Genomic DNA, 50,800 nt, shown 5'->3' on the forward strand with positions numbered 1-50,800 from the left:
TTGGTCTACCTACCATTTTACCGTCTGAGTTCTCATGGGTTTCGGCACAACAAATTTCACTTGAGAGGTTCTTGTTGATTCTCGTATAGATTCACCATTGACATTATTTAATTAACAACTTACCACCTCAATAATTTAAAATATTTTGTAAAAATTGTTGTGCCCATATCAAACTAATTTGATTCCCGTATAGATGCCCAAAATTGATAGTTCCAAGTATCAAACTAATTAGATCAACCCAATTTCCTCTTCCATGTTTGTGTGCTTGTTATTATTTGTTTTGTTTTGTTATTTTTTTTTTTTTAAAGTTGGTTCTAAATCACATATTTAAAAATATATCAGATGTGATTTTTTTTGAGTTACCATTATAAGAGAGAGAGAGAAAAAAAATTCTTAACATTTGGATTAAAATAAAATTAGAGTTTTGTTCAAATTAACATATATTTTATTGTGGACAAACTTTCATTTAAAACTTACCCCCTAATTTATGATATGGGCTTAGCATAATTTTTTTTTTTGTTGAGAAAATGGGCTTAGCATAATTTAACCTTAGCTTTTCAATTATTATATTTTAACCCTAAAATTTGGAATAAAAATGAAAATTTCAAGTTGATCTGTGTGGAATACTAACAATTTATTATTATTATTATTATTAAAAAACATTAAAGGTTAAATATAATAATTGTGATGCTGAAATCCTGTGAAGTTAAATTATAATTTTCCGTTTACAAAATATAGTATGAGAACTAGTTTTTTTTTTTTTTTGAGAATGAGTATGAGAACTAGTTTTTTATTATTATTTGGAATAGGGGAAGGGGAAATGATTCAATACTTAGCAGAATGGAATAAGGACTTAAACTCACACGCCAACTCTAAAACTAGTTAATTAAGCATAAATGCATATTGCAGATGACCATTTGGTTTAATAGCTAAGTCACATGTCACATCACATGTTACATTAGTGGGAATTATGTAAAACCTAAATGTGATATATTAATGTAAATATATAATTCTCTAATTTTTTATATTTAATTTATAAATTAATTTTTATTTTTTTACAATTTTTTTTGGATTTAATTTATAAATTAATTTTTATTTTTTACAATACAAGTTATCCTCAAATCAAACCTATGAGCTGAATGCCTGTGAGTGGGCTCGATTTAATATTCTTTGGACCAAGAGGCACAAAGTACGCACTATATATTTAGCTTTTTTAGAATTAATGCTGTTGTGTGTTGTAGAATAATATAGTATAAATTATAAAGTAGCTTTTGAAATGGTAAAATGAGATTGTTTTTAGAAACATGATGTGAATGCTCTAATTGAGCCTTTTATTGGATTTTTTTTTTTGAGGGACAACCTTTTATTGGCTATGAAATATCACTTTTACCATACTTGTGATTTTAATATTTTACTGTATGACCATGTGTATTTTTGTGAGTTTTATAGCTCTTATAAATATGCTAAAACACCATAGTTATTCTTTTGTCATTGCAAATAGGTTATATAAATTAAAAATATATATCTGATAAAAAATTCATCCATATGCCATATTGAGTTGTGGAGGCAGATATTATAATAATAATAATAACAATTATTATTATTATTTTTATTTGCTAAAACACATGAAGGTACATAGATCTGCCTATTAAACAGCCAAGTTGTATTATGATATGGAATTATTTAGATGGATGCAAAAACTAAAATTAAAAAAAAAAAAAGCAAAAAAAAAAAAAAAACCATTTCACTCCAGGGTTAATTATTTAGTACCCCTACAAATAATGTACCCTCGGTTGCTTTAATTTGAAACAAACCCACAAGCCTAAGCTTGGGTCTCAAACTCTCAGTATTAAACAGAGTTGCTTGTTAGTTCATTTGTGTATAGAGTAGCTTGTTAGTTCATTTGTGTATAGAGTAGCTTGTTAGTTCATTAATGTGATGCCCTGTGCTTGAATCAATGGCTTCCTTGAGAATTATATTCCCAGTTTTTACCCTCTTGTTTTTGCTATTCACGTCGGCTGAAGCCAGAGAGTTCTTGGTTGGAGGCAACGGTTTATGGCCAGCTCCATCGCCTTCAGTGTCTCTCAATCAGTGGGTGGAGACAGCGATTCAAAATTGGCGATACTCTTAGTAATCCTCTATCTCAATTCTAAGTAACTTTCAGTAATGCTGAGGACAATTTTTTTTCATAAATAATTTTATAATTATTGAAGTGATCGATAATGAGTAATAGATGCAGTTAACATTTAGACTCACTATTTTGTTTTTCTTATCACTTACTATCAACCACTTCAAAAATTATAAAATAAATTGTAAAAAAAGTTGTATCGTGCACTATTAAATAACTTTTCTCGATGAATTATAAATTATGTAATTCTCCTTATAATTTGGGGGTGATTTTAAAAAGTCTTAATTAAAGCTTAAACTTTCTAAATGTCTCAATTTAAACATACATAAAAAAGAGGCTTCAATATAAATGACATATATTACTTTGGCACCAAAACAAATTGTATAAACTATAAATATAACTTTGAAAAAGTCCAATAGATAAATAAAGTTTAATAAAGATGTGATCATTTTTTTTTGGGATTTTTTTTTCAAAATAACACTAAATCTCAAACAATTTTGTTAGTTAGCATGTTTTCAAAACAATTTAGCAAACTAACATCTCGAGTGCAAAAGACTCAATTTTGTTGTGCTAAATTGAGTGTGATGAGCTCGAGTTCCATAGGACTCAAGTCTTCAAGACTCTATTTCACTGAGATATCCACCAGAATATCATCAAACCAAAGACCCAAACTCAACGAAACATCATCAAACCCAAAGACCCAGAGAAGAAAATGAAGGAATTAGAAGAAAATCTTCGCTTGGAGCTTCATCACCGCCTCCGCCTCCTCCTGAAACCTTTGCCGTCGCTACTTGGGTTCAGTCTAAGTCGAACGGTTTGGGTTAGGGAGATATGGGTTCATGGCGTTTGCCTTCTTCGTGGTTTCTGTTTGGGTTTGATCTCTCCGGTTTGTTCCTTCTTCGTGGTTTGCTGTTTCTTTGTGTTTCTTGTTTAGGTTTCTTCTTTGTGTTTCTTCTGGTTTGTTTTTCTTCTTCGTTTGGTCCAGGTTTCTTCTTTTTGGGCTTGGGTTTCTTCTGGATTTCTTCTTCGTTTGATTTCCACGCATAGAACTTGAGTTAGTAATGCTCGATTTAGTGCAACAAATTCGAGTTTCTTGCACTTGAGATGTTAGTTTGCTAAATAGTTTTGAAAACGTGCTAATTAATGAAATTGTATGAGTTTTGGTGTTATTTTGAAAAAAAAAAAATCTTTTTTTCCCAATAAAATACCACGTGATGTTTATATTACAGGTCTTTTGGTACTCAAAAATCAAATAAATGTTGTGCAATTTACTTTCATTACTTTCAAATTTTAGTTAACAATAATACTCTGAGGAGCAGAATTTAAATAATTTAAATAGTCTAATTTTTAATTAATTTCTTTTTTTAGAATTTAGAATTTGATTTTGAAATTACCTCGAAATTATAAGGAGAATAAAAGAGAAGAGAATTTCATTTTTTCACTGGACATTATTGCATTCCATATTTAATTTTAATGAGTCATTCGCAGTTTTAGAATATGAATTAGTTTGAGTTGATAGGGCAGAAATTTAAATGATATGTTGCTGGCACAATGGTTGTACGATCCGTTGAGTTATCATGAATCAACGATTTGTGAAGTTATCATGAATCAGCATATTTCTGCTGATTTATTTCTTACTACTTTCCATATGATTTTTAATTTTAATTCTTGCATTTTCTTTCTACTTTAACACTAATGCATGCATCCTCGTTTTCTTGCCTACAGTCTGTGAGTATGACCCCAAAGTTGACTCAGTACTAAGAGTGACAAAAGAAGACTACGAGAGTTGCAACAAAGCGAAGCCAATTGAAAAATACAAGGAGGGAATGACCAAGATTGAGTTGAACCATTAAGGACCATCCTATTTCATAGGTGGGTTTGAGGGGAAATGTAATGAAAGAGATCAGAAGCTAATTGTGGTTGTCTTGTCTAATGGAGAACATAGCCCTCACACTTCGATAACGAATAGTTCTCCGGAATTGGCACTAGCAAATTCACCAAATCCTGGTTATGCTCAGCAGCTCATGGATTAAGGGCTGGATTTATGACTGTAGTTATGGTAATCGGGACTTTGGTGCTGATGGTGTTACTTTGAGAGAGAGTGATAAGTGAACATTTTGTTCTTCTTTTTTATGTCACTTCTTTAATTTATATCACTTGGTTTTGGGAAAGATAGAAAAGAGAGATGTGAACTTTGGAAAATAAAGGCTGCACGTTATGGATTTGACTGGTTGTATTTGATGTTAAATTATATTATATATAATGAACTACTTTTTTAATCTTATTTGTTGGAGTAATATTCTTTAAGTTTTACATTTTGATAAATTTTTCGAACTTTTTGAAATAAAGTACTCGATTATGATCAATGCTAATATCTTGAGGCATACACAAAAATAAATAAATAAATAATAATGATAATAGTATTAAATTGATGTTAAAATTGCTACATATGTGTATTTTTGTTTTGTTTTGTTTTTTTTCTCACTATTGGTATTAGAGCATGAGCTCTTTTCCATGCTTCCCTAGAAGCATAGATTAAGAGAGATCAAAGTTTTGCACTATGTTTAACTATGCATATAATCAAGTCTATCGCCTCCAGTCCATCCTCCGGTGGTTTTACAAAGACACCATCACTAGAAGTCCCTAGGAACAAACAGCATGCTATTTGAATGTGTATGAACTTTGAAGAGTTATAGTGTTAGAGTTTGTATATGTGATTGGTGGGATTAGGCATTTGCACCCGGTGCAATTATCCACTCTACACTCAATTTTTTTTTTCACCTTTCATATTTTAACTTTTTCTCACTTTATTTATTCAATGGTTGAGACTGAAAGTTGTTTTTTTTCAATGCTCAATCTCAGCTATTGAGAGTTATTGCTTTAGGTGCAATACCTAGATCCCAATCCTAATTAGTGAGTAGGGTTTTTTGCATTGTAAATTCTTTGACTTTTTTGTGCAATTTTTTAATAAGAATAACAAGGGGTGTATTAGAATAAAATTTAGGTAAGAAATTGGTTGTAGTATAAGGCTACAACTTACTCAATAAAATAAACATTGTTACATATTTTGAAAATCTAACCGTTGAATTTTTTATACTCTTAATACACATATCTTATGTCAATTGGATGTTATTTATTATATATATTCTATAAGCTTATATTTTATGTATGATTTTAAATTACAAAAACTTGCAATTTAAACAATTTATTGATAACATAATTATTGATATTTAATTTTCAAGAAATTTTGCAAGAATTGATGATATAAGAAGAAGATGTAATCCAATGGTGAATTTGTTAAAATTCAAATATAATAAAAAAATATTGAGTAATGTTGTAGCCTACAATCTTATGCTACGACCAATTTTGTAGCTAAATTTAAGTGTTACTTTCAACATTAATAAGAGTAGTACTAGTCTTGCACTGATTTATTTATTTTATTTTATTTTTAAGTAGGAAGAGGCAATAGTCCCTATAAATACATTGATACGTAGCTTTGATGCGTAAGATAGTTAAAGACAAAAGCATTCCAAAAAAAAAAAAAAAAAACGAAAAGAAAAGAAAAGAAAAAAACTGTGTAGTTAAGTGCATTAGCGTGAGAGCACTGGTGGGAGCATTAGGGATTTGGGTTAGTTTAAGTTTGTGCTTTTATGAAAATAGTTTGGAAGAAATTTTATGATCTTTATAATTGATAGTGGATTTTTTGTTGGATCGTAAGCTTGAAACTAGTTGGACTATGTTAAATATCTTGGTCGGATTGTCATTTTAATTTTTTGTTAGTGTAAAATGCACTAATTTTTTGTTACGGTAAAATGTACTTCTGCTAATCCTAAACCACAATAATAATTTTTTTTTTTCGAGAAGAAAATCACAATAATATATATATATATATATATATATATATATATTTATTTATTTATTTGGAGAAACTCACAATAATAGTTAATTGTGAAAAGAGTTTGTTTGTTTTTGTTTTACAATGAATCTCACATGTGGCGTTTGGGTCAGCTTATTGGGCCATGGTTTGGGCCACCCTCCTCTGGAGTTAGATAGCCCAATGGCACATATTTGGTCAAGAATTTAAAAAGATTTGGTTTTTTTTTTTTTTTTTGGCAAGTTTAATTCTGGAATAATATAGGAAAAATAGCAGATGCAAGGATAAGTTGATGCTCACTTCGATTTTTCTGACTTTGTGAGTGCTGCTCTGTCTCAGACTCAGTGCTGTGGTTTTTGTGTATGTGTGTGTGGATTGTTTCCCCTGTTTTTGGTGGTCCAAAAGACTCTTTGTAAGATTGTTTTGTTTCTTTAATCCCACTGAATTACCAAAAAAGAGAAAAAAGAAAAAAAAAGAGAAAGCACATTGGTCTGAGAATAGTGTTATACAAGCGTTTATTAATTTGGAAAAAAAAAAACTTGAGCTATAAGCGTTTCTGCTCGGAGAGAAAAGGGGAAGGGACACATCAATCTACACTACTAAGTGGCACTATCTACATTTTTCTATATTAGCATCATGTCATATTTTAAATTGTTTTAAAGGTTAATACAAAATCACTTCCGAAGCTTACTTCTTACCAACTCTAGCCCTGCCATGATTGCATTTTGCATTTGCTCCCTCTGCTGACAGAATTTCAGTTGATGAAGCTTCAGTGCCTCTTCTGCTTCCTCATATGCAGCCTGCAAACTCTTTTGGGACTCCAACATATTCCTAGAAATCTCACTCGAACGATCCTCTAGCTCCTTTGTCTCAGCCTCACAACTGGACAACTGATTCTCAATTCGAAGAAGCAAATCTTTGACACAGGAAGCCTCTTCACGAAGTGATTTAAGGCGACGATTGGAGGCTGTTAAAGCAGTTTCTGTCTCACCATGGATGTGAGAAATATCATCATACCTAACTTTCTCACTATGATACCGTTCAATCAATGCATGCAAAGATTGTTCCTGGTTGACTGACTTTTCTTTGTCAGCTAGTGATGATGCACAGACAATGAATTTCTTCACTAGCTCATGAAAAGGTGCATGATTGACTAATAGAATATCCAAAACATTAAAAGTTGATTCCGCTTCCTGTGCCATGGACTCTAGATGGGCAAGAAGCTTATTTTGGACATCCAACACTGTCTGCTCAAGAACCTCCATGTTTAACGTAGTTATTCTGCCTTCTAACATAGCAGGAGGACTCCTGGCAATTGGCATTTCCAGAGAAACATCACACAAAGCCTGAGCACCCTGACCGGATATTTGTGATGATGGCCCATCTTAAAGGACTACCAGGCAGGTAACTAAAGCATTCATAATTAGACACATTTTTATCTTGAGGAACGAACATGGGATCAAATGACGGGAAAACACCTATAAAAATAATGAATTTGGAGTCATAACCAAAGGTGAAAGGAAAAAAAAAAAAAAAAACCAAAGAAATGGAGCGTAAGACCACACTTACAGCAAAAGAAACACCGTGGTAGCTAGGAGAGCTGATAAACATCGAGGAGGAGGAAAAGCAAGCTGGCCCAGCCAACCCGGAATATGAAGACCTAAGCTTTGATTGCTATAATCTGTCATTTAAAAAAGAAGAAGAAGAAATAAAGATTAAAACAAGAGACAAGGGTGTGGCAAGTTAGCTAAAATAAAAAGCAGCAAGAGAAACATCCAATATAAGATAAGATTCTATTTTGGCCATCAAGTATAAAATACTGATAGATAAATGGATATACACAAGAAAATACCCGCAGTAGATGTGTCTCCAGCATCAGTAATCTGCCTCCAGAACTCTGCCTGTCGGCGACGAATCTGAGACGGAGACCGTAGATGGGAAATTACCAGTGATTTCTTCATAATGGGACTCCTTGACTCAGCCTCCAGCATAACTAGGCCTTGGAGATTTGAAGAGGACTCAATACACTTTGAGGGGGATTTATCTGAGCTTTCATCACATTCCCCCCTCTCCATGAGGGGTTCTTGTTCTTTCCCAAAAAGTTCACGTGCATGCGCGACAGTTGGGAAATGTTGAGGACTTTCCATCTCCAGTGAATCAAACTTCATCCTTTTTGGATTCTCAATGCTTGAATCACCCAAGTCAATATCGAGCGGATGTTTTCTCAAAGTAGTCTTTGCACATATTTCATGTTTGCTTTCATCTGCAATATCATTCACTGTGGTAATTTCTTGAGTATCCTCCCATTGGAGGAAACAACAAGCTCCAAAACCCTGTCTCAAAGCCACAGTCCATTAATCAGATATCAACTAACACACAAAAAAAAAAAACAGAAAATCCAAGATTTTAAAATGCTACAAAAGGATACACAGGCGGCTCTCCTGAAATGCCACCATTGGATCAACCTCTATCCAATTACTCAGTTTATTTTAATCTGTCTTAGTTTAAGGACAAGTTGATGCATCTGTAGTTGGAACTGAACAAGATCATATGATTGGCCCATATATTTTACAAAATTTAATGCCAAAATTAAAATTATCAAAGTACCACACGTTTTGCATTTTGCATACTGAGAGAACTTATATCACAAAATATTGCTTTATGATTTATAAGATGATTGAATTCCAGTTTGTGCAAATGCGTACCCTATGCCTAAGCTTGCTGGTGGATCAATGGAAATGTGTGTTAAATGAAAAATACAGCTATGAGCACAAGAAGCATTCACATTTCCATTATATAGCATGTTAATAAGTCACAGGTATTGCAAGAAGGATTAATCAAGCCATCAACAATATACCAGCTGTTCTTGATCTTGAGCTTCCCTTTTTGGCATAAAAAATTTATCTTGTCATCAAGTACATAAGACATGAGTGTCATTGATAAATGAATCAAATACTATCAAATGATTCAATTGTTTGAAGCAAATGAAATTCTATGACAAGTGCCAACCAGAAAGATAGAACATGAAACAAACCACATTTAAGCATCCCGCACGCATATTTTGTTGTACCAATACAAATGACACGCCATGGCAAAGAAAGACCCAAATTTAGTGTGACTTATATGAGTTGGTGAACTTATTTAAGGATTCAGTGCTTAAATCAATATTTTCTGTGCAAGTCATATATTTGAGCAACTACACTCTTCAAAATTAGGAGCTTTGTACACTGGGTACGAGTACGACCATATGATATAGTCAAGCAACCACACACAAGAATCCAGAAATTATAAATTAGCTACAAGAATTATGTTAAAGAACCACCACGTACGTACATACAACTTCAAATTGGAATCTAATTAAGGAAATCCAAAGTAACAATGAGGACATACCCTTAGGACTCGACAAACAAAGCAGGTTCGACCCGCATTTGGGCTCCTATTCAGCATAATTCTTTTACAAACTCCCGCTTCACATGAACACTTAGGATACGGATACACACCTTCAGGAGGAGACTTGCTAGTTTCACCAGTTGTCACTTCGTCACACCACTTAAAAAACCCACATTTATTACCCTACATTATTATACCAAAGTAAAGCAAAAAAAAAAAAAAAAAAAAAACAGTCAGAAAGTAGTGGAAATTGAAAAGAGAGAGAGAGAGAGAGAGAGAGAGAGAGAGTGTCTGATCTTACTTTAATGCCAGGGCAAGTGAAAAACTTTCTGCCGGGGTTCTTGTCGGTACGGGAAACCCGAACAAGACGGAATCCGAGGCCACATGGGCAGCGAAAGAGGGGGAGATCAAGACCGTTGGAGAAGGAGGCGGAGGGCTGAGATTTCTTGAGAGGGCAATCTCTGGCCCAGTGGCCTTGCTGGCGGCAATGGAAGCAAGTGTCCCTTTGCATTCTCTGTGAAAGTGAGAGTGCAAAGTTTTGTTGGGATGGTGGTGGAGTTACTGGAGTAGAAGCAGAAGCACCAAGCTCAGTTTGAGTTTGAGAGATCATCATGGTTTTAACAACGTGATATGAAGATTATTGAAAGCAAAAGGTTTTATTAAGAAAGAAACAGACAGCAGTTGCTAGAGAGAGTGATGGTGCATGAAACAAGCTTCGACTTAGCTTAACTTAAGGCTTAAGGCTTAAGGCTTACGGCATACACTTATTTTTACCTCCTAGTGATATAGCTCCTTTATTCTAAATCATCTTTGTAACCTATCTCACAAAAAAGTCGGATATAAATATAAAATTGTATTGGGTTTTACTTTAAAAAAGAAAAAAAGAAAAAAAAACTTTTTCGATAATTTTTTTTTTTTTAATTTTCAATAAAAACTTTCATAAAATGTGACCTAATAACTGGCTCAATTGTATTTTGGAAAAATCCCCCTAAGTTCATTTCATTATCATATTAACAAAGATGACGTGGATGACAATTTTGGGTTTTGATTTGGTGCTCTTCCTTCATTTGCACCCTCAGCTTTCTCCATCATCAAAAATTCAAAATAGTATCCCTCCACTCTTGAGTGATGTTGTTTGGGTTTTAAATTGATGTTAGGCATTTATTTTATTTTTAAAAATTCATTGTAGCTTTTTTTCTTTAATTTTTAAAACTAACAAAACTTAAGCTATTATATATCATCTTTGAGGTGTGCGTTTTGGACAGAAGGATTAAATTGAAATCAGGTTAAAGTTAAAAGGATTGAAATGAAGTGAAAAAAAAAAAAACAATTAGAGGATTGAATTATAATAGAATCAATATTAGCCGTGCTAAAAAAAAAGAAAAAAATTAAAGAAGCAACTTTGGGAAAGCGGAAAGGTAACAACGTAATAATGTAATATGAAGATTATTGAAAGCAAAAGGTTTTATAAAGAAAGAAACAGACAGCAGTTGCTAGAGAAAGTGATGGTGAATGAAACAAGCTTCGACTTAGCTTAAGGCTTACGACATACACTTTTTCTAGTTTATTATTACAATTAGGGATTTTTTTTTTCTTCGAAATAACCAAATCTCTTAAAACAATTTCATTAGTTAGCAAAGTTTTGAAACTATTTAGCAATCTAACAAATCAAGTCTTTTGGACTCGCTTTTGCTTTTAAAATCGAGTAAAGAGTGGTCGAGTTCCAATTTGAAATCGAGTATTTTACACTCGAGTTCAATGAGAACACAAAAAAAAAAACCCAGAAATTGAAGAACGAGAACAAAACCCAGAAACTGAAGAAAACCTGCAAAGAAGAAAACTCAAAAACCTTAAACAAAGAAGAACACAAACTAGCAAGGAAGAAACACAAATTAGCAGGAGGCGACGACAGCGACTGCAGCAACGACAAAGCACTGCAAAGGTGAAACTCTAATTCGTTGTTTTTCTTGTCTGGGTCTTTCAATTTAATGATGCTTTGTTGTTTTTTCTTGTGCTAGTTTGATGTCTGTTGGGTCCGTGGAAAACCATGGAAATCAAGTCTCTGAGAGTCGATTTCTATGAAACTCGACTCTAAATAACTCGATTTAGCATAACGAAATCGAGTTCAAAGAACTCGATTTGTTAGATTCCTAAAAAGTTTTAAAACATTGCTAACTAATGAAATTATTTAAGAGATTTGACTATTTTGAAAAAAAAAAATCCTTACAATTAGCTGTGATATTTTTACCTCCTAGTGATATAGCTCCTTTATTCTAAATCATCCTTTGTAACTTATCTCACAAAAAAGTCGGATATAAATATAAAATTGTATTGGGTTTTACTTAAAAAAAAAAAAAAAACTTTTTCGATAATTTCTTTTTTTAATTTTCAATAAAAACTTTCATAAAATAACCTAATAACTTGACTTAACTGTATTTTGGAAAAATCCTCCTAAGTTCATTTCATTATCATATTAACAAAGATGACGTGGACGACAATTTTGGGTTTTGATTTGGTGCTCTTCCTTCATTTGCATCCTCAGCTTTCTCCATCATCAAAAATTCAAAATAGTATCCCTCCACTCTTGAGCGATGTTGTTTGGGTTTTAAATTGATGTTAGGCATTTATTTTATTTTTAAAAATTCATTGTAGCTTTTTTTCTTTAATTTTTAAAACTAACAAAACTTAAGCTATTATATATCATTTTTGAGGTGTGCGTTTTGGACAGAAGGATTAAATTGAAATCAGGTTAAAGTTAAAAGGATTGAAATGAAGTGAAAAAAAAAAAAAACAATTAGAGGATTGAATTATAATAGAATCAATATTAGCCGTGCTAAAAAAAAAAAAAATTAAAGAAGCAACTTTGGGAAAGCGGAAAGGTAACAACGTAATAATGTAATATGAAGATTATTGAAAGCAAAAGGTTTTATAAAGAAAGAAACAGACAGCAGTTGCTAGAGAAAGTGATGGTGAATGAAACAAGCTTCGACTTAGCTTAAGGCTTACGACATACACTTTTTCTAGTTTATTATTACAATTAGGGATTTTTTTTTTCTTCGAAATAACCAAATCTCTTAAAACAATTTCATTAGTTAGCAAAGTTTTGAAACTATTTAGCAATCTAACAAATCAAGTCTTTTGGACTCGCTTTTGCCTTTAAAATCGAGTAAAGAGTGGTCGAGTTCCAATTTGAAATCGAGTATTTTACACTCGAGTTCAATGAGAACACAAAAAAAAAAACCCAGAAATTGAAGAACGAGAACAAAACCCAGAAACTGAAGAAAACCTGCAAAGAAGAAAACTCAAAAACCTTAAACAAAGAAGAACACAAACTAGCAAGGAAGAAACACAAATTAGCAGGAGGCGACGACAGCGACTGCAGCAACGACAAAGCACTGCAAAGGTGAAACTCTAATTCGTTGTTTTTCTTGTCTGGGTCTTTCAATTTAATGATGCTTTGTTGTTTTTTCTTGTGCTGGTTTGATGTCTGTTGGGTCCGTGGAAAACCATGGAAATCGAGTCTCTGAGAGTCGATTTCTATGAAACTCGACTCTAAATAACTCGATTTAGCATAACGAAATCGAGTTCAAAGAACTCGATTTAGCATAACGAAATCGAGTTCAAAGAACTCGATTTGTTAGATTCCTAAAAAGTTTTAAAACATTGCTAACTAATGAAATTATTTAAGAGATTTGGCTATTTTGAAAAAAAAAATCCTTACAATTAGCTGTGATATTTTTACCTCCTAGTGATATAGCTCCTTTATTCTAAATCATCCTTTGTAACTTATCTCACAAAAAAGTCGGATATAAATATAAAATTGTATTGGGTTTTACTTTAAAAAAAAAAAAAAACTTTTTCGATAATTTCTTTTTTTAATTTTCAATAAAAACTTTCATAAAATAACCTAATAACTTGACTTAACTGTATTTTGGAAAAATCCTCCTAAGTTCATTTCATTATCATATTAACAAAGATGACGTGGACGACAATTTTGGGTTTTGATTTGGTGCTCTTCCTTCATTTGCATCCTCAGCTTTCTCCATCATCAAAAATTCAAAATAGTATCCCTCCACTCTTGAGCGATGTTGTTTGGGTTTTAAATTGATGTTAGGCATTTATTTTGTTTTTAAAAATTCATTGTAGCTTTTTTTCTTTAATTTTTAAAACTAACAAAACTTAAGCTATTATATATCATTTTTGAGGAGTGCGGTTTGGACAGAAGGATTAAATTAAAAACAGGTTAAAGTTAAAAGGATTGAAATGAAGTGGAAAAAAAAAAAGTTAGAGGATTGAATTATAAGATAATCAATATTAGCCGTGCTAAAAAATAATACAATTTTGACACATCAAAAAGTTATTTTTATCTATTTTAATATATTATTTTACAATTTTCCTACATTAGATATTCTATTATTCCATACAATACATTAAAACAATATATACAACCCATTAAAATAACCTTAAAAAACTCTTACAATATAAATAAATAAATACAAAACCTACGGCACTAATCCACCAAATTGAAAACCTCCACCACCACCACATTCCACCACAACTGTAAACCCACTGCCACTTAAAACTAACCAATCACTATTGACCACTGTAACCAAAACTCGAAATCAATTCAACCAACCCTAGTGACTGTAACCACAACCCACCAAAATTAGCCCACCACAACTCATAAAAAAAAAAAATCATAGCCAAAAAAAAAAAAAAACCTCCACAACCACTGCAATAACAATTGGCTAATTGAGAGAGATCTAAAGATGATAGGTCCGAATGACGTGGTGAATGGCATGACAAGTTTGACAATGCTACAAGCTTAGCAGATAACATGGTAAGAGAGAGAGAGAGAGAGAGAGAGAGAGAGAGAGAGAGAGAGAGAGAGAGAGAGAGAGAGAGAGAGAGAGAGAGAGAGAGAGAGAGAGAGAGAGAGAGAGAGAGAGAGAGAGATTTAATAAAATAATAATAAATATTTGTAGCATGGTTGTCCATACCGTTCTAATAGTAGGATGGTATCGTAGCAAATATCAAAATTATTTGGCATTTGAAATATCTGATGTTGGTGGGTTTTTGGTCTTTTGTGTGCTAAATGCTAAAAAATTAGCATTTGTCACACTTGGAGTGTGTTTAGCTCAAAATTAAAAAGTCAACTTATTTTACTATTCAACTTATTTTTGCTATTATTTATAGGTCATATTACACTTTTTGGTATTATTCATAGGTCTCATTATACTATTTCAGATAACTTTTACATTTATCTACAGTATTTTTAGCAAAAATTTTCAGTTTTAACAAAATAAGCAGATCTCAAACAGACTCTTGGTGTGCATTTGGGATGAGCTGAATTTTTAAGCTTATCTCAACTTTTAACTTATTTTTGCTACTATTAATGAGTCTCACTACATTTAATGGTCCTATTTATGGGTCTCACTGCACAATTCAACTAATTTTTTCATTTATTTACAACACTTTTAACAATTTTTTTTTTTCAGTTTGAGCTAAATAAACTATTCTCAAACAGATACTGATATCAATGCTTTTACATGCCAAAATTAAATGGTATAATTTGTAATTTTTTAATATACTAATTTACTTTGGTAGTGTGTCAGTGGTTTCTAAATTCTAAATTAGATTTACATAACACATGTACATTTAAATTATGTTAGAGTAAAATTTTCATTATATATACCTACAAAAATATAAATATAAAAACTAAATTCACAACAACCAAAAAAAAAAAAAAAGAAAAAAAAAAAAAGAAGAAGGTATTTTCACCTCAATTTAATTCATGGTGACATTTTATATTTCCAGGATGGCCCGGAACTAATGTGAAAAGAGGCATTGAGAGCTAACATATTTTTTGGGGGGGGGGGGGGTTCTATAATGGCGGTGTCATATTTTCTGTGCCCTCAATCTCTGAGAGTGTCCTCTGGATCCCGTCTTTGCATTTCCCATAGTGGTTACAGTTGGGACATCAATAAGAAGAAGACCCATCATCTTGTTTATGCTTCCACTAATAAACAAGGGAAAGGTCTTTGTCTTGAATCTAAGGTATTCTACTAAAATAATCTAAAGTTATTGCCACTAATGTGCTTGTTGTTTTGCTTGAGTGTTTGTTTTGTTATTCATTTGGACCGTTCAATTGTGATTATCTATTGTGTGCATTGGTTGATGCTGTAAGGACTGAATCAATAATTTGATCTTCCAGGTATCAACATAGTATCAAAAGCCAATTGTTTTCAAAAAGCATCTTTCTAGTACACTCTACTATTTCCCCATTTCTTTATTAGCTTAGCTTAGTTATATAAAGCATGTGCATGTGTGTGTGTGTGGGGGGAATAAAGTCTGGAAATAAGACTTTCTCCACAAAAAAAAAAAAGTCTAAAAATAAGAATGTGGCAATTTAATACGGAAGAAATGTGTTGCAAATGATAGGATTTGAATTTACAGTGGTGTCTTTGCAATTATGGTTATGATTTGATATTCTAAGAAGCATTGACACGGACACAGACACAACATGAGACGCACCGATTCTTGAAATTTTAGGACTCGACATGGTGGGGATACAAAAATTTATTGGCTTTTGATATTATGTTACGAGTGGTGTTAGAGTCTTAGAGATGTGAAAAAAAAAAAAACTGACTGAGACCCTTGGCATAAATTGTCTACTAGAAGGCACTAGTAATCGTACCCAACTAATCTCTATTTTATCTTCTCTCAAATTTGTGTTGGTGAAGTTAATGGGGGAGAAAACCCTGTCAGGCCTTCACAACATCATTAACTATATAATAATGAAAGCTCAAGATTTAACCAGCCATAGTCAGGTGTCTACTGTGGCCATTATGGACTTATGGTAGGTACTGTTACGTGTCTGGAAAACAAAATAGGGAGAAGGAAATCTGATGGCTGGGTTTCCCATTCATCTAATAAACATCTCTTGAAGATGTCCATTGTTGCCTGATTAGATGCTTTATATCATTACTCAAGCTACATCTGGACTCCATACTTAAGAATAAAAAAAAACTGGAGCTCACATTCCGACCTCCACTTTCCCTCCTGCCCTCGAAGACAATCATTTTCAGCCAACTCTATTCTACTCCTCCTCTCTCCTCCTCTCTCCCCCTCCATCCAAGCTGGCCAATAATTACATCTGTATCCATGCTTAGTTGCATACCTAAAGGTATTATGCACGTATAATGCATCTCTATAGGTGTGTGCACTTGCTCCAGCACACATGCATGCACATTACTACGCCTTTAGTGTTGCTTGAGCCAGCAGGCCCTGCACCCTCTGATTACAGACTGTTTGACATCTTGTTTTCTGTTAAAGTCAACCACACATGTTTAAGTTTCTATTATGGTCATAGTGGTATGGACCTTCACATTTATGGCAAAGGGAAGAAAGATAATACTATTTAAGAATCATGTTCCCGATTTCTCTGTTGTATTTCTCTTGTGGTGTTCATGGTGGCCTGATAATCAACATTTATTGATTATGTGAGCTACATATGGGCTCTTGATTTCAATATTGTTGTTGATGTTGGAAAGGAACTTTTATATGAACTTCAGCTTTGTGGGACACCATAAACTTTCAGTTACATAATTACTTGTACAAGTAGCAACTGGTTTCATTTTTTTCCTGTTTTGTTCATTCTCCCCCCTCTCTGCACTCCCCTGCCCCCCTTGATTGCATCGATGCTTAACCCATGCTTCTTATTTTCTTTTGAATAAACCGTTCTGATAATTCTCATAGGCTTCATCTTATGCAAATCGTGCAGTATACTATTTCATCTTATGGTGAAGCCATAATTACTAAGATTTGGATTATTCAAGTTTAAATGCTCCCTTTGTAGTGAAGACATAATTATAAAAATTGAATTTTATGGCCCTCTTCCCTTTTTCCTTTTATCACTGTATTTTAACTCTACAAACATTCTCTCTCTGGTTTGTGATGAGTGCAACAATCTTTGCTAGATCTTGGCATCTTGGTTTTAATTAATTGTTGGGATGGTATGTAAATATTAAGATAATATGTCAACAAAATCATAAGCTTAGGTAAGCTGGCTGAGTTCTCCCCCCCCCCCCCCCGGCAGGGGTTGGGCCTTCTGTCAATGGTTTGAGATTTGTGAAAAAATCGATTATATTTGTGATAGTTGGAGCTATTTAAGGCCACACCCATAGTTGCAGTTTAATATGACAGGAAAGGAAGCCTTTAAAGTACTAATGACACCTAAATCTGAAATGTTATCCCTTATCTATCTGTCCTTTTTTTTTCTTGATTCAACTTTATGTTCACATGGTTTGTAATATGAAAGGTGGTGCCTTAATCTGTTTTAATTTATTTCTTGGTTCTATTATATTTTCATGCATTCTTTAGTCTCTTTAAGGACTGAAATTTTGCATTTACAAATAAACTGGGAGTGTAATCAAATAGTATTTCAGTTTCAGACATTGTTAGACAGTGTAAAATGGGATGACAAAGGTTTGGCGGTGGCAATAGCTCAAAATGTTGATACAGGAGCCATATTAATGCAAGGCTTTGCAAACCGAGATGCAGTTGCTACAGCCATTTCCTCTCAGAAGGCAACATTCTATAGCAGATCGCGGTCAATGTTGTGGACAAAGGGAGAGACCTCAAACAATTTCATCAATATTCATGATATTTTTTTTGATTGTGATTGTGACTCTGTATGTTTTGAAGGCTTCTACTTGGAAAATCTTAGCTCATTTGTATTTTTCTTCTTCTTAGATTTCATTCAACTTTAACTCACAAATATTTGTCAGATAATCTACCTAGGGAAGCCTGATGGGCCTACCTGCCACACAGGGTCAGAAACTTGTTATTATACATCAGTTTTTGATTTAAAAGAACATCAACAGGTTTTTTCCTTCAATCAAATTTGATAAGCAATGCTAACACATCTATTCTCTGCATTACTCCAAACATAATTTAGCAAGATTTTAAAAGTAATTTGGACCATTTTTTGCAGGTTGGAGGAGATAAGTTGGCACTAAGCACTTTGTACTCATTAGAGTCAACAATCTCCCAACACAAAACAGAATTAGCAGCAGAACAAAATGGAAAACCCTCGTGGACAAAACGATTGTTACTTGATAATAAACTTATGTGCTCAAAAATCAGGTAGTATGGATTTTATTGGACTGTCGATTGATTTTAGTGGATACTCTCTTTGCTTTAGTCAAAGAATAAAGAATGTGTCAGAGAAGAAATCTTCAATAAATCAAAGAGAATTATCTGTATGAGGGGTATGTGTTTGTGTCTGTGTTTTGACTTGAGATTTTTATGTGAACTTTCATTTCCAGGGAGGAAGCAGATGAGTTGTGTCGAACATTGGAGGAGAATGAAGATAAGTCACGTACTGCCAATTCCTGATCTTTGCTTCAAAATTCAAATTCAAATTCATTTCATTTCTTTTATAAAATTTGTGTTTCCATGCATGGTTATCTAGGAAATCACAGTTGTTAAAATGGTTCTGTTTGGTTGCCGCGAAACTTTGCGATTTGATTTCCTTGCGTATGACTTTTTTTTAGCATTGATTCTCAGTGAATTTGATTCTATTTTCCAAATGCATGGTTTAAAAATATATTATTCTTATTCTCTTTTTATTTCTGTTATTTTCTTGTTTTTTCATTTTAAAAAGTTTTATTTGAATATGATTAGGGATATCAATATTATAGTATTCTTGATTGCCTGAAAACTATTAGGCACCAATTCCCATAAAAATGGGTGAAAGAGCAGAAATTGAAATATTAGAATGCATGCTCTGCAATAAATGTATAATGTGAGAAGTTTAGCACTCTTCATTTTCTATGTGTAATTGTATTAGCATTATTTAGCAGTGGATTTTCTTGTCTAAGGCCCAAAATCATGCAAATTAGAGTATCTAAAACTTAAAGTTGTTTTCTCATTTTGTTAAGAGCCATGTAGCTCAATTGGTACCTCCTCCATTGTAACTATTGAATTATCAAATAAAGTGTCTTAACTTTTCCCCTACATTTGTCTTGGAAACTATGCGAATTGTGGGGGCATGGGAGGTTCTATTTTGGATTTAAGTGCAGATAATTTTTTTTCTTTTTGGTAATAAATTCCTGGGTTTTTGATATTGAATATTCTGCTGGATTTGATTGCAGGGTACATCCGTAATAAAAGATGTTAGAGCAGTTACTAATTTTTACTCGAGGAGGATTAATCCTCTGGACGTGTAAAGAGTTTGGAAATGCTCTTAAGGGATCACCAATCGACACCTTGATCCAATCCTGTCTTTTAGAAGAACGATCTGGTGCAGCATTGTACAATTATGATGGCCCCCAAGGTGCCGCTTACACACTCAAATGGACCTTTTATAATGATCTTGGCCTTGTATTTGTCGCTGTGTATCAGCGAATCCTTCATCTATTGTATGTGGACGAACTGCTTGCAATGGTGAAGCATGAGTTTTCAGAGATTTATGATCCAAAACGGACGGCTTACAGTGACTTTGACGAAACTTTTAGGCAACTGAGAAAGGAGGCTGAGGCTCGGGCTGAGGAATTGAAGAAATCAAAGCAGATGAGCAAGCCTATAAGTAATAGTAAGAAGCAAGGACAGGTGCAAAAGAGTGGTTTCAAAGGAGGAAGTAAGAAAAAGAGTGAAGGTGCTTTGGTCAATGATGGTGGGGATGGTGATAGAAGGAAAGGTAGTAAACTGGCGAATGGCCACTCCAATGGCCATCATGTTGATATTGTAGAATCTAAGGTAAATGGTGCAGATAACGGTATAGAAAATATGAGCTCCGATGCTGGGGCGTTTGATGTAAATAAGCTTCTGAAGCTTAGAGCTAAAGGTGGGAAGAAAACAGATACTGTTGTTAGCAAGGGCTCCAAGATAGAGCCAAAAAAAAAGATAACAAAGAAGAATAGAGTTTGGAATGATTCACCCCCTCCAGAGAAATTGGATTTTACGGATTCTGTGGGTGAGAATGGGAATCATATAGATGTTGTTGCAGCTGATCATGGTGAAAGTATGATGGACAAGGAGGAGATCTTCAGTAGTGAAAGCGAGGATGAAGAAGATGAGGAAGTGGAGAAAGACAGCAAGCCTGAAACTAAGAAGAAGGGGTGGTTTTCATCAATGTTCCAAAGGTAAGTTTAATTGATATCAGTCCTAGGTTTTTGTTTTATTCATTAATGACAATTTAGTTTATGTGTAATTTGCTTTTTTAAACTTCTGCTCACTATTTTGGTTCTTAGTTTCCTTGCCATATTTAAATGAAGGATGCTGCTTGGTTTTTTATTTTTTATTGCAATTTAAACAGTTGAAACAATATTTTAGATGACGCAAACTTGTGTTATCAATGGTCCACCTGTGTTGCACCGGTTAACATTTTTATGTTGAAATCTACTTATTTTTTGATTTGTCCATATGATGATATATTTTTCTTTGAATTATTGAAGGAGTTCATCTATTGTTTCTACTTATTTATTCACTTTTTCAAATATTGGAGTTTACAAGAGTTCTTCCTTGAAGTTGAACTTATCGATGGATAAATTTTCCAATCTATTGTTGTATTCTATGATAACCTAAGGATCAACTGAACTTCAGGTCTTCAGCATATAAATGGCTTTATTATTGCAAATATTCCAACCTGCTGGGTGTGTGCATAGCTTACCGATCAAAACAATTATTGCAACTATAGTGTTGCCATTTCCACTGCTTTGAAATCTTTATTTAGATCATCAGATACTTTTGTAATCATTTATTCACTTTCCTGTGCTCAGTATTGCGGGCAAAGCGAATTTGGAGAAGTCAGACCTGGAACCAGCGTTGAAAGCTCTCAAGGATAGGCTCATGACCAAGAATGTGGTATGTTTCTCCTGCTGCTGCAGTGATGTGCTTATGTTTTATCTCTTTTATTGGTACTTCTCAAACACCCTGAACCTGCTAATGGGAGTCCCATGCTGTTACAATGATAGGCTGAGGAGATAGCTGAGAAGCTCTGTGAATCAGTGGCAGTAAGTCTTGAGGGGAAAAAGTTGGCTTCATTCACAAGGGTAACTTCAACAGTGCAGGTTTGTGAATCATCACTTTTTCCCTCCAATATTTAATCTAAACTAATTATTTCTCATTATTTCACTTTTTTATAAGAATAAGGCCATGGAATGAAACAATGACTGCAGGCAGCAATGGAAGAAGCTCTTGTTCGTATTCTAACTCCTCGCCGGTCAATTGACATATTGAGGGATGTGCATGCTGCCAAGGAACAAGGAAAGCCGTATGTTGTTGTTTTTGTTGGTGTGAATGGAGTTGGGAAATCTACCAATCTAGCCAAGGTAAGCCACGTTTTTTCCCCCATTTAAATGAAGTTTGGAATTTTATTAATCTAGTAAAGGTTAGGCTTAACCCCTAGTTCTTTATAGTAGAGGATGCACGTGTGTGTGGGCGTCATGTATTCGACTCAAGTATTTATATATAGGTCCTATGGACACACGGATTAAATTGTATGGATTTTGATGAGATGGTTTCTTTCAAACATCACTTTTCCAGGTTGCCTACTGGCTTCTGCAGCATAATGTCAGTGTCATGATGGCTGCTTGTGACACATTCCGATCAGGAGCTGTTGAGCAGTTGCGGACTCATGCACGAAGACTCCAGGTATAACATTCAATCTGGCTTATGGTTACCATAGTCTCTGTCTTATTTACTTTGAGATGATTAATGTTCACTCAATAAAATGCATTATAAATTGGATGGTGGAAACTGACTTGTTATATTTTCCTCTTGGAAGATCCCTATATTTGAGAAGGGCTATGAGAAAGATCCTGCTGTTGTAGCAAGGGAAGCAATCCAGGAGGCAACGCGAAATGGTTCTGATGTGGTTCTTGTTGATACTGCTGGTCGAATGCAGGTATCATGCTTAGCTGGTATTATATCATAAAGTTTTGCTAGTGTATATGCTACATGTGTTATTCTAATTACGGGATAAGTAAGGTTTTAAGGTTTCTTACCTGTTTGATCTTTTGCCTTTGTGTTTGTCTGATACATTTTCGATGCTTTTCAGGATAATGAACCATTAATGAGAGCGCTCTCAAAGCTTATTAACCTTAACAATCCTGATCTGGTCTTGTTTGTTGGAGAGGCCCTGGTTGGAAATGATGCTGTTGATCAACTTTCAAAGTTCAATCAGGTTTGATTTTTATACCGGGATTGTCATCAATTGTTGTCTGGCTTGTGTTCTGTTTTATCATTGTATATCAGAAGTGAGTTATTTGAGCTACACTTGTGCTTGCAGAAATTAGCCGACCTTTCAGCTACACCTAGTTCCAGATTGATAGATGGGATCTTACTCACTAAGTTTGATACCATTGATGATAAGGTAGACACTCATCAAACTTCTCGGAGTTCTAAAATTCTTTGTTTGATTATTTTATCCAGTCCACTAGTTACATCTGGTGTATAAATTGTTCATGGTGCAGGTGGGAGCTGCACTTTCAATGGTCTACATTTCTGGGGCACCGGTCATGTTTGTTGGCTGTGGACAGTCGTATACAGACCTTAAGAAACTCAATGTCAAATCAATTGTCAGGACCCTCCTTAAATGAGAATGTGTGCTGGTTTCATCCTTCATTGCTGTGCTGTTTGTCTGACAGTTATGGACATGTATGTTGCTGCTGAATCTGTGTGTAATCCCTTATGACCCCATGAACTTGTTGGAGGTGAATCAGTCGCTTGTGGCTGCAATTTATGTTGTAGTTATTTGATTTGGTCCATTGTGAGCCTCCTTTGTGTGTATGTGCGCACACACGTGTCTGTCTATTTGTCTCGACGGGTGCACATTTTGGTCAAGGTAGTAAGTAAAAATTTTTTTATTAAGGTTTTGTGCTACATCTAAATATAAATGTTGGGATGTTCACTCTTGTTGACTTTTCAAAAAACAGCTTTTTAAACTAACCTTTTTCTTTTCTAAAATTCAGCTTTTCCACTTTTTCAAAAAGTTAAAAAAATAAGTTGTATGAACTATATATATACTAAAAATCGGCTTGTGGATCAGTTGGCTTAATGAAATGATGATTCTAATGCTCCAAAATTGTTCTTTCATCCATGTTTATAGACATTGTGTTTGCTAGTACCACTTTACTTAATTTCCTGATCGAGTAAGGAATTGATCCTAATGTGCTTTACTATCCTGATGGAGCAAGGAATTGATTCTAATGTGTTGTTTCCTAGTTCTCTCATGTATATGTTCGCGTTATGAGTTGACAAAATGTTCTAAGATTGTAGCAGGCCATTAAGTAAAATGTAGAGAATGAATATAATTCATATCTAATGTATGTATTGTTGATTTGTAGTTCGATCATAGTATATCATGTATGTAAAGAACAAATATCATTCATATCTAAATTTACTGTTTTCTAAAAAGAATGTCACATAAATGAATACGAGAACACAAATATGTCCCGTAAGTCAATTATTACAAATAAATCAAACCAATCCCACCAATCACTGAAACTAATAGAAATCTACATCATCATCTCCAACAACACCAACCTCATCAAAACTCCAAAAATCGCCATAAAACTGCCCCTCAAACTTGTGCCATCGCTGGTTGGGGCCATGGCAGGGCCTTCAAATTCCACCGGAGAAGGCGCTGGAGAAACATTGAAGAATTCACGCCTCCCAGACAACACCACAGTGACCAATTTCTGGCCATTCTCACAGTTGCCTTGTGTTCCACTTGTAAAATAGAATGGCCCTGACCTGTCAAGCTTGACCTTGGTGTTCCCATCCTTGTATACAGCTATAGGACTTGAAGTATTGCAGCTATCATAGTCCTTTTTGCTCACTTGGAGTAGAGAGTCCTTGCTAGGATCAAAGTTCCAAACTGTAAAGCAAACAAAACCCAGATGAGTATGCAAATTCTTGGAACAAATGAACAAAACCCAGATGAGGGAATGCGAGAAAACGTAAATTAAGTACAGGGATTGTACCTAGTGAATCTCCAATTTGGAAACGTGAGGCTTCAGCCCATTTGTTGAGGGATTCAGATTCTGAGGATGGGATTTTCCATGCATTGGTCTTGCCACCTACCAAGAATTCTCTAGCCTCTGTGAGGGAGATGAAGAAAGATACAAGTAGCATTGAAGATAGTAGAGCTCTGAGTAAAGCCATGGTGGACACTCGTATAATGTTTTGAGGGAGAGAGAGAGAGAGATATAGGATAGAAGGAGGCCTTTGTGGTCTGTATATAGTGGCACTAGAATGAAAACTAGCCGTTATTATGGCAAGTTCTGAAAGTATGTGCATATAGCGGTTTGGGAGCTGGAATTATTGCCGCACCTTTTTTTGGTCTACCTACCATTTTACCGTCTGAGTTCTCATGGGTTTCGGCACAACAAATTTCACTTGAGAGGTTCTTGTTGATTCTCGTATAGATTCACCATTGATATTATTTAATTAACAACTTACCACCTCAATAATTTAAAATATTTTGTAAAAATTGTTGCATGTGCCCATATCAAACTAATTTGATTCCCGTATAGATGCCCAAAATTGATAGTTCCAAGTATCAAACTAATTAGATCAACCCAATTTCCTCTTCCATGTTTGTGTGCTTGTTATTATTTTTTGTTTTGTTTTGTTTTTTTTATTATTTTATTTTTAAAGTTGGTTCTAAATCACATATTTAAAAATATATCAGATGTGATTTTTTTTGAGTTACCATTATAAGAGAGAGAGAGAAAAAAAATTCTTAACATTTGGATTAAAATAAAATTAGAGTTTTGTTCAAATTAACATATATTTTATTGTGGACAAACTTTCATTTAAAACTTACCCCCTAATTTATGATATGGGCTTAGCATAATTTTTTTTTTTTTGTTGAGAAAATGGGCTTAGCATAATTTAACCTTAGCTTTTCAATTATTATATTTTAACCCTAAAATGAAAATTTCAAGTTGATCTGTGTGGAATACTAACAATTTATTATTATTATTATTATTAAAAAACATTAAAGGTTAAATATAATAATTGTGATGCTGAAATCCTGTGAAGTTAAATTATAATTTTCCGTTTACAAAATATAGTATGAGAACAAGTTTTTTTTTTTTTTTTTGAGAATGAGTATGAGAACTAGTTTTTTATTATTATTTGGAATAGGGAAAGGGGAAATGATTCAATACTTAGCAGAATAGAATAAGGACTTAAACTCACACGCCAACTCTAAAACTAGTTAATTAAGCATAAACGCATATTATAGATGACCATTCGGTTTAATAGCTAAGTCACATGTCACATCACATGTTACATTAGTGGGAATTATGTAAAACCTAAATGTGATATATTAATGTAAATATATAATTCTCTAATTTTTTATATTTAATTTATAAATTAATTTTTATTTTTTTACAAATTTTTTTGGATTTAATTTATAAATTAACTTTTATTTTTTACAATACAAGTTATCCTCAAATCAAACCTATGAGTTGCGTGCCTGCGAGTGGGCTCGATTTAATATTCTTTGGACCAAGACGCACAAAGTACGCACTATATATTTAGCTTTTTTAGAATTAATGCTGTTGTGTGTTGTAGAATAATATAGTATAAATTATAAAGTAGCTTTTGAAATGGTAAAATGAGATTGTTTTTAGAAACATGATGTGAATGCTCTAATTGAGCCTTTTATTGGATTTTTTTTTTGAGGGACAACCTTTTATTGGCTATGAAATATCACTTTTACCATACTTATGATTTTAATATTTTACTGTATGACCATGTGTATTTTTGTGAGTTTTATAGCTCTTATAAATATGCTAAAACACCATAGTTATTCTTTTGTCATTGCAAATAGGTTATATAAATTAAAAATATATATCTGATAAAAAATTCATCCATATGCCATATTGAATTGTGGAGGCACATATTATAATAATAATAATAACAATTATTATTATTATTTTTATTTGCTAAAACACATGAAGGTACATAGATCTGCCTATTAAACAGCCAAGTTGTATTATGATATGGAATTATTTAGATGGATGCAAAAACTAAAATTAAAAAAAAAAAGCAAAAAAAAAAAAAAAAAAAACCATTTCACTCCAGGGTTAATTATTTAGTACCCCTACAAATAATGTACCCTCGGTTGCTTTAATTTGAAACAAACCCACAAGCCTAAGCTTGGGTCTCAAACTCTCAGTATTAAACAGAGTTGCTTGTTAGTTCATTTGTGTATAGAGTAGCTTGTTAGTTCATTAATGTGATGCCCTGTGCTTGAATCAATGGCTTCCTTGAGAATTATATTCCCAGTTTTTACCCTCTTGTTTTTGCTATTCACGTCGGCTGAAGCCAGAGAGTTCTTGGTTGGAGGCAACGGTTTATGGCCAGCTCCATCGCCTTCAGTGTCTCTCAATCAGTGGGTGGAGACACAGCGATTCAAAATTGGCGATACTCTTAGTAATCCTCTATCTCAATTCTAAGTAACTTTCAGTAATGCTGAGGACAATTTTTTTTCATAAATAATTTTATAATTATTGAAGTGATCGATTATGAGTAATAGATGCAGTTAACATTTAGACTCACTATTTTTTTTTCCTATCACTCACTATCAACCACTTCAAAAATTATAAAATAAATTGTAAAAAAAGTTGTATCGTGCACTATTAAATAACTTTTCTCGATGAATTATAAATTATGTAATTCTCCTTATAATTTGGGGGTGATTTTAAAAAGTCTTAATTAAAGCTTAAACTTTCTAAATGTCTCAATTTAAACATACATAAAAAAGAGGCTTCCATATAAATGACATATATTACTTTGGCACCAAAACAAATTGTATAAACTATAAAGATAACTTTGAAAAAGTCCAATAGATAAATAAAGTTTAATAAAGATGTGATCATTTTTTTTGGGATTTTTTTTTTCAAAATAACACTAAATCTCAAACAATTTCGTTAGTTAGCATGTTTTCAAAACAATTTAGCAAACTAACATCTCGAGTGCAAGAGACTCAATTTTGTTGTGCTAAATTGAGTGTGATAAGCCCGAGTTCCATGGGACTCAAGTCTTCAAGACTCTATTTCCCTGAGATATCCACCAGAATATCATCAAACCAAAGACCCAAATTCAACGAAACATCATCAAACCCAAAGACCCAGAGAAGAAAATGAAGGAATTAGAAGAAAATCTTCGCTTGGAGCTTCATCACCGCCTCCGCCTCCTCCTGAAACCTTTGCCGTCGCTACTTGGGTTCAGTCTAAGTCGAACGGTTTGGGTTAGGGAGATATGGGTTCATGGCGTTTGCCTTCTTCGTGGTTTCTGTTTGGGTTTGATCTCTCCGGTTTGTTCCTTCTTCGTGGTTTGCTGTTTCTTTGTGTTTCTTGTTTAGGTTTCTTCTTTGTGTTTCTTCTGGTTTGTTTTTCTTCTTCGTTTGGTCTGGGTTTCTTCCTTTTGGGCTTGGGTTTCTTCTGGTTTGTTTTTCTTCTTCGTTTGGTCCAGGTTTCTTCTTTTTGGGCTTGGGTTTCTTCTGGATTTCTTCTTCGTTTGATTTCCACGCATAGAACTTGAGTTAGTAATGCTCGATTTAGCGCAACAAATTCTAGTTTCTTGCACTTGAGATGTTAGTTTGCTAAATAGTTTTGAAAACATGCTAATTAATGAAATTGTATGAGTTTTGGTGTTATTTTGAAAAAAAAAAATCTTTTTTTCCCAATAAAATACCACGTGATGTTTATATTACAGGTCTTTTGGTACTCAAAAATCAAATAAATGTTGTGCAATTTACTTTCATTACTTTCAAATTTTAGTTAACAATAATACTCTGAGGAGGAGAATTTAAATAATTTAAATAGTCTAATTTTTAATTAATTTCTTTTTTTAGAATTTAGAATTTGATTTTGAAATTACCTCGAAATTATAAGGAGAATAAAAGAGAAGAGAATTTCATTTTTTCACTGGACATTATTGCATTCCATATTTAATTTTAATGAGTCATTCGCAGTTTTAGAATATGAATTAGTTTGAGTTGATAGGGCAGAAATTTGAATGATATGTTGCTGGCACAATGGTTGTACGATCCGTTGAGTTATCATGAATCAACGATTTGTGAAGTTATCATGAATCAGCATATTTCTGCTGATTTATTTCTTACTACTTTCCATATGATTTTTAATTTTAATTCTTGCATTTTCTTTCTACTTTAACACTAATGCATGCATCCTCGTTTTCTTGCCTACAGTCTGTGAGTATGACCCCAAAGTTGACTCAGTACTAAGAGTGACAAAAGAAGACTACGAGAGTTGCAACAAAGCGAAGCCAATTGAAAAATACAAGGAGGGAATGACCAAGATTGAGTTGAGCCATTAAGGACCATCCTATTTCATAGGTGGGTCTGAGGGGAAATGTAATGAAAGAGATCAGAAGCTAATTGTAGTTGTCTTGTCTAATGGAGAACATAGCCCTCACACTTCGATAACGAATAGTCCTCCGGAATTGGCACTAGCAAATTCACCAAATCCTGGTTATGCTCAGCAGCTCATGGATTAAGGGCTGGATTTATGACTGTAGTTATGGTAATCGGGACTTTGGTGCTGATGGTGTTACTTTGAGAGAGAGTGATAAGTGAACATTTTGTTCTTCTTTTTTATGTCACTTCTTTAATTTATATCACTTGGTTTTGGGAAAGATAGAAAAGAGAGATGTGGACTTTGGAAAATAAAGGCTGCACGTTATGGATTTGACTGGTTGTCTTTGATGTTAAATTATATTATATATAATGAACTACTTTTTTAATCTTATTTGTTGGAGTAATATTCTTTAAGTTTTACATTTTGATAAATTATTCGAACTTTTTGAAATAAAGTACTCGATTATGATCAATGCTAATATCTTGAGGCATACACAAAAATAAATAAATAAATAATAATGATAATAGTATTAAATTGATGTTAAAATTGCTACATATGTGTATTTTTGTTTTGTTTTGTTTTTTTTTTTTTTTTCTCACTATTGGTATTAGAGCAAGAGCTCTTTCCATGCTTCCCTAGAAGCATAGATTAAGAGAGATCAAAGTTTTGCACTATGTTTAACTATGCATATAATCAAGTCTATCGCCTCCAGTCCATCCTCCGGTGGTTTTACAAAGACACCATCACTAGAAGTCCCTAGGAACAAACAGCATGCTATTTGAATGTGTATGAACTTTGAAGAGTTATAGTGTTAGAGTTTGTATATGTGATTGGTGGGATTAGGCATTTGCACCCGGTGCAATTATCCACTCTACACTCAAATTTTTTTTTTTCACCTTTCATATTTTAACTTTTTCTCACTTTATTTATTCAATGGTTGAGACTGAAAGTTGCTTTTTTTCAATGCTCAATCTCAGCTATTGAGAGCTATTGCTTTAGGTGCAATACCTAGATCCCAATCCTAATTAGTGAGTAGGGTTTTTTTGCATTGTAAATTCTTTGACTTTTTTGTGCAATTTTTTAATAAGAATAACAAGGGGTGTATTAGAATAAAATTTAGGTAAGAAATTGGTTGTAGTATAGTATAAGGCTACAACTTACTCAATAAAATAAACATTGTTACATATTTTGAAAATCTAACCGTTGAATTTTTTATACTCTTAATACACATATCTTATGTCAATTGGATGTTATTTATTATATATATATATATTCTATAAGCTTATATTTTATGTATGATTTTAAATTACAAAAACTTGCAATTTAAACAATTTATTGATAACATAATTATTGATATTTAATTTTCAAGAAATTTTGCAAGAATTGATGATATAAGAAGAAGATGTAATCCAGTGGTGAATTTGTTAAAATTCAAATATAATAAAAAAAATATTGAGTAATGTTGTAGCCTACAATCTTATGCTACGACCAATTTTGTAGCTAAATTTAAGTGTTACTTTCAACATTAATAAGAGTAGTACTAGTCTTGCACTGATTTATTTATTTTATTTTATTTTTAAGTAGGAAGAGGCAATAGTCCCTATAAATACATTGATACGTAGCTTTGATGCGTAAGATAGTTAAAGACAAAAGCATTCCAAAAAAAAAAAAAAAAAACGAAAAGAAAAGAAAAGAAAAAAACTGTGTAGTTAAGTGCATTAGCGTGAGAGCACTGGTGGGAGCATTAGGGATTTGGGTTAGTTTAAGTTTGTGCTTTTATGAAAATAGTTTGGAAGAAATTTTATGATCTTTATAATTGATAGTGGATTTTTTGTTGGATCGTAAGCTTGAAACTAGTTGGATTATGTTAAATATCTTGGTCGGATTGTCATTTTAATTTTTTGTTAGTGTAAAATGCACTAATTTTTTGTTACGGTAAAATGTACTTCTGCTAATCCTAAACCACAATAATAATTTTTTTTTTCGAGAAGAAAATCACAATAATATATATATATTTATTTATTTATTTGGAGAAACTCACAATAATAGTTAATTGTGAAAAGAGTTTGTTTGTTTTTGTTTTACAATGAATCTCACATGTGGCGTTTGGGTCAGCTTATTGGGCCATGGTTTGGGCCACCCTCCTCTGGAGTTAGATAGCCCAATGGCACATATTTGGTCAAGAATTTAAAAAGATTTGGTTTTTTTTTGGCAAGTTTAATTCTGGAATAATATAGGAAAAATAGCAGATGCAAGGATAAGTTGATGCTCACTTCGATTTTTCTGACTTTGTGAGTGCTGCTCTGTCTCAGACTCAGTGCTGTGGTTTTTGTGTATGTGTGTGTGGATTGTTTCCCCTGTTTTTGGTGGTCCAAAAGACTCTTTGTAAGATTGTTTTGTTTCTTTAATCCCACTGAATTACCAAAAAAGAGAAAAAAGGAAAAAAAAGAGAAAGCACATTGGTCTGAGAATAGTGTTATACAAGCGTTTATTAATTTGGAAAAAAAAAAACTTGAGCTATAAGCGTTTCTGCTCGGAGAGAAAAGGGGAAGGGACACATCAATCTACACTACTAAGTGGCACTATCTACATTTTTCTATATTAGCATCATGTCATATTTTAAATTGTTTTAAAGGTTAATACAAAATCACTTCCGAAGCTTACTTCTTACCAACTCTAGCCCTGCCATGATTGCATTTTGCATTTGCTCCCTCTGCTGACAGAATTTCAGTTGATGAAGCTTCAGTGCCTCTTCTGCTTCCTCATATGCAGCCTGCAAACTCTTTTGGGACTCCAACATATTCCTAGAAATCTCACTCGAACGATCCTCTAGCTCCTTTGTCTCAGCCTCACAACTGGACAACTGATTCTCAATTCGAAGAAGCAAATCTTTGACACAGGAAGCCTCTTCACGAAGTGATTTAAGGCGACGATTGGAGGCTGTTAAAGCAGTTTCTGTCTCACCATGGATGTGAGAAATATCATCATACCTAACTTTCTCACTATGATACCGTTCAATCAATGCATGCAAAGATTGTTCCTGGTTGACTGACTTTTCTTTGTCAGCTAGTGATGATGCACAGACAATGAATTTCTTCACTAGCTCATGAAAAGGTGCATGATTGATTAATAGAATATCCAAAACATTAAAAGTTGATTCCGCTTCCTGTGCCATGGACTTTAGATGGGCAAGAAGCTTATTTTGGACATCCAACACTGTCTGCTCAAGAACCTCCATGTTTAACGTTGTTATTCTGCCTTCTAACATAGCAGGAGGACTCCTGGCAATTGGCATTTCCAGAGAAACATCACACAAAGCCTGAGCACCCTGACCGGATATTTGTGATGATGGCCCATCTTAAAGGACTATGAGGCAGGTAACTAAAGCATTCATAATTAGACACATTTTTATCTTGAGGAACGAACATGGGATCAAATGACGGGAAAACACCTATAAAAATAATGAATTTGGAGTCATAACCAAAGGTGAAAGGAAAAAAAAAAAAAAAACCCAAAGAAATGGAGCGTAAGACCACACTTACAGCAAAAGAAACACCGTGGTAGCTAGGAGAGCTGATAAACATCGAGGAGGAGGAAAAGCAAGCTGGCCCAGCCAACCCGGAATATGACGACCTAAGATTTGATTGCTATAATCTGTCATTTAAAAAAGAAGAAGAAGAAATAAAGATTAAAACAAGAGACAAGGGTGTGGCAAGTTAGCTAAAATAAAAAGCAGCAAGAGAAACAGCTAATATAAGATAAGATTCTATTTTGGCCATCAAGTATAAAATACAGATAGATAAATGGATATACACAAGAAAATACCCGCAGTAGATGTGTCTCCAGCATCAGTAATCTGCCTCCAGAACTCTGCCTGTCGGCGACGAATCTGAGACGGAGACCGTAGATGGGAAATTACCAGTGATTTCTTCATAATGGGACTCCTTGACTCAGCCTCCAGCATAACTAGGCCTTGGAGATTTGAAGAGGACTCGATACACTTTGAGGGGGATTTATCTGAGCTTTCATCACATTACCCCCCTCTCCATGAGGGGTTCTTGTTCTTTCCCAAAAAGTTCACGTGCATGCGCGACAGTTGGGAAATGTTGAGGACTTTCCATCTCCAGTGAATCAAACTTCATCCTTTTTGGATTCTCAATGCTTGAATCACCCAAGTCAATATCGAGCGGATGTTTTCTCAAAGTAGTCTTTGCACATATTTCATGTTTGCTTTCATCTGCAATATCATTCACTGTGGTAATTTCTTGAGTATCCTCCCATTGGAGGAAACAACAAGCTCCAAAACCCTGTCTCAAAGCCACAGTCCATTAATCAGATATCAACTAACACACAAAAAAAAAAACAGAAAATCCAAGATTTTAAAATGCTACAAAAGGATACACAGGCGGCTCTCCTGAAATGCCACCATTGGATCAACCTCTATCCAATTACTCAGTTTATTTTAATCTGTCTTAGTTTAAGGACAAGTTGATGCATCTGTAGTTGGAACTGAACAAGATCATATAATTGGCCCATATATTTTACAAAATTTAATGCCAAAATTAAAATTATCAAAGTACCACACGTTTTGCATTTTGCATACTGAGAGAACTTATATCACAAAATATTGCTTTATGATTTATAAGATGATTGAATTCCAGTTTGTGCAAATGCGTACCCTATGCCTAAGCTTGCTGGTGGATCAATGGAAATGTGTGTTAAATGAAAAATACAGCTATGAGCACAAGAAGCATTCACATTTCCATTATATAGCATGTTAATAAGTCACAGGTATTGCAAGAAGGATTAATCAAGCCATCAACAATATACCAGCTGTTCTTGATCTTGAGCTTCCCTTTTTGGCATAAAAAATTTATCTTGTCATCAAGTACATAAGACATGAGTGTCATTGATAAATGAATCAAATACTATCAAATGATTCAATTGTTTGAAGCAAATGAAATTCTATGACAAGTGCCAACCAGAAAGATAGAACATGAAACAAACCACATTTAAGCATCCCGCACGCATATTTTGTTGTACCAATACAAATGACACGCCATGGCAAAGAAAGACCCAAATTTAGTGTGACTTATATGAGTTGGTGAACTTATTTAAGGATTCAGTGCTTAAATCAATATTTTCTGTGCAAGTTATATATTTGAGCAACTACACTCTTCAAAATTAGGAGCTTTGTACACTGGGTACGAGTGCGACCATATGATATAGTCAAGCAACCACACACAAGAATCCAGAAATTATAAATTAGCTACAAGAATTATGTTAAAGAACCACCACGTACGTACATACAACTTCAAATTGGAATCTAATTAAGGAAATCCAAAGTAACAATGAGGACATACCCTTGGGACTCGACAAACAAAGCAGGTTCGACCCGCATTTGGGCTCCTATTCAGCATAATTCTTTTAGAAACTCCCGCTTCACATAAACACTTAGGATACGGATACACACCTTCAGGAGGAGACTTGCTAGTTTCACCAGTTGTCACTTCGTCACACCACTTAAAAAACCCACATTTATTACCCTACATTATTATACCAAAGTAAAGCAAAAAAAAAAAAAAAAAAAAACAGTCAGAAAGTAGTGGAAATTGAAAAGAGAGAGAGAGAGAGAGAGAGAGAGAGAGAGAGAGAGAGTGTGTTTGATCTTACTTTAATGCCAGGGCAAGTGAAAAACTTTCTGCCGGGGTTCTTGTCGGTACGGGAAACCCGAACAAGACAGAATCCGAGGCCACATGGGCAGCGAAAGAGGGGGAGATCAAGACCGTTGGAGAAGGAGGTGGAGGGCTGAGATTTCTTGAGAGGGCAATCTCTGGCCCAGTGGCCTTGCTGGCGGCAATGGAAGCAAGTGTCCCTTTGCATTCTCTGTGAAAGTGAGAGTGCAAAGTTTTGTTGGGATGGTGGTGGAGTTACTGGAGTAGAAGCAGAAGCACCAAGCTCAGTTTGAGTTTGAGAGATCATCATGGTTTTAACAACGTGATATGAAGATTATTGAAAGCAAAAGGTTTTATTAAGAAAGAAACAGACAGCAGTTGCTAGAGAGAGTGATGGTGCATGAAACAAGCTTCGACTTAGCTTAACTTAAGGCTTAAGGCTTACGGCATACACTTATTTTTACCTCCCAGTGATATAGTTCCTTTATTCGGATTCAGATCTTCTAGAGTTTCTAGGGTACTCTACCAGTAAAGTTCATTAATAAAATAATATTCTTGAAATAATAAAATAATATTGTAAACAAAACAATTAAGATGTAAATATAAAGCAGGTTCGACCCGCATTTGGGCTCCTATTCAGCATAATTCTTTTAAAAACTCCCGCTTCACATGAACACTTAGGATACGGATACACACCTTCAGGAGGAGACTTGCTAGTTTCACCAGTTGTCACTTCGTCACACCACTTAAAAAACCCACATTTATTACCCTACATTATTATACCAAAGTAAAGCAAAAAAAAAAAAAAAAAACAGTCAGAAAGTAGTGGAAATTGAAAAGAGAGAGAGAGAGAGAGAGAGAGAGAGTGTCTGATCTTACTTTAATGCCAGGGCAAGTGAAAAACTTTCTGCCGGGGTTCTTGTCGGTACGGGAAACCCGAACAAGACAGAATCCGAGGTCACATGGGCAGCGAAAGAGGGGGAGATCAAGACCGTTGGAGAAGGAGGTGGAGGGCTGAGATTTCTTGAGAGGGCAATCTCTGGCCCAGTGGCCTTGCTGGCGGCAATGGAAGCAAGTGTCCCTTTGCATTCTCTGTGAAAGTGAGAGTGCAAAGTTTTGTTGGGATGGTGGTGGAGTTACTGGAGTAGAAGCAGAAGCACCAAGCTCAGTTTGAGTTTGAGAGATCATCATGGTTTTAACAACGTGATATGAAGATTATTGAAAGCAAAAGGTTTTATTAAGAAAGAAACAGACAGCAGTTGCTAGAGAGAGTGATGGTGCATGAAACAAGCTTCGACTTAGCTTAACTTAAGGCTTAAGGCTTACGGCATACACTTATTTTTACCTCCTAGTAATATAGCTCCTTTATTCTAAATCATCTTTGTAACTTATCTCACAAAAAAGTCGGATATAAATATAAAATTGTATTGGGTTTTACTTTAAAAAAGAAAAAAAGAAAAAAAAACTTTTTCGATAATTTTTTTTTTTTTAATTTTCAATAAAAACTTTCATAAAATGTGACCTAATAACTGGCTCAATTGTATTTTGGAAAAATCCCCCTAAGTTCATTTCATTATCATATTAACAAAGATGACGTGGATGACAATTTTGGGTTTTGATTTGGTGCTCTTCCTTCATTTGCACCCTCAGCTTTCTCCATCATCAAAAATTCAAAATAGTATCCCTCCACTCTTGAGCGATGTTGTTTGGGTTTTAAATTGATGTTAGGCATTTATTTTATTTTTAAAAATTCATTGTAGCTTTTTTTCTTTAATTTTTAAAACTAACAAAACTTAAGCTATTATATATCATTTTTGAGGTGTGCGTTTTGGACAGAAGGATTAAATTGAAATCACGTTAAAGTTAAAAGGATTGAAATGAAGTGAAAAAAAAAAAAAAATTAGAGGATTGAATTATAATAGAATCAATATTAGCCGTGCTAAAAAAATAAAAATAAATAAAGAAGCAACTTTGGGAAAGCGGAAAGGTAACAACGTAATATGAAGATTATTGAAAGCAAAAGGTTTTATAAAGAAAGAAACAGACATCAGTTGCTAGAGAAAGTGATGGTGCATGAAACAAGCTTCGACTTAGCTTAAGGCTTACGGCATACACTTTTTCTAGTTTATTATTACAATTAGGGATTTTTTTTCTTCTTCTAAATAACCAAATTTCTTAAACAATTTCATTAGTTAGCAAAATTTTGAAACTATTTAGCAATCTAACAAATCAAGTCTTTTGGACTCGATTTTTCCTTTGAAATCGAGTAAAGAGTGGTCGAGTTCCAGTTTGAAATCGAGTTCAATGAGAACACAAAAAAAAAAAAACCCAGAAATTGAAGAACGAGAACAAAACCCAGAAGCTGAAGAAAACTTGCAAAGAAGAAAACTCAGAAACCTTAAACAAAGAAGAACACAAACTAGCAAGGAAGAAACACAAACCAGCGAGAGGCGACGACAGCGACTGCAGTGACGACAAAGCACTGCAAAGGTGAAACTCTAATTTGTTGTTTTTCTTGTCTGGGTCTTTCAATTTAATGATGCTTTGTTGTTTTTTCTTGTGCTGGTTTGATGTTCGTTGGGTCCGTGGGAAACCATGGAAATCGAGTCTCTGAGAGTCGATTTCTATGGAACTCGACTCTAAATAACTCGATTTAGCATAACGAAATCGAGTTCAAAGAACTCGATTTGTTAGATTCTTAAAAAGTTTTAAAACCTTGCTAACTAATGAAATTATTTAAGAGATTTGGCTATTTTGAAAAAAAAAAAAAAATCCTTACAATTAGCTGTGATATTTTTACCTCCTAGTGATATAGCTCCTTTATTCTAAATCATCCTTTGTAACTTATCTCACAAAAATGTCGGATATAAATATAAAATTGTATTGGGTTTTACTTAAAAAAAAAAAAAACCTTTTTCGATAATTTCTTTTTTTAATTTTCAATAAAAACTTTCATAAAATGACCTAACAACTGGACTCAATTGTATTTTGGAAAAATCCTCCTAAGTTCATTTCATTATCATATTAACAAAGATGACGTGGATGACAATTTTGGGTTTTGATTTGGTGCTCTTCCTTCATTTGCACCCTCAGCTTTCTCCATCATCAAAAATTCAAAATAGTATCCCTCCACTCTTGAGCGATGTTGTTTGGGTTTTAAATTGATGTTAGGCATTTATTTTATTTTTAAAAATTCATTGTAGCTTTTTTTCTTTAATTTTTAAAACTAACAAAACTTAAGCTATTATATATCATTTTTGAGGAGTGCGGTTTGGACAGAAGGATTAAATTAAAAACAGGTTAAAGGTAAAAGGATTGAAATGAAGTGAAAAAAAAAAAAAACAGTTAGAGGATTGAATTATAAGATAATCAATATTAGCCGTGCTAAAAAATAATACAATTTTGACGCATCAAAAAGTTATTTTTATCTATTTTAATATATTATTTTACAATTTACCTACATTAGATATTCTATTATTCCATACAATACATTAAAACAATATATACAACCCATTAAAATAACCTTAAAAAACTCTTACAATATAAATAAATAAATAAATACAAAACCTACTGCACTAATCCACCAAATTGAAAACCTCCACCACCACTACATTCCACCACAACTGTAAACCCACTGCCACTTAAAACTAACCAATCACCATTGATCACTGTAACCAAAACTCGAAATCAATTCAACCAACCCTCGTGGCTGTAACCACAACCCACCAAAATTAGCCCACCACAACTCATAAAAAGAAAAATCATAGCCAAAAAAAAAAAAAAAAACCTCCACAACCACTGCAATAACAACTGGCTAATTGAGAGAGATCTAAAGATGATAGGTCTGAATGACGTGGTGAATGGCATGGCAAGTTTGACAATGCTACAAGCTTAGCAGAATGGTATCGTAGCAAATGTCAAAATTATTTGGCATTTGGAACATCTCATGTTGGTGGGTTTTTGGTGTTTTGTGTGCTAAATGCTAAAAAATTAGCATTTGTCACACTTGGAGTGTGTTTAGCTCAAAATTAAAAAGCCAACTTATTTTACTATTCAACTTATTTTTGCTACTATTTATAGGTTCTATTACACTTTTTGATATTATTCATAGGTCTCATTATACTGTTTCAGCTAACTTTTACATTTATCTACAGTATTTTTAGCAAAAAATTTTCAGTTTTAGCAAAATAAACAGATCTCAAACAGACTCTTGGTGTGCATTTGGGATGAACTGAATTTTTAAGCTTATCTCAACTTTAAACTTATTTTTGCTACTATTAATGAGTCTCACTACACTTAATGGTACTATTTATGGGTTTCACTGCACAATTCAGCTAATTTTTACCTTTATTTACAACACTTTTAATAAAAAAAAATTTCAATTTGAGCTAAATAAACTATTCCCAAACGGATACTGATATCAATGCTTTTACATGCCAAAATTAAATGGTATAATTTGTAATTTTTTTAATATATTAATTTACTTTGGTAGTGTGTCAGTGGTTTCTAAATTCTAAATTAGATTTACATAACACATGTACATTTAAATTATGTTAGAGTAAAATTTTCATTATATATACCTACAAAAATATAAATATAAAAACTAAATTCACAACAACCAAAAAAAAAAAGGAAGGTATTTTCACCTCAATTTAATTCATGGTGACATTTTATATTTCCAGGATGGCCCGGAACTAATGTGAAAAGAGGCATTGAGAGCTAACATATTTTTTGTTGGGGGGGGGGGGGTGTTCTATAATGGCGGTGTCATATTTTCTGTGCCCTCAATCTCTGAGAGTGTCCTCTGGATCCCGTCTTTGCATTTCCCATAGTGGTTACAGTTGGGACATCAATAAGAAGAAGACCCATCATCTTGTTTATGCTTCCACTAATAAACAAGGGAAAGGTCTTTGTCTTGAATCTAAGGTATTCTACTAAAATAATCTAAAGTTATTGCCACTAATGTGCTTGTTGTTTTGCTTGAGTGTTTGTTTTGTTATTCATTTGGACCGTTCAATTGTGATTATCTATTGTGTGCATTGGTTGATGCTGTAAGGACTGAATCAATAATTTGATCTTCCAGGTATCAACATAGTATCAAAAGCCAATTGTTTTCAAAAAGCATCTTTCTAGTACACTCTACTATTTCCCCATTTCTTTATTAGCTTAGCTTAGTTATATAAAGCATGTGCATGTGTGTGTGTGGGGGGAATAAAGTCTGGAAATAAGACTTTCTCCAAAAAAAAAAAAGTCTAAAAATAAGAATGTGGCAATTTAATACGGAAGAAATGTGTTGCAAATGATAGGATTTGAATTTACAGTGGTGTCTTTGCAATTATGGTTATGATTTGATATTCTAAGAAGCATTGACACGGACACAGACACAACATGAGACACACCGATTCTTGAAATTTTAGGACTCGACATGGTGGGGATACAAAAATTTATTGGCTTTTGATATTATGTTAAGAGTGGTGTTAGAGTCTTAGAGATGTGAAAAAAAAAAAAAAAAAACTGACTGAGACCCTTGGCATAAATTGTCTACTAGAAGGCACTAGTAATCGTACCCAACTAATCTCTATTTTATCTTCTCTCAAATTTGTGTTGGTGAAGTTAATGGGGGAGAAAACCCTGTCAGGCCTTCACAACATCATTATCTATATAATAATGAAAGCTCAAGATTTAACCAGCCATAGTCAGGTGTCTACTGTGGCCATTATGGACTAATGGTAGGTACTGTTACGTGTCTGGAAAACAAAATAGGGAGAAGGAAATCTGATGGCTGGGTTTCCCATTCATCTAATAAACATCTCTTGAAGATGTCCATTGTTGCCTGATTAGATGCTTTATATCATTACTCAAGCTACATCTGGACTCCATACTTAAGAATAAAAAAAACTGGAGCTCACATTCCGACCTCCACTTTCCCTCCTGCCCTCGAAGACAATCATTTTCAGCCAACTCTATTCTACTCCTCCTCTCTCCTCCTCTCTCCCCCTCCATCCAAGCTGGCCAATAATTACATCTGTATCCATGCTTAGTTGCATACCTAAAGGTATTATGCACGTATAATGCATCTCTATAGGTGTGTGCACTTGCTCCAGCACACATGCATGCACATTACTACGCCTTTAGTGTTGCTTGAGCCAGCAGGCCCTGCACCCTCTGATTACAGACTGTTTGACATCTTGTTTTCTGTTAAAGTCAACCACACATGTTTAAGTTTCTATTATGGTCATAGTGGTATGGACCTTCACATTTATGGCAAAGGGAAGAAAGATAATACTATTTAAGAATCATGTTCCCGATTTCTCTGTTGTATTTCTCTTGTGGTGTTCATGGTGGCCTGATAATCAACATTTATTGATTATGTGAGCTACATATGGGCTCTTGATTTCAATATTGTTGTTGATGTTGGAAAGGAACTTTTATATGAACTTCAGCTTTGTGGGACACCATAAACTTTCAAGTTTCAATTACATAATTACTTGTACAAGTAGCAACTGGTTTCACTTTTTTCCTCTTTTGTTCATTCTCCCCCCTCTCTGCACTCCCCTGCCCCCCTTGATTGCATCGATGCTTAACCCATGCTTCTTATTTTCTTTTGAATAAACCGTTCTGATAATTCTCATAGGCTTCATCTTATGCAAATCGTGCAGTATACTATTTCATCTTATGGTGAAGCCATAATTACTAAGATTTGGATTATTCAAGTTTAAATGCTCCCTTTGTAGTGAAGACATAATTATAAAAATTGAATTTTATGGCCCTCTTCCCTTTTTCCTTTTATCACTGTATTTTAACTCTACAAACATTCTCTCTCTGGTTTGTGATGAGTGCAACAATCTTTGCTAGATCTTGGCATCTTGGTTTTAATTAATTGTTGGGATGGTATGTAAATATTAAGATAATATGTCAACAAAATCATAAGCTTAGGTAAGCTGGCTGAGTTCTCCCCCCCCCCCCCGGCAGGGGGTGGGCCTTCTGTCAATGGTTTGAGATTTGTGAAAAAATCGATTATATTTGTGATAGTTGGAGCTATTTAAGGCCACACCCATAGTTGCAGTTTAATATGACAGGAAAGGAAGCCTTTAAAGTACTAATGACACCTAAATCTGAAATGTTATCCCTTATCTATCTATCATTTTTTTTTTCTTGATTCAACTTTATGTTCACATGGTTTGTAATATGAAAGGTGGTGCCTTAATCTGTTTTAATTTATTTCTTGGTTCTATTATATTTTCATGCATTCTTTAGTCTCTTTAAGGACTGAAATTTTGCATTTACAAATAAACTGGGAGTGTAATCAAATAGTATTTCAGTTTCAGACATTGTTAGACAGTGTAAAATGGGATGACAAAGGTTTGGCGGTGGCAATAGCTCAAAATGTTGATACAGGAGCCATATTAATGCAAGGCGTTGCAAACCGAGATGCAGTTGCTACAGCCATTTCCTCTCAGAAGGCAACATTCTATAGCAGATCACGGTCAATGTTGTGGACAAAGGGAGAGACCTCAAACAATTTCATCAATATTCATGATATTTTTTTTGATTGTGATTGTGACTCTGTATGTTTTGAAGGCTTCTACTTGGAAAATTTTAGCTCATTTGTATTTTTCTTCTTCTTAGATTTCATTCAACTTTAACTCACAAATATTTGTCAGATAATCTACCTAGGGAAGCCTGATGGGCCTACCTGCCACACAGGGTCAGAAACTTGTTATTATACATCAGTTTTTGATTTAAAAGAACATCAACAGGTTTTTTCCTTCAATCAAATTTGATAAGCAATGCTAACACATCTATTCTCTGCATTACTCCAAACATAATTTAGCAAGATTTTAAAAGTAATTCGGACCATTTTTTGCAGGTTGGAGGAGATAAGTTGGCACTAAGCACTTTGTACTCATTAGAGTCAACAATCTCCCAACACAAAACAGAATTAGCAGCAGAACAAAATGGAAAACCCTCGTGGACAAAACGATTGTTACTTGATAATAAACTTATGTGCTCAAAAATCAGGTAGTATGGATTTTATTGGACTGTCGATTGATTTTAGTGGATACTCTCTTTGCTTTAGTCAAATAATAAAGAATGTGTCAGAGAAGAAATCTTCAATAAATCAAAGAGAATTATCTGTATGAGGGGTATGTGTTTGTGTCTGTGTTTTGACTTGAGATTTTTATGTGAACTTTCATTTCCAGGGAGGAAGCAGATGAGTTGTGTCGAACATTGGAGGAGAATGAAGATAAGTCACGTACTGCCTCAGAGATGGCGGATGTCCTCTATCATGCCATGGTTCTTTTGGCAAGTAAAGATGTGAAAATAGAAGATGTTATGCAAGTTCTTCGGCAGAGATTTTCTCAGTCAGGTGTCGAGGAAAAGAGAGGTCGAATATCTCAAGGCTAGGCATGGGCGCATAGGCTGCTTACTCTGTACATATTTACCTTCATATTGCAGCTTCCAAAACCATAGTAATGGGTAATTATGATATATGCATGATCAATTGTAGTCCAGTTTGAGTGACGTGGGACTAGCATTATTCTAGCTCTTGAATACCCCAGTCTAGCTGTTGTACTCTGGGAACTGTTTTAGCTCTGGATGACTTTGTTTTAGCCTTTTTGGTAAAGACACAAATTTGTTGCAACTATTTTCCTTTGGAATCGATCTGAATTATTGTTTTGGGAATGTATTCATATTGCTGTTAACTTATTTGTATTTGATTGTGAATGAATAGAATTTTAAATCGGGAAATATTAGCTACCACCCAGCTTTTGTAGCAGCATGGTGATTAAACATTGTTGAAAAAGAAGTCTGTACAAGTACTGACTACTTCATTAATGGGCATTTGCTCCATTGATTTTGAAAGTACTTTGACTGCATAAGTGGAGTGTAGCATTACTGATTTATATATTTAAGGGAAAAGAACAAGAGAGAAGAAAAAAAAGGGGGGAGGGGGAGAGTTACGGCTCATGAGCCAAATATAATTGATGAATTCAATAAGAAAGAAATCACCAGAAGACTAGTGTCGTGATTTCATTTTATTTAAAGCTCATAAGCATGATTTATTACAATTATATATCATCATTGTATATATTTATTCTGATGGGAGGCTTTGGTTGATGCGAACAGTTCTAACTGAACGCTGTAGGACTAAGTTCTTTCCGGTGTATCGGGGATGTTGGTGCAACCAGTCAAGCATTTATTGCCATCATGGCTACACGAAAGCAGGCATTGCAATATATCCAGGAAGCCCGGCCCCTTTGAAAAACAGTCTATGAGGCACCCGAACACATCTTGCACACATAAATTACTGCATAGCGCCAGCGTATTCGGGTTCGGGGCTTCTTCATGGGCCACTCCCAAGTACACTAGCAATAGCACTGCAAGAACAGCCACCATCGACTTAGCCGTTAAACCCATGCTCAGATATTACCCTGTTAATTGATCCCTGACCCTGCTGATTGATTTTAGATTAGAAAAGCTTTGGTTTTTATAGATGGGAACACAGGGTCGTCATTTTGATTTCGTTTCAAATAGATCTCATGTAGGTTTCATGTTCAGTATCTAAACTTTGGCAGCACGGCACAACTAAAGACACGCATAGTTAGTGCTTCAATTGATAGAAGCTTGAAAGGCACATAGATTCTTTCTTTGCATTTTATAAACACCTATGATATATGGAATTTGTAAGGATTATAGCGTCAGCTACTAGACTAGAGAGATACATTTTGTTGAGTAAAATGTCACTATATATATATATATATATATATATATATATATATATATATATATATATGTTAGGTAGAGTTCTGTAGAGTGTGCTGAGAAGATAAACTATGACTTTTCCCATTAGAAATAGAAAGACAAATAAAAGAGTAGTTTTATCTGAATATTCTTTTGGTTTCGTAAGCTATTTGCTTTATTAGATTTTTCGTTTGTTACTAAAATCTCTAAACCTAGCTACCACCACGAGCATACGTCCAACTAACGCATGGGGTAGCCACAAGTTGGAAGCATGGGACTATTCTATATATATATAACAAGTCAAGAACGACCGTATAATAATAATAATAATAATAATAATAATAATAATAATAATAATTGTAAGGACTAAAAATCCAATCAGGTATTAAAGCCCACTTAAAACAAGAAGTGGATTCAATCACCCAAGGCCCAAAACAAAGAATTTGTAGAGAGGGAATAAAACAACAACGGACAGCTGTGTCCCAAGGATACCATTCAACATAAAAGCAGAAAAAAGACACACTCCCACAGGCTTGCCCGAGGAGATATCTATTACATTCAAATATTACTATTCATTCAATTCTCATAGTCCTTTTTTTTTTTTTTCCTACATTAGCCTTTTTCATCCCTATCTATACTCATTCCTTCTTGCATCTCCAACGTCAATCTCCCACCTAACCCCTTTCTCACGTTAACACTTGTCCGATTGCTTGTAGAAGATGGTGGAAAGAAACTGCCTAGCTGTGATTCGCACTATTTAGGTCACCTCTACATTAATGCAGCTGATAAAGCTGTTGTTCCTCATTTAATGCGGCCAGGAAACTAGGTGCAGTGTATTAAATGCGGAGTCCACAGGCTTTCTACCCCCAAACCAGATATTTTCTCTCTCTACCATATATCATTAGTTTACTCTTTGTACTTTTCCAGGCAACCTTGTCCTTGAGTCCTCGGCCCTCATCCCAACTAAGATCTCTTTTTAACCCTTGATCTTCATCCTCGGTCCTCGGCCCCCCACAATAATAATAATAATAATAATAATATCTTCATCAAAATAATAATAAATCTTATCAATAATAATAATATCTTTATGTGACCAACAGTTTATTTTGCTCTCTCAAAAAAAAAAAAAAAATACAGTTTATTTTGCCCATTTAAGGTGAGAGAAGCATTTGCGAAATGCTAGTAATAAAAAGAAAATGTTCTTTACGTGTCCAACAGCAATAGGGCTTGCCCTCTCAACTTTCAAGGCAAGAGAAGCCCTTATAAATATAATTAAAGTGCTAATAACGAAAGAGTATGCTTGTCATTTATTTATTTTTATATCCACGTTTTTATATGATTCGGTAGATACGGTGAGGAGAGAGGATTTGAATTCTAAAAGTTTCGGTTGGAAATATTCAGTTGAGCTACAAATTATGTTTGTGATTAGTAACTCTGTCAATGTGTATTATCATAAAAACAAATCATAATAACTGCAGCAAGATTGCATAGATGGATATAAGACTTGTGGAAAATAATTAATGTCAATGGTCAATTGGATGGGTGCAATGTTCCACTTGACTTTTGGTGGTGCCACGATTACACCACAAGAAGCAAAGCATATCCATAGTCTATCACATAGATTGTTAAAAACTTACTATGAAATTGGGAGGCTAGAAAAAAAATGTTATTGTTAGTTTACTTTCACTCTTTAAATAAATGACAGTGAATTGGGAAATAAGTTCAATTGTCAATTGGGGTGCAATGAATAGTGAAAAAACCCACAAGAAGCTAAGCCAATCCATATCTATCACATTTGACTGTTTGAAAATTTCCTATATAAGATTGGGAGGCTAGAAAAAAAAAAAAAATGTTATTGTTAGCTTACTTTGGCTCTTTAAATAAATGGCAGTAAATTGGTGATAACTCTTTTTCCCCTAAGCAGTAAATTAGTTATAAGCTATAACTTGTAACTATTTGAGTAGGTTAGACAGTTCATGTGAGAAAATGATAGCACTCCAACGGTCTCTAAATGCCTTTATTCGGTGGCATATATTCTAGTTTCAAGTTTGAAAGGTTGAACCTACCAGTCAAGCAGATGGAATTGTCTTTGTGGTTTACATTGCCAATTTGCTCGGGCACACAGCCTGGAAATTTTGTTTGTGCCTTTGAGGGGACTGAAATGGTAAATTCAATATATATATTGAAAAATATGATTTACAGTTTTACAGTCCTATGCACATTTTTATTATATATATATATATATATATATATATATATATTAATTTTATAAATTGGATATAATTTTGTTGAGGCTCATTTTGGAAAAGTCTAACAGCAGGAAGAAGCCCAACAATATGGGCAAGAAAAGAGTTGGTGGATTGAGAGAAAAAAAAAAACCCATCAAGCCCGAATGACAGGAATAATGGGTTTTAGGCCCATAAAGTAAACAAATAGGCCTTGGGAAAAGCAAATGGGCCTACAGGAGCTCAAAGGAAGAAGCAGTAAACACATGGACATTATTTGATATAGAAGAGTGAGAATGAGCCACAACAGACCTGAAGTAATGAAGTAAGAAAGTAAGGGGTTAATGGAAAGCCCATGAACCCTAAGGATGAAGGATATGGTAATTGGGCTAGGGAAGCCTAAAAGAGTTAGCAAAAGTCCATGAGAATGTAGAGTTGTAAATGGGCCGAGGATGCCCAAGGAAGAAGAAATGGTCTAAAGGAGTCCACAAGTAATGTAATGGGTCAAGGAAGCCCAAAGTAACATGAGTATAAGCCCAATGACAATATTGAGACATTGTAACTAATTGAGGGAAGAGCATACAGTAGGCTCGAAAGAGGCCCGATAAGCATGGATCAAATAGCATTGCAACAGAAATAACAGAACGGCATGATAGAAATATTGGTGAGCCAGCGAAAGGAACAAATAGTGGGCTAAAAGAGAGAAAAACCCACAATCAAGCAAGGCCTAACCCTTAGGGAAAGCAAGCCATAAATAATGGAGGATCAGAAAACAATTCACTCTACAAGAGGTCAAGAATGAATGGCAGAATGCACAAATAAGCCTCCAGTCCATGGCAAATGCATGAGCAGCAAACAAGGTTTGGACATACATAAAAGTGGAGCACGCACAAGGCCCAGACATCACTAATCTTTACCCAGCCAATATAGGAGTGGTGGGTCATGGGTTAGAGGTAAGAGGGGGTATGGTCTGGCGGTGGGGAGAAGGGAAAACCTATTTTGGGGTTCTCGCTCAAACTCTTTTTGGGTAAATTTCTTGCTGGGATGACATACTACCCAAAAGAGGAAAAGATAAGTTGGAACCACTAGCTGTATGCCATGAAGGATAGTAAGAGAGAATACCCACACTGTGGTGGATAAGAATGCCACAGTAAACGAGCAAGCAAAAAAATTTTCTTTGTCTAGTAATGGGGAGTAGCACGGCTAGCACAGGTAAGTGGTGGTGACTGGGCAGCTGATAAACCAGTGGGTGGTTGGGAAGGGCACCCACATCCAGAAAAAAGTAAAATGGTAAAAACTAGTCACGATAGGCAGTATATAAAAGGCTTTTGTTGTGCACAGTAGAATCATCCCAACAGTAGCAACCACTAGGAGAGAATCACAGCACCACCATCACCATAACACTACACGAGTAAGCACTAAGAAAGAAAGAAAAGAGTGGGAAAGAATCAAAGTAACAAAATGGAGAGAAAAAACAGAGAAGCATGAAGAGAAATAAAGAGTGTAGAATGACAGGCATGCATCAATAGGCTAATCCCTTCTCTCCTTCTAAAAGCATACCCTCTGTTGAGGATAAAAGATTCATTTGGGGCATAAGCCATTCAGACCCGTTCCCTCAAAGTGGATAATTTCTATAGCAGGATCCTTCTGCGAGGTTACCTACATTGAGGAAGTGGTTTCCCTCCTTGGTCTTATTCCTCATAACACAGTTGAATATAGTAGACTAACCTTTTCCTTTTGATTTTATTATATATCATAATTATTTCCTTTCTTACTTTTGCAATTTCACTTATAGTATGTTTCTTATTGCTATATCGTTCTTTTTCTTAAGGAGTCCTTATTTATTTCATCTAATAGGAAGCATATTGCCTTTATTATTGTTATACTATATTTTTGTGCCATAACTCTTCTGTAATAGCTTCGCCTGCCATGAGCATGTGACCAAAGTTTCAGCAAAAGGGGTATAGTTTGTGCACAAGTCGGCCTAAGGTGGGTTGTAATTGGACCGGTTTCAACTCTCATATCCAGAACACTTGGACCTCACTACAGCAAGAGGCAGTCCAGCCCAAGATCATAAAAGGCCCACCACAAATTTCAACCTATAATGTTGATTCTATGATGATTACTTTTTTATCATTATTGATCCCCACTTTTGATAAAACGCCCAATAGTAGAAGAAGCCCAACAATAAGGGAAGTGAAAGGAAACTGAAATATGACTAGTAAAAACAAGTTATTAAGCCTAATGGGCCAACATGGTAGGAATGATAGCTAGTAGGCTAGTGGGGACAATACGAGGTAAAAAATAGAGTAAATAGGTCGAGGAAGCTTAAGGAAAGAGGTAGCAAGTCCAATGGGCCAACATGGCAGGAATGACAGCCAGTAAGCTTATGGGAGGAATAAGAGGTAAAGATAGAGTGAATGGGCCAAGGAATTTCAAGGAAGGATGTAAAAACCCAATAGGCCGATATGGTAGAATTAACAGCCACAAGGCCCTTGGCTGGGGTAAGAAGGAGAATGGTAGAAGTGGAAGCCCAGTGGGCTATACAGGGAAATACCTTTGCCTAGACAATGCCAAGTGCATGGAGGAACGAAAGCAGGTAATGTAAACCTAAAAGCCCACACACCCCTCACGCCACAAAAGACAAACACGACCCCGTACATGTAGCAGAGGACAACAACGCAGGAACGACAGGAATGGCATGGGAGCAAAAGGAGATAAACGCAGATGGTAGTGGCACACACATAAGGCCTAGGACACCACCTACTTGTACCCAGCCAATACATGGGAGGTGGGCCCTTGGTCAAGGGATTTAGGGGGTGTGGTTTGGTGGTGGGGAGAAAAGAAGTCTATTCTAGGGTTCCTGCACAGGCTTCTTTGGGCGGAATGCTTTTCTAGGATGACATTTCTTCCAAAAGAAGTAAATACAGGCTGAGACCACTTGATGCATGCCATAGGAGTAGGTGTAGAAAGTTATCAACCCTTATTCGTATAGGGGGAGGTAAGGTAGTGAGGGGGAGTGGGGAGGGAAACAAAACAATGAATTTTGTCTAGAAATGGAGAGTGGTATGGCAAGCACACTTTGAGCAAAGGCAGTGGCTGAGTAACCAATAGTTTAGTGGGCAATCCTAGAGAGATGCCTACAAGAAACCAAAAATGGTTGGTACATCCTTAGGGACAAAAGGGAGAAATCCCATGAATTCAAGCAGTATAAAAGGAAGAGAGGTAGCCATGAGTAGGGATGGAAGGCACATATAGAGAGAGGAGGAAAAACACAGAGAGTAGAAAAGAAAAGAAACCTAACAAAAGAGAATAAGAAAACTAAGTGGTAAGGAAGAGTAAAAACATAAAGTAGAAAGAAATAAGGCAGAAATAGAGGTATGCATTGGTAGATCAACTTTTCTCTCCCCTCAACATTCCCACTCTCTTTGACCCACAAATCAGAACTCAAAACCATTTAGGCCCTTTTCCCAGCACAAGTAATTTCTATAGCAAGAATCTACATTGAGGTTACTCGTGTTGGGGATTGGCTCCCTTTCTGGACCTGTTCTTGTTGAACAGCCTAGCCCAAGATTGGGGAAAATAAGGCCATCCCTATTGCATTACTGGACGCTCTATGGTAGTCCCTTTTAGTTTGCGTTGGTAGTCCTAATGTTATTGGTTTTGCTTTAGTGTTATATGTCATGCTGCAGTATTTTTCTTCTTTTTCTATTTGTTGTATCAGTTGTTCTACTGTAACACTGCTTATTTTATTTATGGTATTAGTTGCTTACTGTGACTTTATCTAGTACGTTTTATTATAACATTCTGCCGTGGCATATTTCTAATGTAGTAGTTGCCCCCGCCACGACTACACCTTAAATTCAGCCTGTGGTGCTCTCCCTGAGTTGTCTCAACATTGGGTGAGCCCGACTTGCACACAAGCTGACTTGCGGTGCAATCCTAATGAGGCTAGTCCCAACTCCTTTATCCCAGATTCATAGGCCTTAGTATAGTTTAAGGGTCAAGACCCAACCACACAAAAAGGTATAAGTCATACTGGAAATCAAATATGTTAGGACATATGTGTTTCACTTGTTTTGAACATATGTCGTTCATTATATATGTAATTGGCTAATCCTTTGTCAAAACGAACTTTACCTGTAATTGGGTAGATTTAGGATGTGGTTAATATTTCAAGAAACAAGGTTTCAAGATCAAGTGTTAAAGCCATGCAAGTCTGTCCAAGAAACAAGCTTAGAAGTGCTCTTCATTAAAGCTCGACAGCTGACTCAACAGCTGCATCTATCAAGCTCTGAGAAGCTGTTCTAGCCCCGAGGCTCGACAGCTGCTCGACAGCATCTCGACACTTGTAGCTG

The 50,800-nt window shown here is 34.6% G+C and overlaps 6 protein-coding genes and 1 pseudogene across 7 annotated transcripts; 4 read left to right on the top strand and 3 right to left on the bottom strand.

The window, feature by feature from the left end:
• Positions 1-6,488: 6,488 nt before the first annotated feature.
• LOC142607702 (uncharacterized) lies at positions 6,489-10,132 on the bottom strand. The gene is made up of 5 exons (XM_075779297.1): positions 9,694-10,132; positions 9,393-9,575; positions 7,855-8,335; positions 7,572-7,683; positions 6,489-7,480 (listed from the first exon to the last, which is right to left on the bottom strand). The coding sequence occupies exons 1-5, from the start codon at positions 10,003-10,005 to the stop codon at positions 7,462-7,464; spliced, it is 1,107 nt and encodes a 368-aa protein (XP_075635412.1). The 5' UTR covers positions 10,006-10,132; the 3' UTR covers positions 6,489-7,461.
• Positions 10,133-15,236: 5,104 nt separating this feature from the next.
• Positions 15,237-18,919, top strand: LOC142607558 (histidine biosynthesis bifunctional protein hisIE, chloroplastic-like). The gene is made up of 5 exons (XM_075779095.1): positions 15,237-15,449; positions 17,840-18,085; positions 18,182-18,277; positions 18,388-18,539; positions 18,722-18,919. Exons 1-5 carry the CDS (start codon positions 15,282-15,284, stop codon positions 18,789-18,791), a joined length of 732 nt encoding a protein of 243 aa, XP_075635210.1. The 5' UTR covers positions 15,237-15,281; the 3' UTR covers positions 18,792-18,919.
• On the top strand, positions 18,473-23,287 carry LOC142607543 (uncharacterized). Its single transcript, XM_075779082.1, has 11 exons — positions 18,473-18,539; positions 18,722-18,774; positions 19,550-20,539; positions 21,176-21,260; positions 21,371-21,466; positions 21,575-21,727; positions 21,942-22,049; positions 22,183-22,302; positions 22,456-22,581; positions 22,687-22,770; positions 22,871-23,287. The coding sequence occupies exons 3-11, from the start codon at positions 19,569-19,571 to the stop codon at positions 22,994-22,996; spliced, it is 1,869 nt and encodes a 622-aa protein (XP_075635197.1). The 5' UTR covers positions 18,473-18,539; positions 18,722-18,774; positions 19,550-19,568; the 3' UTR covers positions 22,997-23,287.
• A 496-nt stretch (positions 23,288-23,783) lies between these two features.
• Positions 23,784-24,722, bottom strand: LOC142622125 (early nodulin-like protein 15). Its single transcript, XM_075795555.1, has 2 exons — positions 24,383-24,722; positions 23,784-24,276 (listed from the first exon to the last, which is right to left on the bottom strand). Exons 1-2 carry the CDS (start codon positions 24,696-24,698, stop codon positions 23,915-23,917), a joined length of 678 nt encoding a protein of 225 aa, XP_075651670.1. The 5' UTR covers positions 24,699-24,722; the 3' UTR covers positions 23,784-23,914.
• A 1,949-nt stretch (positions 24,723-26,671) lies between these two features.
• LOC142631467 (early nodulin-like protein 12) lies at positions 26,672-28,934 on the top strand (annotated as a pseudogene).
• Positions 28,935-31,243: 2,309 nt separating this feature from the next.
• On the bottom strand, positions 31,244-35,230 carry LOC142608989 (uncharacterized). 2 transcript variants are annotated; one of them, XM_075780646.1, is made up of 6 exons: positions 35,167-35,230; positions 34,469-34,728; positions 34,159-34,341; positions 32,621-33,102; positions 32,338-32,449; positions 31,244-32,246 (listed from the first exon to the last, which is right to left on the bottom strand). In XM_075780646.1, the coding sequence occupies exons 2-4, from the start codon at positions 34,676-34,678 to the stop codon at positions 32,824-32,826; spliced, it is 672 nt and encodes a 223-aa protein (XP_075636761.1). In that variant the 5' UTR covers positions 34,679-34,728; positions 35,167-35,230; the 3' UTR covers positions 31,244-32,246; positions 32,338-32,449; positions 32,621-32,823. The 2 variants fall into 2 exon arrangements, with proteins under 2 accessions (XP_075636761.1, XP_075636754.1); XM_075780639.1 differs by lacking the exon at positions 35,167-35,230 and having other exon boundaries at positions 34,469-34,896.
• Positions 35,231-39,169: 3,939 nt separating this feature from the next.
• Positions 39,170-43,224, top strand: LOC142644268 (histidine biosynthesis bifunctional protein hisIE, chloroplastic-like). Its single transcript, XM_075818916.1, has 5 exons — positions 39,170-39,396; positions 41,793-42,038; positions 42,135-42,230; positions 42,341-42,492; positions 42,675-43,224. The coding sequence occupies exons 1-5, from the start codon at positions 39,229-39,231 to the stop codon at positions 42,877-42,879; spliced, it is 867 nt and encodes a 288-aa protein (XP_075675031.1). The 5' UTR covers positions 39,170-39,228; the 3' UTR covers positions 42,880-43,224.
• Positions 43,225-50,800: the final 7,576 nt, after the last annotated feature.

This window comes from Castanea sativa, chromosome 1, assembly GCF_040712315.1.
Source record: "Castanea sativa cultivar Marrone di Chiusa Pesio chromosome 1, ASM4071231v1".
Classification (NCBI taxonomy): Eukaryota; Viridiplantae; Streptophyta; class Magnoliopsida; order Fagales; family Fagaceae; genus Castanea; species Castanea sativa.

Bases quoted from the DNA above. Each gene is read 5' to 3' on its own strand.
- LOC142608989 (XM_075780639.1), bottom strand. From the start codon at position 34,780: ATGATGATCTCTCAAACTCAAACTGAGCTTGGTGCTTCTGCTTCTACT. The intron at 34,342-34,468 runs GTAAGATCAAAC...ATAATAATGTAG, and splicing joins TCACTTGCCCTGGCATTAAA to GGTAATAAATGTGGGTTTTT. The intron at 33,103-34,158 runs GTATGTCCTCAT...GCTTTGAGACAG, and splicing joins TTGTTTGTCGAGTCCCAAGG to GGTTTTGGAGCTTGTTGTTT.
- LOC142607543 (XM_075779082.1), top strand. From the start codon at position 19,569: ATGTTAGAGCAGTTACTAATTTTTACTCGAGGAGGATTAATCCTCTGG. The intron at 20,540-21,175 runs GTAAGTTTAATT...TCCTGTGCTCAG, and splicing joins TTTTCATCAATGTTCCAAAG to TATTGCGGGCAAAGCGAATT. The intron at 22,050-22,182 runs GTATAACATTCA...TCCTCTTGGAAG, and splicing joins CTCATGCACGAAGACTCCAG to ATCCCTATATTTGAGAAGGG.
- LOC142607702 (XM_075779297.1), bottom strand. From the start codon at position 10,005: ATGATGATCTCTCAAACTCAAACTGAGCTTGGTGCTTCTGCTTCTACT. The intron at 9,576-9,693 runs GTAAGATCAGAC...ATAATAATGTAG, and splicing joins TCACTTGCCCTGGCATTAAA to GGTAATAAATGTGGGTTTTT. The intron at 8,336-9,392 runs GTATGTCCTCAT...GCTTTGAGACAG, and splicing joins TTGTTTGTCGAGTCCTAAGG to GGTTTTGGAGCTTGTTGTTT.
- LOC142622125 (XM_075795555.1), bottom strand. From the start codon at position 24,698: ATGCACATACTTTCAGAACTTGCCATAATAACGGCTAGTTTTCATTCT. The intron at 24,277-24,382 runs GTACAATCCCTG...TTTGCTTTACAG, and splicing joins CCAAATTGGAGATTCACTAG to TTTGGAACTTTGATCCTAGC.
- LOC142644268 (XM_075818916.1), top strand. From the start codon at position 39,229: ATGGCGGTGTCATATTTTCTGTGCCCTCAATCTCTGAGAGTGTCCTCT. The intron at 42,039-42,134 runs GTATGTTTTGAA...AATATTTGTCAG, and splicing joins TTGATTGTGATTGTGACTCT to ATAATCTACCTAGGGAAGCC. The intron at 42,231-42,340 runs GTTTTTTCCTTC...CATTTTTTGCAG, and splicing joins ATTTAAAAGAACATCAACAG to GTTGGAGGAGATAAGTTGGC.
- LOC142607558 (XM_075779095.1), top strand. From the start codon at position 15,282: ATGGCGGTGTCATATTTTCTGTGCCCTCAATCTCTGAGAGTGTCCTCT. The intron at 15,450-17,839 runs GTATTCTACTAA...ATAGTATTTCAG, and splicing joins GTCTTTGTCTTGAATCTAAG to TTTCAGACATTGTTAGACAG. The intron at 18,540-18,721 runs GTAGTATGGATT...TTTCATTTCCAG, and splicing joins CTTATGTGCTCAAAAATCAG to GGAGGAAGCAGATGAGTTGT.